At 28.8% G+C, this 72,089-nt stretch overlaps 3 protein-coding genes, 1 long non-coding RNA gene and 1 pseudogene across 5 annotated transcripts; 2 read left to right on the top strand and 3 right to left on the bottom strand.

The window, feature by feature from the left end:
* Nucleotides 1–22,549: 22,549 nt before the first annotated feature.
* LOC132946524 (uncharacterized) lies at nucleotides 22,550–25,946 on the bottom strand. The gene is made up of 5 exons (XM_061016559.1): nucleotides 25,270–25,946; nucleotides 24,184–24,292; nucleotides 23,310–23,414; nucleotides 22,739–22,897; nucleotides 22,550–22,627 (listed from the first exon to the last, which is right to left on the bottom strand). The coding sequence occupies exons 1-5, from the start codon at nucleotides 25,944–25,946 to the stop codon at nucleotides 22,550–22,552; spliced, it is 1,128 nt and encodes a 375-aa protein (XP_060872542.1).
* Nucleotides 25,947–37,349: 11,403 nt separating this feature from the next.
* Nucleotides 37,350–45,853, top strand: LOC132946522 (kelch-like protein 2; annotated as a pseudogene).
* LOC132946526 (uncharacterized) lies at nucleotides 43,632–44,930 on the bottom strand. Its single transcript, XM_061016560.1, has 2 exons — nucleotides 44,859–44,930; nucleotides 43,632–44,777 (listed from the first exon to the last, which is right to left on the bottom strand). The coding sequence occupies exon 2, from the start codon at nucleotides 44,335–44,337 to the stop codon at nucleotides 43,729–43,731; it is 609 nt and encodes a 202-aa protein (XP_060872543.1). The 5' UTR covers nucleotides 44,338–44,777; nucleotides 44,859–44,930; the 3' UTR covers nucleotides 43,632–43,728.
* Nucleotides 45,854–50,731: 4,878 nt separating the features above from the next.
* Nucleotides 50,732–51,913, top strand: LOC132947418 (uncharacterized). The gene is made up of 3 exons (XR_009664918.1): nucleotides 50,732–51,481; nucleotides 51,547–51,614; nucleotides 51,747–51,913. It is a non-coding gene; the product is annotated as an uncharacterized LOC132947418 (long non-coding RNA).
* Nucleotides 51,914–60,107: 8,194 nt separating this feature from the next.
* Nucleotides 60,108–61,756, bottom strand: LOC132947013 (52 kDa repressor of the inhibitor of the protein kinase-like). 2 transcript variants are annotated; one of them, XM_061017188.1, is made up of 5 exons: nucleotides 61,303–61,756; nucleotides 61,076–61,234; nucleotides 60,784–60,976; nucleotides 60,297–60,625; nucleotides 60,108–60,221 (listed from the first exon to the last, which is right to left on the bottom strand). In XM_061017188.1, exons 1-5 carry the CDS (start codon nucleotides 61,357–61,359, stop codon nucleotides 60,108–60,110), a joined length of 852 nt encoding a protein of 283 aa, XP_060873171.1. In that variant the 5' UTR covers nucleotides 61,360–61,756. The 2 variants fall into 2 exon arrangements, with proteins under 2 accessions (XP_060873171.1, XP_060873172.1); XM_061017189.1 differs by having other exon boundaries at nucleotides 61,148–61,234.
* Nucleotides 61,757–72,089: the final 10,333 nt, after the last annotated feature.

Below are 72,089 nucleotides of genomic sequence, written 5' to 3'. Positions count from 1 at the left end.
TTAAATCATAAAAAAAAAATTGAAGGAGGGTGTTGGCGCCCGCAGGCAAATGCATTTTAGGAAACCAAAAAAAAATTTTGAATAAATTTAACTGTATGAGTACACATTACTAAGTACAAACTAAAATGCCCAGACTATTAAACAGAAAACACTATTTAATATATTTAGTTCATTAAAAAATGATTATTCACAGGGCACCAAGTTATCAATTTTCAAGTCAATACAAAATATTCAACTAGAGTTACAATACTACAAAGAAAAAATTGAAGGAGGGTGTTGGTGCCCGCAGGCAAATGCATTTTAGAAAACCAAAAAAAAATTTTGAAAAAATTTAACTGTATGATTAAACATTACAAAGTACAAACTGAAATACTCAGATTCTTAAACAAAAAAAACTATTTAAAATATTAAGACCATTAAAGATAAGGATTATTCAAGGGTACCCGATTGTCAATGTTTAAAAAATTTGGCTAGAGTTAAAATCATAAAAAAAAAATTGAAGGAGGGTGTTGGCGCCCGCAGGCAAATGCATTTTAGGAAACCAAAAAAAAAATTTTGAAAAAGTTAACTGTAGGAATACACATAACTAAGTACAAACTAAAATGCCCAGACTATTAAACAGAAAAAACTATTTAAAATATTTATTTCTTTAAACAAGGATTATTCAAGAGCTACCAGATTGTCAACGTTTAAAAACTTTGGCTGGAGGTTAAATCATAAAAAAAAAATTGAAGGAGGGTATTGGCGCCCACAGGCAAATGCATTTTAGAAAACAAAAAAAAATTTAAAAAAAATTTAACTGTATGATTACACATGACAAAGTACAAACTCAAATACGAGATTCTTAAACAAAAAAAACTATTTAAAATATTTATTTCATTAAACAAGGATTATTCAAGAGCTACCAGATTGAAACGTTTAAAAAATTTGGCTAGACGGTTAAATCATGAAAAAAAAAATTGAAGGAGGGTGTTGGCACCCGCAGGCAAATGCATTTTAGGAAACCAATAAAAAATTTTGAATAAATTTAACTGTATGATTAATTATTAAAAAGTACAAACTGAAATACTCAGATTCTTAAACAAAAAAAACTATTTAAAATATTAAGACCATTAAAGATAAGGATTATTCAAGGGTACCCGATTGTCAATTTTTCAAAAATTTGGCTAGAGTTAAAATCATAAAAAAAAAATTGAAGGAGGGTGTTGGTGCCCGCAGGCAAATGCATTTTAGAAAACCAAAAAAAATTTTGAAAAAATTTAACTGTAGGAATATAAATTACAAAGTACTAACTAAAATACCCAGAATCTTAAACAGAAGAAAGTATTCAAAATATTTAGTTCATTAAAGAGTGATTATTCGTAGGACACCAATTTATCAATTTTCCAAACAATACTGAATATTCAACTAGTTACATTACTAAAAAAAAAAAATTGAAGGAGGTTATTGGCGCCCGCAGGCAAATGCATTTTAGGAAACCAAAAAAAAAATTTGAAAAAGTTAACTGTAGGAATACACATAACTAAGTACAAACTAAAATGCCAGACTATTAAACAGAAAAAACTATTTAAAATATTTATTTCATTAAACAAGGATTATTCAAGAGCTACCAGATTGAAATGTTTAAAAAATTTGGCTAGACGGTTAAATCATAAAAAAAAAATTGAAGGAGGGTGTTGGCGCCCGCAGGCAAATGCATTTTAGGAAACCAAAAAAAAATTTTGAATAAATTTAACTGTATGAGTACACATTACTAAGTACAAACTAAAATGCCCAGACTATTAAACAGAAAACACTATTTAATATATTTAGTTCATTAAAAAATGATTATTCACAGGGCACCAAGTTATCAATTTTCAAGTCAATACAAAATATTCAACTAGAGTTACAATACTACAAAGAAAAAATTGAAGGAGGGTGTTGGTGCCCGCAGGCAAATGAATTTTAGAAAACCAAAAAAAAATTTTGAAAAAATTTAACTGTATGATTAAACATTACAAAGTACAAACTGAAATACTCAGATTCTTAAACAAAAAAAACTATTTAAAATATTAAGACCATTAAAGATAAGGATTATTCAAGGGTACCCGATTGTCAATGTTTAAAAAATTTGGCTAGAGTTAAAATCATAAAAAAAAAATTGAAGGAGGGTGTTGGCGCCCGCAGGCAAATGCATTTTAGGAAACCAAAAAAAAAATTTTGAAAAAATTTAACTGTATGATTAAACATTACAAAGTACAAACTGAAATACTCAGATTCTTAAACAAAAAAAACTATTTAAAATATTAAGACCATTAAAGATAAGGATTATTCAAGGGTACCCGATTGTCAATGTTTAAAAAATGTGGCTAGAGTTAAAATCATAAAAAAAAAATTGAAGGAGGGTGTTGGCGCCCGCAGGCAAATGCATTTTAGGAAACCAAAAAAAAAATTTTGAAAAAGTTAACTGTAGGAATACACATAACTAAGTACAAACTAAAATGCCCAGACTATTAAACAGAAAAAACTATTTAAAATATTTATTTCTTTAAACAAGGATTATTCAAGAGCTACCAGATTGTCAACGTTTAAAAACTTTGGCTGGAGGTTAAATCATAAAAAAAAAATTGAAGGAGGGTATTGGCGCCCACAGGCAAATGCATTTTAGAAAACAAAAAAAAATTTAAAAAAAATTTAACTGTATGATTACACATGACAAAGTACAAACTCAAATACGAGATTCTTAAACAAAAAAAACTATTTAAAATATTTATTTCATTAAACAAGGATTATTCAAGAGCTACCAGATTGAAACGTTTAAAAAATTTGGCTAGACGGTTAAATCATAAAAAAAAAATTGAAGGAGGGTGTTGGCACCCGCAGGCAAATGCATTTTAGGAAACCAATAAAAAATTTTGAATAAATTTAACTGTATGATTAATTATTAAAAAGTACAAACTGAAATACTCAGATTCTTAAACAAAAAAAACTATTTAAAATATTAAGACCATTAAAGATAAGGATTATTCAAGGGTACCCGATTGTCAATTTTTCAAAAATTTGGCTAGAGTTAAAATCATAAAAAAAAAATTGAAGGAGGGTGTTGGTGCCCGCAGGCAAATGCATTTTAGAAAACCAAAAAAAATTTTGAAAAAATTTAACTGTAGGAATATAAATTACAAAGTACTAACTAAAATACCCAGAATCTTAAACAGAAGAAAGTATTCAAAATATTTAGTTCATTAAAGAGTGATTATTCGTAGGACACCAATTTATCAATTTTCCAAACAATACTGAATATTCAACTAGTTACATTACTAAAAAAAAAAATTGAAGGAGGTTATTGGCGCCCGCAGGCAAATGCATTTTAGGAAACCAAAAAAAAAATTTGAAAAAGTTAACTGTAGGAATACACATAACTAAGTACAAACTAAAATGCCAGACTATTAAACAGAAAAAACTATTTAAAATATTTATTTCATTAAACAAGGATTATTCAAGAGCTACCAGATTGAAATGTTTAAAAAATTTGGCTAGACGGTTAAATCATAAAAAAAAAATTGAAGGAGGGTGTTGGCGCCCGCAGGCAAATGCATTTTAGGAAACCAAAAAAAAATTTTGAATAAATTTAACTGTATGAGTACACATTACTAAGTACAAACTAAAATGCCCAGACTATTAAACAGAAAACACTATTTAATATATTTAGTTCATTAAAAAATGATTATTCACAGGGCACCAAGTTATCAATTTTCAAGTCAATACAAAATATTCAACTAGAGTTACAATACTACAAAGAAAAAATTGAAGGAGGGTGTTGGTGCCCGCAGGCAAATGAATTTTAGAAAACCAAAAAAAAATTTTGAAAAAATTTAACTGTATGATTAAACATTACAAAGTACAAACTGAAATACTCAGATTCTTAAACAAAAAAAACTATTTAAAATATTAAGACCATTAAAGATAAGGATTATTCAAGGGTACCCGATTGTCAATGTTTAAAAAATTTGGCTAGAGTTAAAATCATAAAAAAAAAATTGAAGGAGGGTGTTGGCGCCCGCAGGCAAATGCATTTTAGGAAACCAAAAAAAAAATTTTGAAAAAGTTAACTGTAGGAATACACATAACTAAGTACAAACTAAAATGCCCAGACTATTAAACAGAAAAAACTATTTAAAATATTTATTTCATTAAACAAGGATTATTCAAGAGCTACCAGATTGTCAACGTTTAAAAAATTTGGCTGGAGGTTAAATCATAAAAAAAAAATTGAAGGAGGGTATTGGCGCCCACAGGCAAATGCATTTTAGAAAACAAAAAAAATTTTCAAAAAAATTTAACTGTATGATTACACATGACAAAGTACAAACTCAAAAACGAGATTCTTAAACAAAAAAAACTATTTAAAATATTTATTTCATTAAACAAGGATTATTCAAGAGCTACCAGATTGAAACGTTTAAAAAATTTGGCTAGACGGTTAAATCATAAAAAAAAAATTGAAGGAGGGTGTTGGCACCCGCAGGCAAATGCATTTTAGGAAACCAATAAAAAATTTTGAATAAATTTAACTGTATGATTAAACATTAAAAAGTACAAACTGAAATACTCAGATTCTTAAACAAAAAAAACTATTTAAAATATTAAGACCATTAAAGATAAGGATTATTCAAGGGTACCCGATTGTCAATTTTTCAAAAATTTGGCTAGAGTTAAAATCATAAAAAAAAAATTGAAGGAGGGTGTTGGTGCCCGCAGGCAAATGCATTTTAGAAAACCAAAAAAAATTTTGAAAAAATTTAACTGTAGGAATATAAATTACAAAGTACTAACTAAAATACCCAGAATCTTAAACAGAAGAAAGTATTCAAAATATTTAGTTCATTAAAGAGTGATTATTCGTAGGACACCAATTTATCAATTTTCCAAACAATACCGAATATTCAACTAGTTACATTACTAAAAAAAAAAATTGAAGGAGGTTGTTGGCGCCCGCAGGCAAATGCATTTTAGGAAACCAAAAAAAAAATTTGAAAAAGTTAACTGTAGGAATACACATAACTAAGTACAAACTAAAATGCCAGACTATTAAACAGAAAAAACTATTTAAAATATTTATTTCATTAAACAAGGATTATTCAAGAGCTACCAGATTGAAATGTTTAAAAAATTTGGCTAGACGGTTAAATCATAAAAAAAAAATTGAAGGAGGGTGTTGGCGCCCGCAGGCAAATGCATTTTAGGAAACCAAAAAAAAATTTTGAATAAATTTAACTGTATGAGTACACATTACTAAGTACAAACTAAAATGCCCAGACTATTAAACAGAAAACACTATTTAATATATTTAGTTCATTAAAAAATGATTATTCACAGGGCACCAAGTTATCAATTTTCAAGTCAATACAAAATATTCAACTAGAGTTACAATACTACAAAGAAAAAATTGAAGGAGGGTGTTGGTGCCCGCAGGCAAATGAATTTTAGAAAACCAAAAAAAAATTTTTGAAAAAATTTAACTGTATGATTAAACATTACAAAGTACAAACTGAAATACTCAGATTCTTAAACAAAAAAAACTATTTAAAATATTAAGACCATTAAAGATAAGGATTATTCAAGGGTACCCGATTGTCAATGTTTAAAAAATTTGGCTAGAGTTAAAATCATAAAAAAAAATTGAAGGAGGGTGTTGGCGCCCGCAGGCAAATGCATTTTAGGAAACCAAAAAAAAATTTTGAATAAATTTAACTGTACTTTATGTGTGATCATTACAAAGTACAAACTAAAATGCCCAGCTTCTTAAACAAAAAAAACTATTTACAATATTTAGTTCATTCAAGAATGATCATTCACAGGGCACCTAGTTCTCAATTTTCAAGTCAATACAAAATATTCAACTAGAGTTGCATTACTAAAAAAAAAATTGAAGGAAGGTGTTGGCGCCCGCAGGCAAATGCATTTTAGGAAACCAAAAAAAAATTTTGAAGAAATTTAACTATGTGATTCCACATTATAAAGTACAAACTAAAATGCCCAGCTTCTCAAACAGAAAAAACTATTTAAATTATTTATTTCATTATACAAGGATTATTCAAATGGTACCAGATTGTCAATGTTTAAAAAATTTGGCTAGAGGTTTAATCATAAAACAAGTTAGTGTTTTAAAAAAAGATATATATAAAAGAATCAAAAAAAGTTAAATATATAAAAAAAGAAATTGAATGGGGAACGTGAGAGAACCTAGCCAGTCTCTTTTCAAATTATATATTATGTACACAGGTACTCAGCGTACTCCCAGGTATAGCCGGTTAATCTTGAAAAATATTTATACAAAAAAATCTACTAGAGTTCAATGAAGTGAAAAAAAAATTGTTTGAGAAATCTGGGTGAAATAACACTAAACAAAAGAATACGCTGGAAGCTAAATACTGCAATACACATTAACTACAATCCAAAAACTAGGTGTTCTTTACATTATAATAATGCGAACAGTTATTATGATCAGAGGTGTATCACGGTAATATATGTATTAGAAAATGTATAAAAATGAATGTAAATTATAAGGGATGCAAAGAAATTAAATGAGAAAAGGTCCTGCACGGACTCTACTTTGTGATTGTAATTTATGAAGGACATAAAATGTTTAATTTAAAATAATATTGTGTTTGGTGGGTCTACAGTCAATATTGAATTACAAACTATAAAGTCTTAATGCAAATAAAAACATAGTCAGATATCTATTTTAGTATTTGTAAATATGTGCGGAAAAAAATTAGATTTAGTACAATGTAAAAAAATGTGGAAAGGAAACCCTGAGAATTCTTTGACAATAGAATATTAAAACACAAAACCATATATTAAATTAAAACTATTGATTTTATACATTTTCTATTTACAAAAACTCATAAGTATTGAAAACCTTATAAAACCCTAATTAAATAATATTTTGTCATATTTTAAAATACATTTTATAATTTGTTGTGGTAAAAATATCATTATTTAATGTTGGCTGTATTTAAGTTTTTAATATCTATACTGGTACAACTCTTGCTGGCAGTCTTTAAGACCGTGTTAAAAACTATGATAATTTGTTAACATCTAATTTCCTGCCCTATCCTAACCTAACCTAACCTAACCAAATTAATAATATTTAAATATTTTCTATCATTGTTATGTATACAATATCGAATACCTTGATTAGTTAGTAGGAAAAGATCATCGCAAAGCTCACGACCGGTGATGGTAGTCGTCTATCATCACCATAGCTTCAACTAACCGTAGATTTACCTAACTAACCTTCTTATGACTCATTATGACACTTTGAATAAAAAGATCCTGAGTTACAGGTTGCCGAACTCAAGTGTTTGATTATCAAGTTGATCCTTTGATTGTTGACACCTTAATCCATGCTATGGATGAAGCCTCAATTGTTCCCCTCGAAGGTCAGACTGCTGATAAGACTATTATGTCCTATCCATTAAGTTATATCTTTATTATCTATGATGGAGCCATACCCAGCTCACTCGTGTAAACAATTTGAAGCACATAAAAGCGATCAACGAATCTCTATTATTATTTAAATATTTCAATTCATAATATGAATTCCCAGCCCTGTCCCCCATACTCGGATATTAAAAGCCCAGCCCACCTTCATATTATTCTCTATGCAAAAAGTAATTTAAGACAAATTTGTAAATCAATGCACAGTCTCTCTATTGTACTAATGTTTGTGATTTCATTAATTTTCAGTATTTTGTATAATTAGATTAGGAAAACATAAAACAATATAATTCACCCAAGCTGTGGCTAACACAATCATACTTTTAGGAAATCAATTAAATCCTCACACATAACTCTTAATTCAAGAGTTTGTAACTAATACAATCATAATATAATATGAGTATAGTACATTTCGTAATATTTTTTTATAATATTTACTGTTAGTGAAATATTAAGTTTGTATTTCTAATATAATATATGTTATGATATTTATGGACGACACTTGCACCATGGTCCCTCGATATAGTAATGTGGCGACCCGGCACATCTCTTTTAGATAAATGAATTAATACTTAATCAAGTCTTCCAATTTACTAAACATTTATATTTTGTAGATAATTTGAAGAAAAATTTAAAATTGAAGAGAGACTGTGTGAATTAACAAAATTTTTGGTATGAAATGTTTATTTGAACACCTGTTATAATGTATTATATTGAACTTAAGTTAATTTTTTATAATGTACTATAGTAAACATTTGAACATTTATTACAATATACGTATATTATACATAGATTGCAAGTATGATTTTTTTTAGTTTTTTTTTGAAAGTTACCCACCTACTACAATACAAGACACTTTATTTTTATATTCTGAAGCAATATATGTTTTGGATTATTTACATCTATATAAACTAAATTTCAGACCCATAGTTTAGTATTTAAAGTTTGTATGATCAAAGTCGTGGAACCAAATTTTATCAGACTCTACTAGAATGTTGTAGTTAAATTAAACTATAATAAATATGTGGAATAACAGTACCTAAACTTCTATGATAATTTGTTATGAATATAATATTTTAAGTAATAGCTCAAATTTAGCACTTTTACGGTACTTAATACATTTTCCTAATATTTTAACAGGAATTATGGAGCTAAAAATATAGAAATACCTATATTATGTCACGGTCCATAATTCATAGTTTTGTTTCAATTATAATAATAAAGCTTTTTAATATACTTTTTCATAAATTAATATTTATTACAGTTGGCTTTTATGATTTGTTTGAATTATTAGTACGTATTTTTTTTTGGGAGATCCCTATTATTACAACACTGTTACCAATACGGGTGTTTTTTGGGTTAGTTAATATAATTGCATGTTTTCATGATTTCTTCGTATTTATGCTTATTTTCTTAAAATGTTTTTATATTTTGGTTCATCCCTTACCTACCTACATACCTACCTACCAAGTGTGTAAATAAAGAATTTTTTTTGTAAAAATATTTGCCTAACTTGATAACACTAAGGGGATGTCAGATTTTTAGCGCACCATTTATTTCTCTCTCTGACCCAATCATTTTAGTGTTTTCTTAATCGTTTATTTGGTACGCTACGCGTGGGTCAAAGATGAAAAACAAATAGTGCGCTGACATCCCAACCGACAACAAGTTTACACGAGTGAGCTGGGTATAGCTCCATCATAGATAATAAAGATATAGATAGGACATAATGGTCTTATCAGCGGTCTTCGAGGGGAACAATAAATTGAGACCAAATAAAGTATACTTTTATCGAGTATCGACTATCGACTATCAATATAACGGAGCCTCAATTGCCTTCCCTTCCGGGAACGCCGCCTCAAATGTATTTAACCTAGGCGTGGACTATCCATATCTTTATTATCAATGGGTTTCATCCATAGCATGGATTAAGGTGTCAACAATCAAAGAATCAACTTGATAATCAAACACTTAAGTTCGGCAACCTGCAACTCAGGATCTTTTTATTCGAAGTGTCCTAATGAGTCATACGAAGGTTAGTTAGGTAAACCTATGGTTAGTTGAAGCCGAAGAGTCAATAGGGCATTTGCAATTCAAGATCTTTTCCTACGTATTCAGCATTGTTAACATAACTATTCTACCTTTACACTTTTTCTTGCCCCGTCTCTCACAGCTATATACAGGTTCAGCCACTCTCATTCCACACCTTCATATGATCGGTATTCTGTCTATCCATCTCTTCTTCAGTCTTCTCGTCCGTCATTTCTCCCCTAAATTAACTTCTATAGCCACTCTCACTATCTCTTATCATACAGTGACCGAACCTCCTAAACCTATTCTCTCTTGTTTTCACTACAATAAGGTACACTACCCTACACTACCCTTAATTATTTAATTTCTTATTCTATCCTCTTTTGTACCTTAACACCTTACTTATTATTCTCATATCTGCTACTCTCACTCCACTTACCTACCCTAACCTTACATTTCTTTTTCGTCTTTCCCTTTCAAACACCAAACATTCTGAAATCTTGTTGACCCATTTCCTTATCTTCGCCATATCACACACTTCCTAATTCCTATTCACTCAGTCTCTAGTTACCTACAAATCATCGTACTTGATTATCGGTGAAAATATTTAAATATCATTGAGCGAATTCCCTACTCGAAAGAATTGCTTAAAAAAATATCATACCTCACCAATTTTCTAATTTTGAACACGACTTTATTGATAGCCCGAATAGTGTTATACCAGTATAGTTACAATACAAATATTGAAAATTTTCGGGCAATACATCCCCTGATCAATTAACTATAATAAAAAAAAACCTACTGAGAAATAAGAAAATACATACCCCATGACGAAATCAAAATCTGCTACGAAACTTAAAAAATTGATTAACACAACAATCGCTTAAAAATTAATTTAATTCAAATAATGAGATGAACCTTATTAGATCATTTAAATTTTACAGAACAAGCCCCCAGTTGTTGGTCGTATGCCAATTTAACCATATACTAGACCACAAGTTTATAGACATTCTATAATGCATTCTGCTGCCGGTGGCCCTAGACACTGTTGTGGAAATTATATTTCTTTAGTAATTAAATTACGATACGAATTATAAGTTACGTAGGTACTTGTCCAATACTCGACTACCAGAATTTAAATTAAAGAATGTGATATACCTAGGTAACCTATCGATCGATTCTAAAACAGAAACTTAACCAAGGTACAAATAATATCACAATATCAAACAGTGAAACGTGAAAATTTGAAGAAAATGTCCTATAGGTATATCCCGTAAAACCCCCAAAATAAAACGTACGTTTGAGGTGTTCTCTTAAAACCCAAATGTTTAATGCCCGTATCCCGTAAGCATAGAAAATGTATGTTTCACATTTAACGAAAATTAAAACTATCGTGACGGAACGGAATTACGAAGAACGTATAAAACAAAAATAATCGTCACCAAGTGATAGGTATAATCTGCTATGTATTTACAAATCATATTAAATAACATTAATAATTATGTATTTTCTTATTTTGTTAGGTAGGTAAAAAAACCTACCTTCCTACTTATAAAAGCATTACCTAATCATTGGTTTCAAATTTTAAAAATTATTCTACTATAACAATAAATTAACAGCTGTAGGCAAAGTATTATAATTTAAGGTATTTTTCATAATATCCTAATTTTTGTACACCTATAACAACTGGATTTTAAAAAACTACTCTACGTCTAGCGTGTATATAAGTTTGTCTGACAATAAATATTTACATTAGGTCTACCGCGTCAACAGAGTAGTAGGACAAAACTTACGTAATTATTTATTCTTCCGGCGAAACGCGTTCCCTTTGAGTGTATAATATTGTCTAGTGTCAGAGCTGTGCGTCTCCGCCAAGCAAAATGCAGCGCGCGTCTTCATATCTCCGATCCAAAAGTTCAGTCTGGAAGTATTGAGATTAATGACATTTATAAAAATAGGCTCCTAGCTTAATAGCCAGAATGGAACGAAATATGTGAGTACGTAGAAACTAGTAGAAACTAATCTAGCTGTAGATGAGCAAATGGTCAAATTTAAAGGTAAATTAGGTGTCAAACAATATATGAAAGGCAAACCCTGGGGTATTAAAAATTTTTACTCTGCTCTGCTAATGGTATGGTTTACAATATGATTTTATACCAGGGCAGTTTAACTGAAATAAATCATGAAATACAAAAAAAATATGGACTTGGGGGTTCCATAGTTTTACAATTAGTTGAACACATAGATAAAAACGAACATTACTTATATTTTGATAATTTTTTTAGTTCTTACAATCTATTTACATCACTTGATTGTTTGGGAATTAAAGCAGCTGTGACAATTAGACTTAATCGTTTTGCTAATCCTCCAGTTGTGAGCGGTAAAGAGCTAAATACATTAGGAAGAGGAGCCTCATATGAAGTTACCTCAACGGATGGAAAAGTTGGTCTGATTAAATGGTTGGATAACAAATCTGTTACTCTCGCTTCTAACTTTGTGACTTCAAGCAGCCCACATATTATTAAACGATATGATAAAAAAAATAAATCTTATGTTGAAGTATGTCGCCCAGAAATTGTAAAATTGTATAATGATTCGATGGGTGGGGTGGATTTGCATGACCAACTCATTAGCTACTACAGAGTATTTATAAAATCTAGAAAATGGACTTTGCGCATGCTCTTTCATTCCTTTGATATGGCCACTTGTAATTCATGGTTAGAATATAGAAATGATGCTGAAGCAATAAATTTACCAAAAAAAAAAAGTAATGGACTTATTAGGCTTTAAGCAAAATTTAGCTTCAACATTAATTTCTATAGGGAGTTCTGTAGTAACACCTTCCAGAAAACGAGGGCGCCCGTCGTCATCTAACAAAATTATAGTTCAACCTAAACCTCGCACAAAAAATCGTTTAATTGATAGATACCCTACTGATGTGATAAGAAAAGATAACATTGGCCATTATGTATACATAGATAACTTGAGAGATGCCACATTCTGTAAATTAGAGGGGTGTAAAAAAAGAACCCATATGGCATGCAAAAAATTCAATGTCCATTTATGTATTACTAAGACAAGGAATTGTTTTTTTGATTATCATAACTAAATATTTAAATCTTATTATAATTATGTACCTAATTTAATTGTTATTTATATTTTGTTTTTACGAATAAAGATTATTCATATGATGTAGTGTGTTATACGTTAAAGCACAATTGCCATTAAAATGGTAACGTAAGTAATTATATTTAATGCCCAAATGCTATTATAATGACAAGTCACCAAAACTGAAGTTTGGGTAGTCAAAAACTTTCAAAATTCGAAATTTCTCTTAATTTAAGTATGATTTATGTAAAGAACACATGAATTATTTTTTTTTATCATCAGATCATAATTCGGGCCTGAAATGGTTAAAATATAGATAACGGTTTTTTTACTTGGTAACCATTTATTTATTAACTTGGTTTATAAACAAATTCTAATTGATATAAAATAGTAATTATATAAAAATAGTTTTATTGATCCCAATATTTAAAAATAATGTTTCAAATATAATAATAAAAAAAATTTAAGAAATACCTATTAATTAATATGTATTACCTAAATAACAAAATAACTAAATAAATTCGTGTTTTTTTTTAAACATTTTTACGCCCCCCCCCCCCCCCTTATGAAATTGTGTCACTCCTCCATAGAGTGGTGCGCCCCTTAGGTTAAGAGCCCTTGAAATAGTGCATGTTAAAAAATCAGCCATATCCTCCCCCCCACCACCTCTTGACAAAATCATTTGACTCATTTAGCTACTTTATGAATTAAGAACGATACATTGAACGTACAAAACTGTACTTACCTACATAACAGTTATCAACCTATTAACACATCAATAATATTATATTTTTTTTGTGTACACTAATCGATTGGTATATACAAAATAACGTTAAGTTATAAATAGGACGTGGATTAAAAATGCAATAAAAATGAGGAAAATACCTTAAAAATACGATTTAATGCACTTACATTACAAAGCTTAATAAAATGGCCAGAAAAATTAAAAGTCCAATTTAAACAAATATAAAATAGAATTTAGATAAGTGTATAGGTAGTGTATTCGTTATATTTTGAGTTGCATTATAGCACATCAGTCAATCATATGCTATTCAATATTTAAAAATAAAAAAATTCGACAGTAATTCCATATTGGCAAATGTTGTTTTCTATAACTGAAGACTGTAGTTATAGTATCGACCATAATGGGTACGTAAAAAAATAGAAATATAAGAAAAAAAATTACCTTTATTTAATTGTATTTAATTTTTTTCTAATAAGTTTTTATAAAATTGACTTTATCCCATATAATTAATGTTCTAATTTAATTTTTCAATTCGTTGATAATATATGAAACGAATTCTTTGCTTGGAAAGCAATGTTTTAGAAAATTCAGAAAATGCAGTTTTTATAAATAATAATTTCTGATGCATTGGTGCTGAAGAGTGAAGGGGTGAACAATCAGCCGAACCGAAATATAACATCTTAAACACTTAATATAAACAATTTTTCACAAACGCGTCATGGTATGAAAATAAAAATATATTTATAATTCATATTTATACCGATTTTCTACCGAAAAAATAAATTACTTTGATCTCAATATTATTTATTAGTTAACGATATCTTTACTCAGAATCGTTTTTCGTTTGTTCGTTTTGTATTTTAATAATTTATACGTGGATATATTATTATTACTAATAATTAAAGTAGTTGTGTTTGTTTTATTTCATTAATTTTTTTAGTACTATACCAATAAATTATATATTAATTAATAATTTTTAAAACATTGTGTTCAAAAAAATAAAAAAATAAATGTGATTTTAATTAGTCTTGTAATGTACCTACCTATATTTAAAAAATAAATAAATATAATAATAACTGTTGAGCTTTTAGGGACATAATAGGTAACACATTCGTGTATGTAGTATTACACTTTTTATATAGGTATATTTATATACCTATACGAGTATATGAGTAGGTATATTATTCATAAGTGCGCACCCGTCAGGATAGGCAGTTCACCATTCCGTGAATATTAGTTTATGTGTACATGGTTATACATCCTTAATCCCTATGATATAGAATAAAGATATTAGGTGAACAATAGAAGTTAAGTATGTGACACTAAATTAATAGTTACCTATAACTTATAACGTTGTATTTGGAAAAAAAATTACCAGTTATTAATTAAAATTGTATCTTATGACTATTATCAGTTATAAGTCATAACATATATTTCTATAAATTAAACCAAAATATTTATAGATTTATATTAAGTACCCTGTATAGGTATGCACCTATTAATTATAATTATTCTACAAACAGGGACTGGAAAAACGACGACGACGTTTATATCTCGCGTATTTTATACATTTCTAGTCCGGAACTAAAATATGTGCCTACAACACTTGGATAGCACATTTTTCGTGACATTAAATATTTGTTTTAAGTCTTAAAAGTAAATTTAAGCCCCAAAAGAATATAAAAACAAACTTACTTTAATTATCGACTCCTTCGGCGGAATCCGTGACGTGTGTAAACTGCGACGCCCATGAGGAAACGCTCCAGAATACAGCCAGAACTTAGAATATTGTGATTTATGAAAAATAAAATTATACGAAACGCAGTAAGTTTTTTGCTCATATCTTCTTTGCTTATTGACATTTTAGAATTATTAATCGACTGTGTCTTCTGCAACGACTTTAAGATTTGCCATAGATTAAACAAATAAATGATAGATATTATACTAGGCACGTCAATATGATGAATCCACGGATATAATATAATGCAACTTTTTATATCAAAGAGTTCTGTGTTAAGGAACAATTTGTTCATTGAAATTTGATATGACAATAAACCAAAATAGTTTATAATTTTGAATTTGAGTTATATTAATACGATATAGGTATTATTTAAATTATTATTTTCGTTTATCAATTTAATTATTGATTAAGGTGGTGAATAGATATCAGAAGCACAAGAATATTTTTATAAGAGCGTATTGTATTTTATGAATTATTAAATAAAAATGTGATTACTGGATTTTAGAGTTAACATAAAACCATAAACGTATACAGTAAATTCATCAAATACTATAATACCAACTATATTTTTACAATGATTTTTTTTTTTTTTTATTATTTTTAGTTTTTTTTTCTTGTGGTCTGTGTAAACGATAAGTATTCGTAATAAAGATTCAATTTTCATATATAATATTATATTATAGGCACTCGGTATGTAATCATATGTTTATTTTTAGTTTAATTTAATTGTAGGTATTTAGTATAAATTTTGTAAATGATGTACAAATGTATTTTTGGTGTTTTAAGGCTGCTGTAAGATCAATTTATGAGAATCCTTGCATTAAATTGTTAGGATTATTTGATATGAATAATTATTTTATTACATATAGGTAGGTTTATTACATATAGGTAAGTCGATCAGAAATTATATTTACACTGAATGTTAACAGTAAAAAGCTATTAAAATATCTATTATTTGTATTTATTTGTTAATAATAATTAAGATTTAAATATTAGCAGTAATCTTGTTCTTTTCACAAAATGTTTTTTAATTTAATTTACATTTATCCCAAAGTGATCTCTGAATAATCATTCAATGATGAATTTAAAAGTTACATTCTCGGTTAGGTACATTAATTGGATTATAAATTAAAATAAACTACAGTTTCCAGCTTCTACTACAACTATATTTTATATTTTATTTTATGTTTTTAATTTTTTAAACGCAGTCTGCACCTTGTGTTGGTGATTTTACACGTAATAAAATTGATACTAGTGATGAGTAGGTAAGTACCTGATTGTTTAATCAAATTATTTACACGATTATTAACTAAAAAAATATCTATGAAGTATAAACATCCGCATTTCCATTAACTATAAATCCATAGTTGTATGAGCTATACATGTTACATATATTTTTCGAAAAAACTATTTAACTAATTTTTTTTAAGCATAATTCGTTTTGAAAACGTCCAGAAAAGAGTTTGTTTTAAGACTGTCTGTCTTGATAACAACTAATTTAATTTAAAGTGTATTGTTATATTATATTAAAATGAAATTAATAATTATAGTAAAATATATAATTGTAAGACATTTAATACCTATATCTATAGCCATCTAGGGTATAAACTACACTAAAAAAGGTGTAAGTATACTAATAAAATATATGAGGTGTATAATGTATTTATGTATGTAAAAATATAAAATATAAAGATTAATAATATAATATTGTTTTAAATACTTCGCGCAAACCTAAGGTGATACCCGGCGTATAGTATAACATGCAAAAAGGTGCGTATTAAACTTGGCGTGGTGAAACGAAGACGGTCTCGCGTATTTTATACATTGCGCTATTGGGATTAAACTTATAAACGCTGCTACGTCACCTAGTTAACAGATTGTCCGTGGCAAAAAATATTTAATTTAAGTCTAAAAAGTAAATGTAAAATAGTAGGTAATAATATGAAAACAAACTTACTCGTAAACATCTACTCTTCCGGTGAAACGTAGCTAGAGTGCCGCTATCGCCGAAGAAACAGCTATCTTCATCCATCTTCATCTAATCATCTCACTCCGATGAGCTGAAACTTGAAAGTATCGAAATATTTTAGGAAAATAACCTGATCAAACGAAATTTGCGAGTTTGTGCTACAACTTATCCGGTTTAACGAACTGTCCGTTTATATTTGTGGCCTATTATTTTTTTGTTCATCAAATGTTGAAATCAAAATATACAATATATTATATTTATAATACAATAGTATTTCTGAAACTATTAGAATTGTTAACCGTCGCCGACGAATTTCGACAATTGACGATTGCCATAGATATTATAAAATATATTATATAATATATTATAAAATATATTATTTACTATGATAAATCCAAAGAACTTTTTATATAAGTACTCAGTATACCTATACGGTATATTTATAAATCGTATGTTCTTTTACAGAAATCTTTGTGATCTGCAATGCACCTATTCTGGTTTTCTATTTCAATTATAGTTCGCATGCCAAATTTAACTATACAAACTGGTCCGCAAGTTTATAGACATTCTAATACATTCTCCCGCCAGTGCCAATAGACACAGTGTTTGAGAAGTTATATTTTTTTGGTACCTAATTAATTTACAATATGAATTATTATAAGTTACCTATGTAGGTAGGTACTTGTCCAAAACTCGACTACCTGCAAATCATTGGTTTTTATGGTATAGCCTTACCGGTGTTGGTGAGTTGCGGCCCGATCCCTAAATAACGTACGAATTGCGGCCCGTGTTTATGAAACAGACGTGCGAGTTGCGGCCCGTGTTTATAAAACAGACGTATGAGTTGCGGCCACATTTTACATTTTATTTAAATTTGTTTTTTTTTGTAAAAATGGCAAAAATGGCAAAATGTATGGTAATTTATGGTAAAATTAATTTTAATATTTATGTAAAATATGTAAAAATGTAAAAAATATTTATTGGTTGGGCAAAAACTTAAAACTTAATGATTTGACGAAATCAAACTGCTCTATTTCTTTTTGTGCTAGCTTTGTCATCTGTTGTCTTATAAATGCTTCTTTTTCACATATTTTCTTCGTTTTTATTCCATTGCTTCTACATTTGATATACGTTTCTGATTGAATTTCTACTAACACATCAATAAAATTATAGATGTTAGGATGACTAGAGTAGAACGATGAATTTAGGTGTGAATGAAAACTTTCACAGCCGTTAGTGGTACGGTTACAGCTAGCAGAGAACTGTGCCCAAATATTTGGGGGAAACATAGCATCCGGGGATATATAGTTTTCGAAAACATAGTCGGTAAATTGTACAACCCGATCATCTTTAGCGGGCAGTATTGCTAAAAAGTCATCCGTGAAACAATCAATGACGTTGTCAGAGTCCAAAAATGGCAAACCAAAAAAAAATTTTAAAAAATAACTTTCATCTGTATTTGTGTTATACATTTTCGTGTGTCCTAAACTTTGAATTTTCCTCCACCAACTTGGGTGGACTTGAGGACTTCCCATGTTCAGCGACCGGCGTCGACCCGTTTTGTGGCGCAGCGGAAACTTCGTACAGCTGACTGTTCGACAAAGACACTGTAATATTATTTGAAAAATATTATTTCTACTTAATCGTAATAACTGGGTATAATGAGTTTAATATTATATTATATTACAATAAATATTAAGTACCTATATTATTAGCTTCTAATAATTGGGACGTCATTTTTGTAGATATTGATCCGGACAAAATGATGCTCGCCCAGCGCTATGCCACGGTTTATGGCGTACCTATCTGATGAAATTGTTGGAGACTCTTTCAAACTGGGCAATCTGATAAACGGTGACGTGATCGTTACTTCGCGGCCATCATAGGGTAGACCAGAATACACAAAAATGTAGGTCATCGGGCTGTCGGCTGTATGTATGATAAAGTCCTGGAAGTGGGAAATACAATAGCCCCTAAAATGCTGTTACACCTCAACCTTAATAAAAACAAAGAATGATTAAAAAATGGCAACGGAATTGGCCTACAAATCTGAAAATAAGTTTATGAACAGATAACTTCTCAACGTAATATTATGAATAGAAATATTAGAACTTACTTGAAACACTTTATTCGTTTAAAACAATCTAATCCAAATAATAATATTATTATATGATAACTAGGTATGCCTCAATAAGAATATTAAAACAAATTAATAAGTTATAAACTATTGAATATTTTCAAATATTATGCACTGAATATGAGGTGAAACAAATGTTGCCCCAACTTTTAATCCCTTTTACGAAGTAACAATAGACAATTTATTAAATGCAGATCCTAAAAATATTGATGCATTATAAGTTTTAAGTATAGTGATCATAAATCATAAGTATACGTTATAAATTAATACTTTTATAATACAATATCCCCACACTAAAATAATATAATATACAAAGGTTTTAAATGTGCAATATACGGAAAACATCGTTAAACATCCTGTATAGTGTATATTAAACACCGCCTCCGCAGTATAATGATATATTATTACACTTGGGAAGATGGGGAAAGGATAAAAAATAACATTAATAAAAATCGTGCACATTTAGGTATAGGTATAGTTAATTATAATATAAACGGTTTCATCGGAAGTTTTGAAAACTCAAGTGGACGATATTGATATAATAAGCTAGAGATGGCATCGGTATAAGGAATGATACATGTATTCATGAAGGGCTGTATAACACAGGAAAATAATGCATCGGAATATAATTTTCAGGAATAATAAATGCAGAAAAGATATTTTAAAGGTAAAAAATATGTATTCCTGATTTTTATTTTCCCGATTTTCACGTTCCTATGCTATATTTTCCTGTGTTTTATGCGCACCCGGCGTATTCATTATAGCGATTTGATATTATTATTCGGTATAATAAAATATCACAATATTATTCTAAATAGTATATACATATTTTACAAATGGCGTGACATTTTTCAATTTTTTCTATCATTTGTTTGATGTTCCTAATTTGTTGGTTATTACTAAGGAACGAATTTGAATGCAAATTGCATTTTTTTCTGAATGTTTTATTGTTTTATTGTGACAAACATTGTGAAGAAGGATTTTATTTCGCATTCGTTCTGGATTCAGTTTGGGCAGGTAGCCAGGTGGGTAGGTTAATTGGATACTATAAACGTAAGTGTACTTATATTATAATATATACCTGGGGTGCCCAGCGAAAAGAGACTCGCAAGCCATCAAATATATTAATAAATATGGAAGAGCCAAAATGTAAAAAAAAAGATCATAATATTATTTAATAAACATCGATCAGCATTAACGAAGTTATTAAGGACTGCGTTAACAACATAAAGTTCTGATTTTAAAAAACTTACAAGCAAAATAAACATCACGCAACAAATAAGAAAATAGTCAATAAAGATATTTTTTGACATAAAAACGAATTAGACTGAAATAAGGAAATATTATAAAATTAAAAACAAAATAAATTAACTTAACTTACTTCTTGAAATGAAAAATTAACTCGTTAATTTCACGTTAATAAAGAGAGACATTTAGTAAGTTAACAGTTAAGTTAATGAAAAGCCAAAAGTAACAAGTTAAGTTAAAAAGTTAAAATAAAATTAACTTTTTAACTTAACTCGTTAGTGCCCAGCCTTGGTTTAGATTCACAAATCAGCCCGGCAGATGGGAAAGTTCTATTAGAGGAAAATTACGTGGTGGTAATGAATAAACTTAATAATAATAATATTTTTTTGTAACCAATGGCAATGTGAATAACGAACACATAATTCGACAAACAACACTGGGTAATATAAACTTTTTTTAATCACCGTGGAGACGGAATACGTGTTTAATCTTATCTTTTATATATTATATAGATAATAATAATTATAATATTTTTTTGTAATCAATAAAAAACAAAATAAAATAAATGTATTATAATTACACAATCACGCATTTTCTACGTACTTTATTTTATTCACATTAACAATAGATAACATGCCACGACCAAGACGATCAAATACTTCACGCCAAAGCCGTAATGTAACTATGATTCGAAACATTGCGAATGAAAGGACTGATATATATATAAATGAATGTTCGTGTGTAGATTAGACATCTGGGAAGAAAATAGGCTAATTTAAAAAGGGTTAAATTTGGTTTTTTTTATTCATCGGATTTTAGTAAGGCAAGGTTAGGTTAGGATTTTGTATAAATTGATTATATTAATCTACCGTAGGTGGAATTAAGTAAAAACGACAAACTTGGTATAACTTGGTACTTTAGAGTTAAATCATACACTTACGTATAAACAGCACGGGGTCCGCGCGATCTACCGCAGGTAGATTGCCCACCTGATAATATACTAATCAGAATTTATAAATCTAGAACATCATACACCGAATATAAAATAACACATTGAACAAAGTTTGAGTCGTATACAGTTTGTAAATTTAACGGGTAACGAAGTGCACGGGATCAGCTAGTATTCATATATTTATTAATTATTATTTTAGAAATAAAATTTATAATTCAATTTCAACAGTGAAAGTGCGTGTGCTACATGCTACGACCACATATTTTTTTCAACAATTCTACAACAAATGTTCGTAATTTGGCACTTTCATTTTTGACTTTCGGCATTTTTAATATAAAAATCACAATCATTTTACTAAATCACACAGAAAAACAGTCTAATAAATGGTAATGCACGGACATCTGGACGGTTTGTACGACGTAGAAAATATTAGGATTGCGTGTAATATACCCAACAAATAATATCTTATCATGGATTTTATATTGATACCTATACATATTTTTATGAACTGTGTTTAATCGTTAATCTTTCTCCGTCAAATTATTCATACTCTATTATGGCATATTGTACCATAGGATTTTATCTATTAAAATAAAATTTATGTTTGACAAAAAAACCAAGTTATATACTTTGATCAGTTTAATTATTTCAATACAATTAATAAAATCATTTAAATACAATGAATACGATCGTACTAAATAATATGCATTAATCTAAATGTATTCAAAATACATGAAAAATAGTACCATTCTAATAATATAAATCATGGAAATCACTCACTATAACTCCACTTGGACGTAGGAAAAAAAACATGCTGTTGCATACAAACCCTAGCCCAGGTGTTCACATTTAAAATTTGCCATGGTGTAAAAAAGGTCAATATTATTGCATTTGCATGATGAGTGGTGAAATATTATTGAAAGACGATGGCAGTACGGTGTAAACACAGCATATGTGAGACATTTTAAGATCTGTCATAAACAAAATTATCAATAACTTTTTTTTTATATAACATACGAATACAATTTGATTTAAAAACAAACTTTTAAAATATTTAAAAGAATCAAAAATAATAAACTATTTATCATACTTAATAGGTATTCACAAATCATGATTAATAAAGATATAATTTGCTTTCATATTGCAGTTTCTTTAAATTTGAGATTGATTGTAGTTAATAAAACATTCAGCACCGTATATGTAAGTCTTAAGATCTGATATAAATACAAATGTATGCCAATTATAATTAGTAAAATAAAAGTAATCCAAATAAATTTTGGAGCCACATAAATTATTTATAATAGATAAACAATAACACTGCTTACTCTGACAAGTAGATTCAAGTTTACGATGAAAAGTGAATAAACATTAAATTCGAATGGTATTGTTGCTCTTGTCATCATTATTAAAATAATACTTTTAAATGATTTGTTTCGAGAATAATATGATCGGTGTTCAAAAAGTGAGTTCAATATACCATTTTGCTGTTAAAATATATTAGGTATAAATATACATAGGTACACAGCAAAGTGCAAACAGCCATTATATTAACAAGTATTGACGTATAATGTTTAGGTACTAAACATTAACTAACGTTCATAGAATTATTTTTTTTTTTTAATAATACAATTTGAAGTTATATTCTATTGTTGTATGTCAATAAAAAATGATAACGATGCAATATTGTCTAAAAACATTATATATTTTTCAAAATGTATTTTGTATGGGTCATGACTTAGATTTTCAAAACAAAAATATTTCCAAAAACATTAAAAGTTTTTGAGAAAATTTGTGTTTGACGTGTGCATTACCATGCTGTAAATAATACAATTATAAATATAACCACATTATATGCATTAAGTGTATAACACATATTAATATATGATAAATACTTACTAAATCATACATATTGCTTGCACACATGCAATAAATTAAAATTACCATGAAACCCGCCACACAACTAGCTATACATAATCCCAATATTATTTGATCAACAAAACCCTAAAAATAATACAAGTATAGTTAATAACTTAAAATCCATATTATAATTAATTGCTGTTATATGGTCGTGCATTAAAAAGCAGGTAAGTTGATGTCTCTCTGCTGTACAGTAGGTTACAAGTAGGTCAGTGTATAATGGATTGTATTAAACTTGAATTCAATGATATAATATCGTTGTATAAGAAAAACGATTCCGATTTTTTTATATTGTTATTATTAATTTTTATAGCGTGTTAGTTGAATTAATGTTATAATATTATTATTATTTTTTATTAGTTGCTCTGGCGATAAACAAAGTGTTAGAAATTAAAATCCCATTTTTAGCGGTTTTCCTAATTTGTCGGTAGTTTTTCCGGTGGCATTAAATAACTATTGAGAAAATCGAAAGTAGCATCTTGATCCAATTTGCTAAACGATAAGATACTATATGTTGAAATCGAAGCACTCATTCTGGTAGAAATTGTGTATACAGGATAAAAAAAAATTAAAAATAAACACCATTGTAAAACCACTAGCTTCCTCGCTCCGCTCAGAATCTAAAATAATATAGTATATTATATTCTTTTAAAACTAAAATATTAATTTTTGGTTTATTTTTTTGATGTGGAACAATACGTCAATATTAAAATTCTACATAATACTTTTTACAAAATTCTAAAAAATATTAAATGGTTGAAATTGTTTAATTGTTACAACCACGTAATTAAAAATATTTTTTAACTAATAATACAATTAATCAAATATATAATATATTATTACTACAACACACCTGTATGACTTGAATTATTACACAACAACATAAGCCAATATATAATGCAAAACCTTCTATTGTTAATAATAATGGTTTTTCATAAACTGTCTTCATATCTTTAAAAAACCTAAAAAATACAGTAAGTAGCTTTATAGTATTAATATTGGAAGTAATAATCAATTTTCTTGATTTTGTCTCTTACTAATTTATGCTTCAGTGTATGTGGTCTATGTTATTTAAATGATATCTATGCATTTTGGTTATAGTATTATTATAGATTAATTCATTACAGTGGCGTAATATATTACTAATTAGGAATTGGTTCTAAGGTAGGGTTTAGGCCTGGCTCAAGGGGTATGTGACATAGGTCCACGTCTAGGGCGGCACCTAAGCAGCACTTTAGTAAAAGGGCTGCATTTTCAAAATACTGATAATATTAAATTATTAGGGGCGGAAAAATTTGATTTTGCCAAGTTCACTATTTTCACTTGAGCCGGCCCTGTTTTTGTAGTTTTTGTAATGGTAATATTCAAAAAACATATATTACTAGGCATAGTATTTAATTACATTGGAAAGAAATTAGTCATCATAAAATAATTATGTAATTATCTTAAATTTTTACTGAAATGCTAAAATGTGGGCATGTGGAACGCTACCTATAGGCTATCAACATAGAATATTAAACTACCCTTGGACTTACGTTAATACTAATTATATGGTGTTCGTGTTGAATCCTATACATTCCCATCCTTTTCCCTAAGGTTAACCTAACCTATGCCTTCACATCCTCTTTGTTCGTTAAATTTCATAAATCATGATATTATATTAATTTATTATCATAAATTAATGAGGTCAATGGTTTAATAAAGGTGTTCAATGATAATAAAGTAAACAATTAATTAAATTAATATAAAGTACGTCCGAAAATGTCTAGTATGTCTTTGGGAATCAATTTAGTTCAAGATTAGATATTAAGTGGCCAAACAGGAAACCTTATTTCATATTTTAAATATTTTTTTCGTTAAAATTTTTAAATTTAATGTCGCACCAAGAGTAAACTATAGGTACAGACGTAGGTACAGTGCATTGAACGCAACTACTCACTTCAACACCTGTTGATGGTGAATGATCGCGATCTTTAATTTCTGTTCGTCCTCGGTTACCATCGCTTCTTCGACCTGTTCGTCGAGTATCTGAAAATGTCTCTTCACGACGCCCGTGGAATACATGAACGTCACATTCAGGAAACACAATTCCAAGTGTGCAAAGTACAGGGGAAAAGTGTATACGATATATTTGCACACGTAGACAGTGACGTTTGTCGTTTTTATCGGCAACACGTCCATGAAGGGGAACGTGAACGGGTCGCCCATCCGCAACCCATCCGACGAAATCGTGCACAACATGGGAATTGCCAAGACCACGTTCGACATGACGAGGTGGTATTTGATCACCATCGCGATTTTCCGTCTATATTTTTTCGGAATTCCCACTTTCCGTGAACGCTGGTACATATCGCGATGATCGGACTGATGGTAAACCCTGACGGCTGTATAAGCAAAAATGTAGATTTCGATGACAAAGCACAAGAGGCCGTACATGCGAATGGACAGCTGATGATCTCCCGTCGAGTAGACTAACGACAGGTACGTCAAAACGGCGAAGAAAAGTGTTACGGCTAACTCGCAGTACGTAAAAAATACAGCACGCCTCGTTCCATGACCATCGCCGTCGTCACTGCACCCCAACCTTTGTAAAAACATCTCAACTATGTCCGCCATGTCGTGTAGTCATTGGCATACTGAGTGTGATTGTTTTTTACTTTCTTGTTTATTAAACGCTGGTGCGGTGTTTATAAACTAAATGTCGATATGCAAAAAACATAAAAGTACGATATTTAATGTTATGTAATTATAGGCTTGTCCTATATTATAGGTTCACCTCTTATTAATAATGTAAAACTGACTTACTATATACTATACCTATGAATTAATTATATTAGTAGGTACTAACAACCTATATATTTTTTTAACTTGGTCATGTGGAACGGTAGGTAAAATCTTTAATATTTTATTAAGGGGTATGAATAGTATTAAAAAATTCTATGAACATTTATTTTTGTATATTTTCCAATAATATAATGGTTTATTGAGCGGTTTGACAGTAAATACACCCATTATCAATATTGTAGAAGAAAAGTTAATCTATGTCTGTATGCAAATCAATTTTCGATATTTTAATTACTAAACTCAACAGTTCAAATTGAAAAAATAAAATATCACATGTTTTAGAGTTAAATATTGGACATTGAATATAAAATATTGAAAATCGACTCCAATACAAACCTAGATAAACTTCTTCTCTTCAATTTGTATAATAGGTGTTCATACTGTAATGTCACTCAGTAAGCTATATTATTGGAAAATATATACGAAACTAAGTTTCAGTATTTCACTAAAATGCGCATATTTTGTAATAAATTAGTGTGTACAATGCTGTCATGTGCGTTTACGTGCGGGTGCGCTCCACTATTTATTTTATACACAGTCACTCACACTTACTAAGCTCACATTTGCATACAAATAGAAAATTGCCTATATTGAACTCCTTAGAAACTGTTGGTATTGCCCCTTGAGCTACCTGTAGAGTGTAGACCTATAATTCAAATGCTGACCTCTAGTTAATAATGCAACTAACCAACTACCTACTACGTATGTGATGCATTAATTAGATGGGTACTAACACGCACTAACCCTGCATATTGAATTACGTGCAGTGACAATTATTTATAATATTATCGATTATCAATAACAATACATAGAACCCTCGTAGACCGTCGCGGTATACTCGCCACTTATATGCGTGATCAGTATGCACACGCTAACCATCCGCACGTGATTCCACCGCGTATTTTATTTATTATTAATACTTATAAGTATTTGTCGGGTTGTAAAAACACGAATGAACTTTATAAAATTGTTGGCCTTGTGTTTTTTTTTCCCGTGAAGAAAATGTTTGGACGAAATGTTTGGATAATATAATTATTGAATTTACCATACTACTATGACCCGGGTCACTTATCAAATAATTATATATTTGTTCAACATTTTATGCAACAGTGGATACTTTATGGAACCGAATGGGAAAAACCCGAAATTTCAGTCATATATAATTTACCATAATAAAAAAATAGTTGAAATCCAATTAGCCTTGTTTTTTTATAATATAACTGGTATAATTTTTATTTAGGTTTATGTTTATAATTTTTTTGTTGTTAGACATTATAATGGATTTTAGAATACTTTTATGATTGCGTTCAAATGCCACAAATCATATAATACCCATCTTGTATCTTACTATATCGTCCAAAACAAAAAAAATAATTGACTTAACTTTTTTTCTGATTTAATTATTAGGTTTTTAGCTACAGGAAATTCATACAAAACAATTGGCCATAGTTTTCGAATGGGTTTTTCAACTGTTAGTAATATTATTAGGGAAGTATGTGAAGCTATATATCGAAAAATGATAAACATATATTTGCCTGAACCAACACAATCAACGTGGTATTATTTTGCAATATCATAATTCATAATCCAAATACAATTTTATGATTTTTTATAATACCTATGTCTAAGATTCCCATTCAAAATACAAATGTCAATTGTCTCACTATTGTTATCATCATGTGGAACAACGACAATAATTGGCTCATTTTGTTCACTTTGTTCTTCAAAGGATTTGTTCAAAATTGTAAAATCATTTAGATTTGAGTTGACTAATAAAAATTAATTTCGCTGAATTTCATGTATGCACTTGCCCATATCGACATAATCATCAGACATTTCTATGTCAGTATCAATGTCCGAAGGAAAATCTTCAAGCAACCACTGTTCCAATTCGTGGGTATTATGATTATTCATTTTGATATATTGTAAAATCTTATATTATATTATAGCAAATATAAGTATAGGTAAGTATAAAATATTAATCTCGACACTGCAGGAAGACGCGAAAACGGATTAACAAATATCAATATTTTGGCGATGGTGTACATACTACATAATCGACAACGACTAACGTGACATATTGTGAAATAGCTAATGGCCCGACGGTACTTTTGAGTCCATAGTCCATTGCATATAATCAGATTTTTTCCCCTCTTTTAATATATCGATATTAATACGATAACAATATTTATAAACTAAACACAATAATTGCAAACAATTCTAGCGGATAAAAATGCTAAAAATAGCTTTTGTACGAGTTTAAAACCCAGCCTGATGTGGGCATGTTTGGTTCTAAGAATTTTCGTGTACATTGTTTACTTTGACATCTAATTACACAGTTATATTTCTAAATTTGGACCATAGTTTTATTTTTTTCTTGTAACTAAAGAGGTACTCGTGCGTACCGACGGGTCACAAATAAGATAAATGCATCGTATATTATTTAATATACATTTATTTGTAATGTGGAACTCAAAAGTACCGTCGGTCGACGAAGGGTTAACGGCGGTGAAATCCATCGTTCACTGTTGATACGTACGTTTCTTCAGCCCCCCACATATCAATTTACGTGATTGACTTTCTGCTGGAATTTTGGAGTTCTCACGTGGGCGTCCAGTTCAGTCATATAATAATATACGAATAATGAACTTACTGTTTTATTTACTTCAATTATTGCATATCGATGTGAGCGCACGTCATAATGATGTTGTTTCTTTATTGAACAAAATAATAAGCCCATCGGGGAAGTAAGATAAAGTTCGTTAACTATCTGGGCCCTGTTAATTTTAAATCTTTGCTTATAGATGTGAAAAGAAATATTTTTATTGATAATACCAACATCAAGAAATGTTTTATTTAGTGAAATAAGTCAGTGATTATGTTTATGATTCGGTATTACAAAATCTAGTATAAGAAACATTTGTATATTTTTTCTTTTGTTCTTATTATTCGTATTATCATTTATTTAATTGTGTAGTTTAATTCAATCACGTGACTCGCTTCATCCACCACAAGCTTAGCTCAAAGGTGTAGGTAATTTTTATTATTTCCCTTAATACTTTGTATCATTTTTTGTTAATAAAATAATATAATAAAAATCTTCTTTAATAAAAAAAAAAAAACAAATCAATAAAAAGTCAATGCCAGTACTTATACCGTGGTATAATAATATGATGTACCCGCTAGGGCGCTAGTTACACAAAACGAAATACAAAACTTTGTGCGTATTACCATAAACAAATAAACAATAATAAATTCATGGCTAAATATATATTTACAACAGTTTCATACAATGATACATAATTTTTAGACAACAGTCTCATTTAATAATACATAATGTGTAGAATAATAATGCGCAGTCTCATATAATACATGGTTTTTAGACAGCAGTCTCATAATATAACAATACATAATTTTTAGACAACAGTCTCATTTAATAATACATAATGTGTAGAATCATAATGCGCAGTCTCATATAATACATGGTTTTTAGACAGCAGTCTCATATAACAATACATAATTTTTAGACAACAGTCTCATATAACAATACATAATTTTTAGACAACAGTCTCATTTAATAATACATAATGTGTAGAATCATAATGCGCAGTCTCATATAATACATGGTTTTTAGACAGCAGTCTCATATAGCAATACATAATTTTTAGACAGCAGTCCCATATAACAATACACAATAAAACATAATTTCCCATGGACCGTGATATTAATATATAAAGCTAGGGCTCGTCGTCCAGAATAAACATGAATAATTGATCGACTTACACGACAGTCTAATAAATAAACAGTCTAAATCTTATACAAAATAAGACAAGTTGACCCTGCATACGGGCGAATGTGTATTCAAAATTGTTAATGAAGATTCCACTCATAAATCATAAGACTGATTGCAGCCGGGACAGGAACACTGTCTCCAAAGTACATTAAAACAAGTTGATTCACAAAAAAATATCGCCGGTTAATTTGACCGCCATATTAACTGGAGAAAAGAAAAATTTAATGAGGGCAAACTATAATGCAATATTGCAATGAACGATAATTACTAAACGATATTCACTAAATCACATAGGTACAACTTGGTTTGAGAGTGCTGCAACAGGAACATAAAGACGCTGACTCAGCTGCAAGAAAAAACGAAGCGAAAAGGAGCCGAAAGCTTTAAAAAACTAACATATAAAAAAAATCAGGCACCGAGAAGTAATACAATTTAATATTTATTCGAAGAACTGACGGAGCCCGACAAACTAAACACGCGGCGGAGAACGGCAGAGTACAATGTAATACAAAGTACGTATGCGAAAAACAGCGTGCACGAACGGACCTAAAAGCGGGGGCGAAAAACGTCGGATGGACTGGCGAACGCGCACAATAATAAATTACTAGTTTTAACGGTGTCGGACGAATTGTCCGGCGGAAACAACAAGTGGTGCGTTTTGACCGGCCTGGCACCATCATGTGGTACGCCAAAAACTGCAGGTTGACGGGCGGCTGACGGCGGAAACTGCTGCAGGTACCACTGTGGCGTACAACGGTGATGGTAGGGGAAAACTTGGCGAACATTATTCAATGTCCACGAAGGTTTGACAAAAGCAAACCCTGCGTGCCACGTTCACCAAGGATTTCCAAACGAATTTTTTCGTTCTCTTCCAGGCAGACTTCCGCCGACCAACAGACCGCGCTGCAGGGTTTTCCGGGAATTCCGCGGGTACCGGCGGGTCAGACTTCACGCCACCGTACACGGGTGACTGGATTTGCAGCTCAGAAGACGACCGGAAATGTTCGCGCCGCCGTATCGGTAGCTGCAGGACAGGCGTGGGAGTGATCCTACGATCGACGGCCAGGTCCAGCGCGTCAATCAATGAGATTTCCCCGGGTGCGTCCGTCTTTGATGTCACACAAAAAGTTGCAGCAGGCTCCGATGATGGTGCAATTATAACTACGTCCTGCTGGTATACGGGTGACTTTATTATTCTCAATTCCGGTGACGACCGCGTTCTCTTCTCTGCGACGTGTCCGCTGTGCAGTAACGATGTCTCGACCGCAGCTGTGTTCTTGAGGTCAACTGCCAAATCCAGAACATCTACTATGGATCGACCCTCGTTATTGGCATACGACTGATGGCATACGACAGTTCTCGATGTGGCGTCCATCTCTGTATCGTCCTGCTGGTATACGGGTGAGTTAATTATTCTTAATTCCGGTGACGACCGCGTTCTCTTCTCTGCGGCGTGTCCGCTGTGCAGTAACGATGTCTCGACCGCTGCTGTCTTCTTGAGGTCAACTGCCAAATCCAGAACATCTACTATGGATCGACCCTCGTTATTGGCATACCACTGTTGGCATACGACAGTTCTCGATGTGGCGTCCATCTCTGTATATATATGACGTGTAAACGGACGGGCGAAAAGGATGAGAGCCAAACACTTAATGACGGTTTTCAAAAAACTATTTGTTACCGAAAAAAATAAACTATAGTAGTAGACAGTAGTATTATATTGTGGCCAATATAGTTTGCTTGTGGCCAGCTAGTAAGTAGCAAATAGTTACAATTAAATCATGTACTCAAACAATATAGTTTTATCAAGTAAAACCTACGAATGTTTTAAAAATGCTACCGGTTTCGGCGTAATCGGAATCGTATTACATTTTTACATGTACCTATAATACGGCTATGCATGATTTAGATTAATGAAGTCTAGATTAAATATCTACAAACTTTTTTTAAACAATTATATTTATTATTTGTAGATATTTTAGAAGCATAATATATACGAGATATTTTAATACAATTGTATGTACGCTGTACGCGCCTATCAAATAATGTTGACGTGGAATGGTAATTTCTTCTCAGTAATAATACAAATATGTTGATACTTCAAAAGTATGTATCATGATACTGACCAACTCTGAAAATTAGTAGGTAATTACTAATCGTGAGTACGCGACAAGCAGAAAATTAATTAATATCTAGTCGAATCTATATTATACATATATGTTTACCTAATATTATATACCTATTACCTAGGTAAAATTAATGAACTCTATATACTACTCTATGTACTATATACATTGTCAACTAAATAATGTGCAGTTCATTTTTTAAACATTTGACAATTTTGCAATACATTTTGATAGATTTGCCAAAACTCAAAAGTCAAAAGTTATGAAATCTAAATCAATTGTTTTTATATTATTTCTAGCTTACCTATAATTATTTAATTTGTGTGTTATCAAGTATGTGATTAAACTACGCATAGACGTAGAACCAAAATTTAATTTTAATAAAATATCTTAAGATTGTAATTCCATCAAGAATGTAGCAATTCAGTTAGCTAAGTAAAATTGTATTAAATTATATAAAATAAATATAATTTATTTTATACATTGTGTACACTGTACGTATAGGCAAAAGTTTATTTAAACGTTGAAATTTCAATTGTATGAAAAAAAAGTAAATACGTGTGTTCTAATTATATGTTAACAGAAAATATATTAATACCAATATTATGATAGTGGTTTAGGTAGGTTCATTGACTAGTATTTTTGTTGGTTGCAATGAATTAATACATTTATACATATAATATAAGTAATGTTATCTGAATTAGATTTCTACTAAGATTTGCACGTTTATCGGTTAATTGTTTTTATCTTATATACTTAGTATGTACCTACACTATTTACGTTTAATGTTTTATTTCAAGTCATATTAAATATTTTGACATTCGTCCATATTCCACTGAACAAGTGTTTCATTCAAGAATCAAGATACTTCGATTCATAATTAATTTTTGTATTTCTTAATTCTTTGCGTTCTGTACAAATAAGGTTAGTACATAAACTGGTATATATATATTTTTAATAATTTTCGTATAGAATTAATTTGTTTTTAGTTTTGTAATAAAGAATTTAAAAAAAAATGTTAAATTAATATTATCTTAATCATTTTTTAAATTATCAATCTTAAACGTTAAAATATATTCTATGTTTTTATTAAACTATTGTCTATTAATGGACAATAAAAATAAAATTTCATATTAAAATATTCCGACCGGGGCATGGCAGAAACCTACGGGTGCCCCATTAGAAATTCTGCCAAACACAACACACACGTGTAAAAACCCTATTGTTACAAACCCTACTTGTTACAACCTACAATCATAAAAATCCCACAATCAGCTAATGGCCATAGTCGCCGGGCTTAAAGATAAAAAAAAAAAAAAACCACTGAAAATAAAATCCAACAAAGTCTAGGAGTCTTAGGATCAAACAATGTCCAATAAGTTGTCAACAAATTTGTTGGATATATCCCATAAGAGTCTGTTATGGTTATGCAGCTAACTTTAAGTGGGTGAGAACTTTGAGGATGTGTTTTTTAAACAGAAAATGGTGTGAAGTTGGTACTAATTTAGTACCAAATTTATGATTTTTTATTATACCTATGTCTAAGATTCCCATTCAAAATAATTGATTTTCCTTTGATACCTATTGATTTTATGTTCAACATTATGAAACTGTTTTATTAATTTAGTTAATACTTTTAATCACCGCGAAGATTAGTGACTAACCAAAAATCTGAAAAGACAAAGTATAACCTACCAACGAATTCTATTTTAAATTTTTATCTGTTCTTATTTTCAATATTATGATATACCTATACTGTAATTTTAATACTTAATTTAAATGTTAATAATGTAAGGTAGTACGTATAACATATTATAGCACTTAATGCCATAATGGTAATATGGTTGTACAGCTAAACAGCTAAACACCTTCATTATATTATGTATGTCATAATTACAAAATAGATAAACATTATTATATAATATTATATTAACCATTAACTTAACTGAGTTGAAAAAAAAAGGACTTAACTTAACTCAATTAAAAAATCTTATCATTAACTTGCACAGGCTTACAGTACGATCATCGCTTCTCGCGTACGAATCACTTATGGACAACGGGCCTGAGGTTAATGCGATACTAAAATGCCATATATTATTGTAGCCTCAGCGATCTTGCTTCTCTGGCCTAACCTATATTAATAAGAAATTAAACATCTTAAGATATAACCTGCCTTATAATTTTATATTGATGACATTCTACAACATACCATTTTTTTCTACGTAACGATAATTCGTTCAAATTAGTCAAATGTGTATTGTACGTAAAATGCACGTAATATCTTAATACAATTATACGAATATTACTATTTCATAGCAGTTTACAACATAAAAAAACATACATAACCAGCGTTTGTGACTCGTAAAGATTTAGCTCTATGATTACGTATGCTTCCACATTTACCTTTAATTTATTTTGCAACTAACTTAGTTACTTTTGTTCCATCAATTTTTAATCATAATGTCATAAAATAATATAAGTAGGTACCAGTGGCGTAACTAGTACTTCTTTTGCCAGTGGCAAAATAATCCTGCAGCGGGCCATTAGTTTTACGAATGTATGGGGACATCCCCTGCAGAGTTATAATAACCATAGATTTTTTATTTGCTTGTTTCGATTAAAATCATGATCTTGGATTGTTCATGGTATCCAAGTTCTGGATTAGAATTTGAATATTTTTGTTTTTCTTATTAAATAATTGGAAGTTGACAATAATTGATATCAAATGTAAATTAGATTTCATAATTATATTATCCTGGGCCAATATTTCATAATCACTACAGATAATAGTAGTAGGTACCTCTATGGAATATATTAAAATAGATTGGCAACTCATATTAATAGTTGAAGTCAAAATCCATCATTTCGTGATAATTACATGTTTTGTCTTTTGTCATACAAAATTCTGACCTCAGAATACTATATTATCTATAATATTATACTATATTAATATATTATCAAAAATAAAAAATATGTTTACTAATTAGATTAAAATTATTTGTCAATTATTATAAAATGTATGATCATATTTTTTTATGTTTTCATACTGTCATAGGTAATATGTTTAATGAGATGAATTCTCAATACAAGTTTTTAAAATGTAAATATCTAAAACCGAAAATTAGTTCTTGCGTGTTAATTTAATTTTTAAATTTTGATTCGTATTTTATATTGTGAGACGAACTATTTATATTTAGAGTTATTGGGGAGTTACATTCTGTAATGTTAAATAAGTGCTTACCTATAGCTATATTTATATATTCAAATTAAATCGTCTTAATGATTAAGAAAAAAAAACTATTCAATACCTATTTTGTTGTGAACGGATTACTTACTGATTTATAGACGTTATTATTTCGATGCCACATTATAGTTTCTATAAAATTGTTGATTTTCTTTTTTATCATTCTCTGTATGATATTATAATACGTACGCATAATATTGGTAACTGCACATTATATTTATTAGTTTTTACATCATATTATAACTAAACAACTTGCACAATTCGACCAACGATTGTGTATCACGTCTAATAGGATACAGATAAAAAAAATTAGTCATTTCTCGTAAGCTACATACAAAGTTATTTGTTCGTAGAAAGTGTACAATAAGTTTTAGGTCATAATAAATCTGCAATAAAAATGTATGGTAATACAGTTGAGCAAGTAGGTACTTACAAAATGACTATACCTACTGAAACTGAATAACATTTTTATTTAGTTCATAATCACTTAATTTATATCTGTTTAACTATTTTTTTTTTTTTTATATATATTTTGATTTAATTGGTTAGTTGAAGATTCTTAGAAAATGAGGGATTGAATAATATGTAGCTAAGTACCTGTGTGTTATAATAATAACCAGAACGTGAAAATGTAAAATACTCTTGGAAACATCGAGAAATATTGTATGTATGGACCTTCTATATAATATAAAGGAGAAGAAGAATAAGAAGTAATTGCTTGTATAGAACGGAAATTCACTGGATGTTTATATTTGCATTTTCTATACACCATACAATTTTCAAAATATTTTAATTTTGTTTTGAACTGTTTAGTAACATTTTCGTTTCCAATTTTATTAGTCTTTTTTTCAATGAACGTCAATAAAACTTTATTTGTTGGCTAAAAAGTTTGAAAATTTAATACAAGTCTCCTAATATATTGTTTCAAAGACAGACAAACAATATTAATCCATAGTCACATATTTTTTTTTATAAGCATTGAAGTTAAAATATAATAATAATAAAATATATTGACTTTTTTGATCTGCAGTTTACGCCTTACGGACATAGTCATTTTTCTTTTTTTTTAGTTTGTTTTTCTATAATAATTGTCAATAAAATTTATTTGTTGGATTAAAATGCGTGAAAATGTAATACAAGGCTCCTGAATCCTGATATATCATTACAATAGCAGTTGAAAAATATTAAAAATACATATAGGCACGAATTTTGACAAAAATTTAATAATTATTTTGTAGTTAAACATTTTTAAGATGTTCAACTTTTTTATCCACGGATTGACAATTCAAAACAAGGTTATATATTATAAATTACATTATTCAAATCAGTATCATCAAATATATCTACTTAGTAATATCACAGGCTGACTGACCGTCTTCGCCAAGAATCGTGTTTCTTATGCAATGATATTATATCATTGACTTCAAATTTAACGCCATCCATTACAGTGACTTACAAGTAACCTACTGTACAGCAAAGCAACACCCACTTGCCCAACTTTTTTTTATGATTATTTCATATTTTTTTTTTATGTGAAAACATCTTGTACGGCGTCAGATGTTTCCGCTTTTGCGGTGAAAATTTTCGAGCATTATCGTTTTCACGATTTCTGTGTCCGAAGTTCTACTGGTTTTTAAATTTTTCAAAAAAACACCGAAAATTCTTTTGCCACTAACTGTCTGATTCGGGCGTCAGGCTTGGCGTCAACCTTGGAGGTAGGTCGAGATCGGAATTCATGCAGAATGAATTTTCTATGGAGGTAATATTTAATTTTTGAGTTCAATTAGTTTGTCACTTTTATAATAATTATACTATATGTGTAAATAAATTCTAATATATTCTATTCTATTAAAAGCTTTCTCTGTGTTCTGAAAAATAAAACTTCAACGAAATATATTATAATTGATAAGAAAAATAAATGATAACCGAACGATAGGGCTACACCATAGATACAATTGTTGTACGTATATCTATGGCTACACTTCACTTATTCACACAAGTGATAAGAAATTTGTTCTTTCTTCGACGTCTTGGCGTCCAGCCATTTAATATAATATTTTCTGTGATGCTGAATTGCTGATCATTCGTGCCGTCTCTGTATCAACATCATAAACTAAGAAGTATAACTAACTTCAAGAATCTTTAATCCGTAATCGTGCTCTGGTCCTCTGGATTCTATATTTCTGTGGACCGCGGAATATAGTATACCACGGCCAAAGATACGTAAGTATAATACCTCGAATAATACTAACTGAAGTTAACTACAAAACAAATATGTAAGTACCTACTTACATAATAATGTATGTATTACGTTTAATTAAATATTTTATCATATTTTAAAGCACTCTTGTATAGTATACTACCATCCGTAAAACTGTACGCATTTATCTTTCATAAAGTGTACTCTGGCTACTAATTAATTACAGTTAAACTGTAATATATCTACTCTATTGCAGATTATCATCATTTTAAGTAATTTAAACATGCAAGTATAACATATTGTTATATCTATAACCCATATTGTTTTTACGTCATCCCAGAAAAAATAATTTTCGTTGATATTTACCAGTTATCAAATAACTATTATACTAAAAATATTTTGTAACGACTCAAGTCGCAGGTACTCTCCTATACTAATAAAATATAATAAAAATATAACATTTAAAACAATATGTCACATTTTTTGGTCGTTAACAATTATACTATATACAGTATTAAACCAACAAAGTGGCGGTAGATAACATACTTCACAAGCACTTTTATAAATAATATTCATAATATACTTAATAGTTAATACTATCTCTAAACAATATTGTGATTGTATTGTTATTATGTTAAGATACAAATAGATTTTGATCAATTTCACAAAGTTATACCTCATTATATTAATTATTTATATTTAATCATTACTAAATATGAATGTATTATACTATTTCTAGACATTGGCCAATGATAAATTAACTTTAAAACAGTTTTAAATGTTTTAAAATATATTATAATATGTAATAACTACAAAGTACGTTATTTACAGTTATAATAGTAATTACAAATTATCTTACTTTATAGTAAAAGAGATGGATTCTGTAAAACGTGTTTTACCATGGACAAGTGGCCAAAAGCAAGTTCTGAAAACCAACGGATGTAAATCTCAATTATACATAAACAGCCATCACATTCACAGATTATTTGAAGTCCTACAAAGTTTACGCAGGTACCTATGACGTTTTAGTCATTTTAACTGCTATCAAAATAAATAATAATAACGAGTTTTATGTTTTTAGAGAAGAAGTGTTATGTGATATTAACTTAGAAACAGATGACGGTGTAATAGTGTGTGCACATAAAGTTGTTTTAATATCAGCTAGTCTATATTTCCGTGCGATGTTCACCAGTTTTGCTGAAGGGGATAAAAATGTTGTAAATTTAAGAGAGTTAGACTCTAACATCTTACAACGCTTGGTCGATTATATTTATACTGGTGAAATCATGGTCACCGAACAAAACGTCATGGTAGGAATATAATACAATTATTTAGTTTTTGATATCCATAAGCTATGTGTCTAATATTTGCATGTGGTGATGAATCTGCAACATAGTATGGATTTTTATGTGGTGTTTTCAGTATACCTGAAGGTAATACAAATTAAAAAAATAAAAAGGTGGGCAAGAGGGCACTGTTCTGCTTTATGCATTAGGAGTCTAGTAGGTCACTGTAATGGATTGTGTTTAATTTGAATTTAATGATATAAGTAATATTGAAGATAGTATATTGTTATACTATTCTTAAGTTTAATTTATATTATATTATTTACTCAAATAGTTATTTTAGATTGGTGTTTTTTCCAAAATAAATAAATTTATTTATGTATATTCATTGTATATGAAAAACGATTCTGAGTGATGATTTGTCAGCTTATATAATTATAATTATATTTTGAAATTATAACAAATAATTAAAATCGTTATTCTCTGTTTAAAATATATCCAATTTAATTTAAATTTGAGCTTAAAATATGTATTTTTTAAATTTTTGTTTACTCGATAAAATAGGTATTTCTAAGAAATCCTTTTTTAAATATTCATTTCTTAAACTATGCTTTTATAATACTTATGAAGCAAAATTGTGACTGTTATTTTTATAAGAAATCATTCATTTACAAATTGAATAAAAATTTTAATTAATTTTCAACAAAACTGTTATTTTCTTATCCTAATCAAAATTATTTTAATTCATTATTATTGTTTATTTGTTTAGGTTTTTTTACCAGCTGCTAATCTCTTTCAGTTGGATTCTGTTAAAGGCGCATGTGTTGACTTTTTACATAAACAACTGAATCCTTCAAATTGCCTTGGTATTAAAAAATTTGCTGACTTTTATAACTGCACGGAATTGTCTTCAAGTTCTGAAGAATACATAAAAAACAAATTTTTTGTAAGATTTATTAAATAACTATCAGTGAATTTTATTAATATTGTGGTGATAATTTTCAGAAAAGTTGTTGAAACTGACGAGTTCCTATCTTTGTCTTCTGAAGAAGTGATCAATCTAATCTCCCATGGTCACATTAACGTTCCATTTGAAGAAAAAGTATGCATACTAAAATTAAAAAGTGATATACCTAAATAATTATGTAAATGTTTGTACTATTTAAAAGTTTAGTGTTGTTAATTTACTTAATTATTTAATTTTACGCTCAGTAGATCATGATTAGCTCCACTAGTTCAAAATAGAGTGAATTTACCTCTTATAAAATGTAAAAGTAATCATCATAGGCTTTTTGTAATATTTTAATTTTAAAGGGAGTTATGAGTATTATATTAAGATGTACAAACAATTTACAATTCTAAAATACTCAACTTGCTTTACAATTAAAATATAATAAAACGCCATGAGATGCACTAGATAATAATCACACCTTTAAATTGTATAAAAGGTTAGGTATTTTATAATTTTTAAACAAACAGAGTTAAACGTGATTTTCTGATCATATTATTTAGTATATTCCATTTTTTAAGGTGTATCCAAAATATATCTGTGTAGAGTCCACTTAAAATAAATTTACCAAATATTAATTTTTTTATACCAAATAGAAATTTAAGTCCGTATAATATTATGCTTTTCTAATTATATCTAAAATACTGTTGTACAAAATTATTTTATCAAGAAAATTAACAGAAATATTGGTATTATTATAGTATTGGAATATTTGTATTTGTATTTTAATATTAATACACCTGTTTATGTATAGACAGAAAAAAGTTTGCTGATGTAATTTGTTTCAGTTATTTTTTAATTTAATCATATTTATTTTTTGTAGATATTTGAATGCGTTATTAATTGGACAAAACACAAATTACATTGTAGACATGACAGTTTGCCTAAATTAATGGAATATGTTCGTTTGTCATTAGCACCCGAAATGTATATATCAAAAAATGTAGTGGATGAACCTCTTATTATAAATAATCCTAAATGTATATTTTTTTGATCATTATATTTTTACTGTAAATGTACAATCTTATATAATAATTATAATATTTTAAGGTGAAGACTATGTCAACGAAGCTTTAAATTTCCATTTTATCATAAAGAAATATTGACACATTCCTATGCCACAAGCAATTCGTAATTCACCTAGACAGACTGGACTTAAAGTATTATTGAACTCATATTTCAAATTATCTTTTCAACATCATTCTATTTACTTATTTTTTTGCAGTTTCTTCTTGCCATGCGTGATACATCAGTAATCCCCCCCCCCCTCAGGTTTTATACAAGCTGGTATGATTCATCAACCAAACTATTGTATAAAGAAATGGAAACGGGTGAGAGGTTTGGAGGAGGATGTTGTCTAGCCTTAATAAAAGAACATTTAGTTTTTGCCCTTGGCAATAAATATTATAATCCAAGATCAATTGAAATGCTTGATTTATCTTCACAATCACTCCAATATGGAAATCAACAGTTGACATGTTAGTCCATCGAAGTTTTTACGGAGTTGGCGTCTTAGATGATCGTATTTATGTTGTAAGTATACCAATAGGTTATCTAACCTATAACTAATTTTGTGTTATATTTATATTATATATATAATAATATTAAATGATAGATTGGCGGAACACTTGGTTTTCTTAATTCAAAAAGTGCAGAGGTTTTTGACGTGAGTGTTCAAGAATGGCGAATGATACCTAATAATATGTGAAAGAAACTGAAAGAGTGGATCCCGGTGTTGGAGTACTCAATAATCTTTTATATGCGGTAACATTTTTAATGTTTTTAACGTTTTTAATACTTCAATTCATTTAATTAATTCTGTAGGTAGGAGGTTACAACAATGGATTTGCTTTGAAATCTGTTGAATGTTATGATCCCAGCCTTGACATATAGACATCAGTTTCACACAAATGTCTACAAATCGCCGAAGCCCTGGTATGGAGTCTTAGACGGTGTAATGTATGCTATCGGTGGTGGCTGTCAGGAACATGTTAGTTCAGTGACTCTTAAAAGTGTTGAGGCCTATACACCAATTGACAATGTTTGGTATCATATCGCAGATATGCATTTGTGCCGATACAATCCAAGTAACTATAAAATTTACTTTTTTAAAAAAATCTTTCTAATGAACTTATTGAATTTAAAGTACATTTTCAATATAGGTGTTCTCGCATTTAATGGTTTGTTGTATGTTGTTGGCGGACTCGATGGATCTACTCATTTGGACTCCATTGAAATATATGACCCCAAAACCAACACGTGGACTATGGAACCATTGCCAATAAGTGTAGAAGTAATTATTGGTGCTGTAGTCTTTGATATGCCATCACATTTGAGAACTTATTACAGCTGTACAACTCCAAAACACAGTATCTGTATTTTTCATAATTTGATAATATGAAAATGATTTTTGTAAAGTACGTCAGGCCGCCAACTTAACTTCATCCTTATGACTTGAAACTTCATATCGTTATCAAGGAAATACATAGAATTCAATTTAAATCGACAAAATGGTATTTTTAGCAGTTTCATTAGCTGTAATTGTAGATACTGTGTTTTGAAATTTATAGAAAAATTTGAAAATCCTATCACATTTAATTGAAAACACAGTATGTGTAAATTATATTTTTAAAAAAAAATCTAAGGCCATTTAGGGGGGTATTTAAGAGGGGTGATGGGTCAACCGTCTCCTAGATCTATATTTTGTATTCAATATTTTGAAAAATCATAAATCCTATTTATCAATCGGCAAGAAGACGTGGCATAGTGAAAAATCGAGTCACCCTATTCCTCCTAGAATGAAGTCTAAGTACTCCCCTAACTCCAATGAACTAACAAATATTTAAATTGTTTTATAAGTGGAGTATTTTCACAAACTTGTATGAAAGTTAACAAAAACCAATAAACAGTTTTATATAATAATAACAACAAAATAATATAAACAAAATAAATAATAGTAAAACATAATAAAATAATTGTAATACAATTAAAAAATTAAAACAAATATGTGTCACTTTCTTTATTACATAAAAGATATAATTTGAAAATACCTAGTCTTCAGGTAGAACAATTTTTACAGTTTTATATAATAATAACAACAAATATAAATAAAATAAATAATAGTAAAACATAATAAAATAATCACAAAGTACTTATTCAGTCTTTATTAAGTCTTATTCATAATCAGTTATGAAAGCATTACCAAGGTCCATCTCATCAACCAAATCTTCTGAAGTGGCAGACACTGGAAGATTTATCCAAAAATGTTTCCTGTTTTCTGGCATTACTGGAACAAGTTTGTCAATGATTCCTTTTTTTTTACTGAGGTTAATTCCTCTATGTTGATAAATTTTTTTAGGAGCATATGTTTTAATGCCTTTCAAAAATTTTTTTTGTATGAAGTCTAAAGTCTTTGGCTCTCCATTAAAATCTGTCCAGTATTCCATAGAAGTCGATCCTCTTGTAAATTTGGCCATAACAACACTGTTAATTTTAAATCCATACAATGTATCTGTTTTTACATTGGTAGTCCTTTTTTTGTTTTGCCACTCATAAAAATCTTTCAATTCTAAAATATTTAAATTTTGTCGGCTTTGGGAAATACAATTCTTAAGGTCTTCAAAGTCATATATATGCCTTATTTGTTTAAATTTTTTTCAATGTTTCCATGCACCCCATCAGCAGTCATATGGGTATGACCCTTAGTTAGGTATTTCATTGTTACTGATTTTGTATTTTGAAATAATGAATTTGTTGAATTTAAGTTACATACCAATGCAGTGTATAAGGTCCAATTTTTGTTCTGGCCAGTGCAATTATCAGCCCAGAAAATAAAATCTTGTACATCTCTTTGGTTACTAATTAAAGCCAATATTGAGTCAGTTAAATTTTCAGCTTTACGCCCAGCAATGCCAAAGTACACAGTGGCTTAAGGCATTTGGTTTTAATTGAGCAAATGTTTCATTAAATACCACTAGTCTACTGGTGAAAAAAGAAGATTTAGTATCTGGCATATAAGGAATTAATATAACTTTTTGTAAGTCCATTGAGTAGATACAAGTTGACTCGATACTCAGTTTAGAATCTTCCTTATATTTCGAAGTTGCTGCAAAAGCCTTGGCTTTATGGTTTTCCAAAAGTGTAGTATTATCTCTAATTTCATTCTCATCAGTAGAATTTTCAATTATATTTTGATAGGTAGAGCAATCTTCACATTTATCAATTGTGGGATTTCTTAAAGATATATTTAAATCCTTTATGACTTGTCTATAAAGCTCTTGAGAGCAATAGTTTTTATGTTGGGAGCAAAAATCATCATACATGGCTTTTACTGATAGTCCAAAAGGCAAGTACATTATATTTGGTGCATTAAGTCGCCTATAATGACTTACACATGGTTTGTACAGCCGTATATGATCAGCTACAATATCTTTGGGTATACAATTTTTAATATTTTGCTGTCCTCTATTTTCAGTAACAGATGTCATACAAAAATTACTGTTCATATTTTTTACTAGTTCTGTTAAAACAGAATCATTTGTATAGCCAAGAACATTTAGAAGAGTGGTCTTACATACCTGTACTTCATTTTTATTGGAGTCTGGAAGCTTATAAACCCTGGATTGTGACTTTTTAAAGCTATCAACAGAACCCTCAACTGTTGTTCGATGTTTTACATCTGTAATTGTTACACATTTTGCTAAAAATGTTCTCCTCTGGGTATATGTTGTTAGAGACCAATAAGTTTTCCATAAAAACTTTTGATGACCAGTGGATAGATTGTCTCTACACTTATTTTTACACTCTACAGGGCATGTAAGTGAACGGTTTGGATCTTTTGTCTTGGCATTGACATTCTTTAATTCCCTTTTTTCTGCTTATACTGCTTTCTTATCTGTCGGACTAAACTTCTTCTTTTTCCTTGCAGCTTCAATAAGTTCATTATCTGCAATATGTTAAATATTTATATACATGTAAATATGATGTAGTAACAACTGCATTGTTGTATATATAAATTATTTATTACTTTGATGTGCAGTAATTGTGGTTAAATCAGGATCAAAGTTACTGTCATCCAAATCCTCTTCAACTTCTTCAACTAAAAAATATAAATACTAGTATACAATTTGATGTGACATTTAAATATGATGTATTAACAAATGCATTGTTGTGTATATAAATTATTTAGTACCATATAAATGTTCAGTAATTGGGATATAATCAGGATCTATATCACTGTCATCCAAATTAATATCCTCTTCAACTTCTTCAACTCAAAAATAAAAATATTAATATACAATATGATGTGATATGTAAATATGTTATATTAATAAATTAATTTATTGTGTATATAAATTATTCAGTACCTTGATCTTCAGTAATTGGAACAAAATCGCTGTCATCAAAAACATTTACAACTTCTTCAACTAAAAATTACCTACATGTTAATGTAAATACATAATATAATAATAAGTAATTACTAAAGAGAACTTACGCATGCGTCTTGGTAATGCATAATTGTGATCACAGTCCATTTTAATATAAAAATGTAAAAATTAAAAAAAAATTGTTGGTATATAGTAGTTACTGTGTTTCGAGTTTGAATTTTCACTATGCTTGAAATATATTTTCGGCAGATTACAGTCGTAACAAATTCAAAACACAGTATCTACACTTCTTTTAGATACTGGGTTTTGTTATTGTTTTTTTATTTATCAGAATAAAATGCTGTAGTTACTGTGTGGTAACTCCTGATATAATTGTCTGTTTCCAAAGAGGATATTAAATAAAAATTCAGCATGAATTTGCGACAAAGAATATATAAAAAAGTACATTTTGATAAGAATGTTGGTTACTGTGTTTTGGAGTTGTACAGCTGATTAGCTTATACATGGTCTCATTGTTGGTTTTTGTATATAATGTATTCATATTAATTTATAATTATTCATGAATACTTGTTAATTATTTTATACATTTTTGATTTTGTGAATGTTTGAATTAAATGGTTTTAAATAATTTTAATTTTATATTAATATATTGTCTTGAGGTAAACTACTTAAATGATCTACATATTTTCTTTAAATATTCTAGTGAAAATAAGGTTTATTTATTTGCAGAGTATGTAATATGTAATACTATATAATTGACAGCAGTATTTTTGCCTTAATTAATTTACAGTAAAAGAGGGAAAATTCTCATTTGAAAAACAGATATTTGTATCGACACAATAGACTCCATAAGTTGTACAAAAAAATTCATGAATTTGAAATAAATTAAACCAATTACTAAACCAGCCCAGTAGATGCCATAGTATATATAAATTACCATAATGTATCGAGAGTAATAATCAATTTTATTGTTGTGTCTGCATATTTGCAAGCCCCAAATTACGTTAATGTGTACTATGTTGTTTTATGTTATATTATATAAACTTGTACGTAACAGTAATTTGTGTTGTTTTATAATATTATGGTAAAAAATATTATTTTTCAAACATTTCTTCATGATTACCCATTTCTACCTGTGTATTGATAAAACGTTCATATTAGTAAAATGTATTGTGTATTGTATGTAAAATGACGAATTGTATACAGGAAGACCTAACAAATGGAATAACTTAAGTTCTAATTAATATTTAATAACTTATTTTTTATTATATCTTTCATATGATAATTCAATACTAATTAGTAATAACTATACTTCATAGCAGTATAAAACATAAAATAAGATACATTAACAGTATTGGTGATTCGCAAATTGATGGCCCTATAATTACGTATGCCTACACGTTTTTGTATTTTTTAACATAAATACAGTGTAAACATTAAAATAATACAACGTTTTTGAGTTGTCGTGGTTACTTAATAATAGAACAGTGAAGTTTTGCATCAACTCACTAAATTGATTGCATTGTTGCATTAAAATATATTAATATTGCTCTTATAAATTTAAAAATTGCATCAAAAAAATTTAATTATAATCATTTAAATCAAACATATTAATAAATAATAATAATAATAATTAAATATGAATATTGCTTACATTATTGCATCACACAACAAATTATTTTTTTAAGTTTTCTTAGCGACCTTAATGCGATAATCGCTTTATAGAAATATTAATAAAATAATAAGTATTACAACAAATAAAGAAATTTGTTCACTGCTACCTTTACTTGCTTTTATTTTATATATTAAGTTATTTAATCTTAAATGTAAACAAAAATTATGAAAAATAGTTAAAATTGTAGTTAAAAAAAAAAGTTGCCAAAATTGCATTTATTGCAATATAATTTTTTTTTGTTTAAATTAAGAGTATAACGAAACATATTTTAATCTCACTCAACAATAAATATAAGCACTTACAAAAAACATGCAAATACAACAACTTCACTGCCCTACTTATTAACAATAATACATTTATGATTCATAGATTATATTATAGGAAAAATATTGAGTTATTCTAGGTATAAGTTGCACGCGGTATAATATTATGGTGTAATGGTAATTCTTTCAAATTAGTAAAATGTATTGTGTATTGTATGTAAAATTACGTATTTTGTACAGGAAGACCTAACAAATGGAATAACTGTTATTCTAATCAATATTTAATAGTTTATTTTTCATTATATCTTAACATATATTAAAAGTCTTTGTAACTCGATAATAATTATGAATGTCTTTACGTTTTTATATTTTTTAACATGAATTAAGTGTAAACATTAAAAAATTAAAATGTTTTAATTGTAAATAATATCATACCTAAATAATAACATTTTACATACTAATATACTATAGTATTATAAACGAACTAACTTTGAAACAAAGAAATAAATGGATAATCATGAAAAAATGTTCTTCAAAACAAACTTCTTGTAGCAAAATATTTTAAAACAATACTCATTACTATTACTTAGAAGTATATAAAATAAAATAATATACATTAACAGCATTTGAACGACAAATAGATAACTCGATAATGAAGTATGTCTGCATGTTTTTATATTGAAAAAGAAAGTATACAATATTAAAATAATTAAATATTTAAATATTTTTATTTTTTTGGTTGAATACAAGATTTTTGTTTTTTTTTTGGTTGGTTTTGAATAAGTCTTTCGTTGTCATGGTTACTTATTAACAAAAACAAATATTATACGATATATTATTATTTCCTTCTAGAAGAAAAATACCGAGTTATCCTAGGTAACTTGCCGGCGATAAGCATTCTACACACAAATGCCCCTAAATTGCCTATCCCGTGCGCCGGCCAGATTTTGTACGAAAAGGTTGATAACATACAACAAACTTTCTTTCGACAAACGATTGAAATATAATAATATAAGGTGTATAATGTATCTCAGATTTTTAATCATTGACTATATATGTTTTATGAAAATACACAAAATATTTTTTAACAAGACACAATTATTATTTACTTACCAAATATTGTACACTCCTATATTTATGATAACTGATTATTTTTGCATATTTTTCTGCATATTTTTTATACTGACTTAAATCTTGCGGTACAACCTACTGCACGCCGTATGTTCGTACTCTCTAAGATAATGACTCTCCAGCGCTAATCAGTTTAAATAAACATCATTGGCTATAATCAATGCTATAATATAGGTACGTATATTTTCCAGCACTGTTCCCGTTCGAAAAGTACGAACGCAGCAGAAGACTTGAAATAATCTTCAAACTCGGGTTTAAAGATCCGAAACGCTTCTATTCTGTTGCAAAACAAATATATAAAAATTACTAAAACAAAACACAGAACTACTACGCGAACGTCGCTTTTCGCGTACAATAGTCGTACCCATGGTTGAAATATACAGGTTATTGCATACCAAGGGGTATATACAAGTATATGCAATAACCTTGTAAATTTCAACCATGGTCGTACCTATACGTTTCCACCTAATCACTCAACGACAACTGACCGTGGCTGCGCGTACTGCGATGTTACGAAGCGAAATATATTATTGCCGCCTCAGCACATCTTGCTTAAAAATAATATGTTGTGAATTTTCTTGAATTTGATACGAATCATTGAGTGGTGACTGGTGATCAAACGTTATGTGTTGGGTTTAGAAATTTTGGAAAACATTTTTAATATAAAAAAAGCTTGGCAAGTGGGTGTCGCTCTGCTGTACAGTAGGTTACAAGTTAGTCACTGTAATGGATAACGTTAAATTTGAATTTAATGATATGTATAATATCATTGTATCAGTGCCGCAACTTGGTACATATTGGTGGGTGTGCGACCAAATATATAGGGCCCATGTATAGAGGCAAAACTACAGGGGAGGGGAGAGGGGGGCTATAGCCCCCACCCCCCAACTACGATTCAGACCCCTCCAAAAAATATTCCTTATTTATTTAGATATAAGGCGTTTATAGGTTATTTTAAATTAATAGTTTTGTTAGGTGTGCTGTAGCCCCCCAGAATTTTTAAGACGAACGTCTCTCCAGCACCACCCATTCAAAAAATTTACAATTTTTTTTTACAGGAAATTAGCATGTAATTAGCATGAATTTGCATGACTATTGCCAAAATTTGCATGACAAAGTATACAACTCTATGACAAAAAATGATGTGCGGTGCTGGAGAGACGTCTCACCAGCACCACCCAACGTGAAAAATTAAAAATAATAACAAACTCGATATACCAAAATGTAGCACGTGATTAGCACGAATTTGCACGATATACCCAGAAATTCGCACGTGTCTGGTTCGCGAACAAACCACGTTCGACTATTTCGCGCGTTTTTTTTATAAGCATTTAAAGTTCAAAAATCACGAAAGTTAGCAAATTATTTTGAGTTGAGAATTCGTAAAAATTTTTCTTTTTAAATCTAAGATTTTAATTTTGGTAATAATACAAAACTGTGTACAAAGTTAAATTCGAGTTGCACCAAGTTTATATTTTTAAATTAAAGGTTTTCGAAACGTAATTTCTGGTTAAGAAAATTTTGAAATAAAGTTCCCCATTTGATATTTTAATTAATTTAACTTTAGTTTTACTCAGACGCATCCACGTTGAATCAAAATCAACATATAATTTTGCTTTATTATCCCAATTTAATCAGTTTTCGGCCTCTTCTCAGGCAGCTGAAGCTGGTTGAATCATAAAATACCTCCTACCTCCATTGGTATAGGCACCTATTGTATAAGTACAGGTATGAAGTATTTTATTCCCCACTCATTACACTTCTGCAGTATTATATTTAAGTATTTATTAGAACTTTACACAGAGTTTTTCAAACATTTAATAGAAATTTCGTAAACAATCTTATTAAATTTTATTTTTTAAAATTGGTTACACTTGGAGGTTGGAATTTTTTTAAATAGATAACAATTTATTGTCAAGTTATTTTAATGTAGTACCTATACAATTTGAATTCAGTTAATCAAAATGTTTTATTTGTACATTTTATGGTATACAAATGCTTTGATAATTTATTTTATTATACTGTATAAATCAGAAGCTCACACAATACAACTGTATTTTGATTGACTGCTTTTGACTTTTTGATAGTGTCATCAAATAATTCCCAATTGTTAGGCCCTCTTTTACAGTACGCTACATAGTGACCAACATATGTGCGCAATCTACTTAGCCCTTTAGGATTATGTTATTTAGGATTATATTAATACCTACGTTTCTACTCATAAATTATACTATGTATAATTTATTATTTTACTTATTTTATTTAAAATAGTATAATGGCTTTTGGGTTTACTACAGCGCCAACACCTCTCTTCAATTTTTTTTTTTAGTACTGTAACTCTAGTTGAATAATTTGTATTGACTTGAAAATTGATAATTTGGTGCCCCATGAATAATCATTCTTTTTGTTTTTTCTGTTTAAGTTTCGGGGCATTTTAGTTTGAACTTCGTAATGTGTGTTTCTACTGTCAAATTTTTTCCAAACTTTTATTTTTGTTTTCTAAAATCAATTTGCCTGCGGGCGCCAACACCTCCCTTCAATTTTTTTTTTATGATTTTAACTCTAGCCAAATTTTTTAAACATTAACAATCTGGTACCCTTTGAATAATTCTTTAATGAACTAAATATTTTGAATAGTTTTTTCTGTTTAAGATTTTGGAGATTTTAGTTTGATGTTTGTAATGTGTAATCCAACAATATAATTTATATACATTTTTTTTTGTATTCTAAAATGCATTTGCCGGCGGGCGCCAACACCTTCCTTCAATTTTTTTTTATAATTTTAACTCTAGCCGAATTTTTTAAACATTTTTAGTACTGTAACTTTAGTTGAATATTTTGTATTGACTTGAAAATTGATAATTTGGTGCCCCATGAATAATCATTCTTTAATGAACTAAATATTTTGAATAGTTTTTTCTGTTTAAGTTTCGGGACATTTTAGTTTGAACTTCGTAATAATTTTCAAATTTTATAGAATTGAGGAAAATTTGAAAAACCGGTACTGGTTCCGTTAAGGTATAATTAAATTAATCCAACTGTGATATTTAAATTAATGTTAAAGATATATTTAAGGTATTAGTGTTTTAAAACAGTCAGTACTCATCACTTTAGTCACAATGTGGTAAATCCTAGTTTTTGCACTTTTCGGAACGTTATTGACTTAGTGACAAAATAGTGATAAAAGTTGAAAGTAAGCAGTACTAAGCAGTTTTAATAAGCAAAGTTAATAACTTGAATCATAATATGATGTTGCAGATCAAAATTATATTTTAATACTACATTAAAAACCGAACAGGAATTTAACAAGTAATAACTAATAACGAGTAAGTATATATAATCATTTTTGTTTTTGTATTTTCACAATTCCATATTTATTTGTTCTTATACAGTGTTAGAAATTTTTTCAGAAATTATTTTTTTAATATTTTGGGAATTTTTTTCTGATTGCCTGGTAGATATCTTTAATGTTCTATTGTCAATCAAGGATGAAAAAAATATATATAAATTTCATTAGGTAGAAAATGAGTATGGAAGTTTTTATGCCTTCGATTCTGGGTATAAATTATGGATACGTGATTTATTTAGGAGTTATATAGAAAATAAGGCTGCGCTTTTTACAATTGATGGATGTGGTCAGTCATACTTTGACTGTGGCGTTATTCCAGAAGTATACGCAACTGTAGATCTTGGAATTTCATCAAACGGTTAGTATTACAAAAAATAAAAGAAATCTTTGTGATCTGCAACGTATGAATAGATACGGTTAAGTTGAATTATTATTATTTGTTTATTGTCATATTTGTATATAATAATATATTTTAGTCGTTTCAATTACCCACGAATAATATTTTTAAAATAGGTATAGCACGAACTACAACCGTTCTTCTTTGTTTAAATATCTGATTTCGTCCAATTTGATTATAAAAATATAAAATAACTAGGTATAAGAAAAACTGTGTTTTTTCTAAAAAAATTTTTTAGATTTTTTGGTTACAGAATAATCTATTTACGTGGAACTTTGTTTTCAAATTTCAAACCTTAGCTACAAAAGTTGAAATATCATTTTTCAATTTTAAAGTTCATAAATTGTGCCTATTTATTTTAAAAAATTTCACCTGTTATTGTAACAATATATCAGGAGCCTTTTATTAAATGTTCATGCTTTTTGACCCCACTACTAAAACTTTATTGACATTTATAGAAAATAAAACTAAAAAAAATGGAAACTGAAAATGCCCGCAAACAGCCAAAACAAGTCAAAATATTTTGGTGGTGTATAGAAAATGCTATTATAAACAATCAGGGGAAATTGCATGTACCTTAGCTATCTACGATCATTTGACTTAAAGTTACACCAAAAACTAAAATTGATTTTGTTAAAACGTGATATTATTGGTATAAGTTAAATTTCTATTTTATAATAGATCAATAGCCAATAGATTACCTATAAATCACATTTTTTTAATTTAAATCCCGGTAGTCATTTGGCATGCAAACTATAACTGAAATAGATAACCAGAATAGGTACATTGCTGATCACAAAGTACTTTCTGTAAAAGTACATTCGATTTAATATTTATCAATAGACTGTATAGATACTTAGTATAATATAAAGTTCTATGGATTTATCATAGTAAATAATATATTTTATAATACCTATCTATGGCAATCGTCAATTGTCGACATTCGTCGGCGACGATAAACAATTTTAATAATTTCAGTGAACAAATAAGTAATAAGCCATCGATATAGACCGACAGTTATGAGCCGTATACATTATAATGTAAGTTCTAACACAAACTCACACATTTCGTTATGATCAGGTATTCAGGTTATTTTCATAAAATATTTTGATACTTTCAAGTTTCAGTTCAGAGCGAGATGAAGATGGATAAAGATAGTTTCTTCGGTGACGGCGGCACTCTAGCCAGGTTTCACCGGAATAGTCGATGCTTACGCGTAAGTTTGTTTTCATATTATTACTATTTTACATTTACTTTTTAGGCTTAAATTAAATATTTATTGCCACGGACAATCTGTTAACTGGGTTACGTAGAAGCATTTATAAGTTTAATCCCAAAAGCGCAATGTATAAAATACGCGAGACCGTCTTCGTTATAGGTTAGTTAAGTTTAATACGCAACTTTTTGCATGTTATACTATACGCCGGGTATCACTTTAGGTTTGCGCGATATATTAAAAACAATATAATATTATTAATCTTTATATTTTATATTTTTATATACATAAATACATTATACACCACATATATTTTATTAGCATACTTACAGCTTTTTTAGTGTAGTTTATACCCTATAGATGGCTATAGATATAGGTATTAAATGTCTTGCAATTATATATTTTACTATAATTATTAATTTCATTATAATATAATATAACAATACACAAATAATTTTTTCGAAAAATATATGTAACATGTATAGTTCATACAATTATGAATTTATAGTTAATAGAAATGCGGATGTTTTACTTCATAGATATTTTTTTATTGAAATCGTGTAAATAATTTGATTAAACAATCAGGTTGGTAACCTAACCTACTCATCACTAGTATACATTTTTTATATTACGTGTAAAATCACCAACACAAGGTGCAGACTGCATTTAAAAAAATAATAACATAAAATAAAATATAAAATAATGTTGTAGTAGAAGCTGGAAACTTTAGTTTATTCTAATTTATAATCCAATTAATGTAACCGAGAATGTAACTATTAAATTCATAATTGAATTAAGAGATCACTTTGTGATAAATGCCAAACGTATAAATGTAAATTAAATTAAAAATAATTAAAAAACATTTTGTGAAAGGAACAAGATTACTGCTAATATTTAAGTTTTAATTATTATTAACAAATAAATACAAATAATTAAAAAAATTTTAAAAAATTAAGAACACATCATTATAAAATTAATACAGTCATCGATCCGCTCAGAATCTAAAATTATATACTTAGAATTTCAGAAATCTAGTTGGTATTATGGTATTTGATGAATTTACTGTATACTCTACGTTTGGCTTTATGTTAACTCTAAAATCCAGTAATCACATTTTTATTTAATAATTCATAAAATACAATATACTCTTATAAAAAAATTATTGTGCTTCTGATATCTATTCACCACCTTAATCAATAATTAAATTGATAAACTAAAATAATAATTTAAATAATACCTATATCATATTATTATAATTCAAATTCAAAATTATAAACTATTTTGGTTTTATTGTCATATCAAATTTCAATAAACAAATTGGTCCTTAACACGGAACTCTTTGATATAAAAAGTTGCATTATATTATATCCGTGGATTCATCATATTGACGTACCTAGTATAATATCTATATCATTTATTTATTTATCTATGGCAAATCTCCAAGTCGTTGCAGAAGACACAGTCGATTAAAAATTCTAAAATTTCAATAAGCAACGAAAATTTGAGCAAAAAACTTACTGCGTTTCGTATAATTTTATTTTTCATAAATTACAATATTCTAAGTTCCGTAATCTGGAGCGTTTCCTCATAGGTGTCACAGTTCACACACGTCACGGATTCCGCCGAAAGAGTCGATAATTAAAGTAAGTTTGTTTTTATATTCTTTTGGGGCTTAAATTTACTTTTAAGACTTAAAATAAATATTTAATGTCACGAAAAATGTGCTATCCAAGTGTTGTATGCGCATATTTTAGTTAGAAATGTATAAAATACGCGAGATATAAACGTCGTCGTCGTTTTTCCAGTCCCTGTTCGTAGAATAATTATAATTAATAGGAGCTTACCTATATAAGGTACTTAATATATATATGTTTTGGTTTAATTTATAGAAATATATGTTATAGCTTATAACTGATAATAGTCATAAGATACAATTTTAATTAATAACTGATAATTTTTTTTCCAAATACAACGTTATAAGTTATAGGTAACTATTAATTTAGTGTCACATACTTAACTTCTATTGTTCACCTAATATCTATATTCTATATCATAGGGATTAGGGACGTATACATTTATTGGTATAGTATTAAATAAATTAATGAAATAGAACAAACACACCTACTATAATTATTAGTAATAATAATATATCCATGGATAAATTATTAAAATACAAAACGAACAAACGAAAAATGATTCTGAGCAAAGACATTGTTAACTAATAAATAATATTGAGATTAAAGTAATTTATTTTATTATTAGGCATTAGTACATACAATTTAGTAGGATAAAGTCATTTTTGCCTAAAAAATTACATTTGAAAGTGTCATCGTGTATATATATTATAATAATATACTCTAAAAGTTTCATAAATCCGCGAATACCTACTATTTTTAAATTACAACAAAATAACTAAAATCGTTATTCTTGGTTTTAATATGTAATTTCGTCCAAATTTTAACTTATAATATCTGTAAAAAGTAACTGTGTTTATAATAGATTATTTGGTTACAATATGAACCAGGGGTGGACTGAGCCGGCGGGATACTGGGAACTTTCCGGTGGGCCGCTATTCAAAAATGATTTGTTATTGCTATATATTTATAATTATTATTAATATAGAAGATCGGCATAAATCGGTAGAAAATCGGTATAAATATGAATTATAAATATTTTTTATTTTCATACCATGACGCGTGTGTGAAAAATTGTTTATATTAAGTGTTTAAGATGTTCGATTTCGGTACGACTGATTGTCCACCCCCTTAATCTTCAGCATCAATGCATCAGAAATTATTATTTATAATTAGGCCACGGATTTAAATATAAACTGCATTTTCTGAATTTTCTATGACATTGCTTTCCAAGCAAAAAATTCGTTTCATATATTATCAACGAATTGAAAAATAAAATTAGAACATTTATATGGGTTGAAGTCAATTTTATAAAAACTTATTAAAAAAAAATTAAATACAATTAAATAAAGGTAATTTATTTTACTTATATTTCTATTTTTTACGTACCCATTATGTTCGATACTATAACTATTCAGTTTTCAGCTATAGAAAACAACACTTGCCAATATGGAATTACTGTCGAAGTTTTTTATTTTAAAATATTTCTTAAATTCTTTTTATTATTTTATTTGAAACATTATTTTTAAGTATTGGGATCAATAAAACTATTTTTATTTAATTATTATTTTATATCAATTAGAATTTGTTAATAAACCAAGTAAAAAAAACCGTTATCTATATTGTAAATTTGAATTCAATTTACCGCATAGAAACAAATAAATGTTTTTTTGAAGATAATGTAAAAATATCCATCATCCATCGGTTAGGACCATATATATATTTGCTATGATTAGGACGGTGAGGTTATAATTATAAATAATCTATGGCAAATGACAATCGTCTGAGACGAACAGCGATTCCAATACGTACTCACATATTTCGTTCCATTCTGGTTATTAAGCTAGGTGCCTATTTTTATAAATGTCATTAATCTCAATACATCCAGACTGAACTTTTGGATCGGAGATATGCATTTTCCTTGGCGGAGATGCACAGCTCTGACACTAGACAATATTATACACTCGAAGGGAACGCGTTTCGCCGGAATAATAAATAATTACGTAAGTTTTGTTCTTCTACTCTGTTGACGTGGTAGACTTAATGTAAATATTTATTGTCAGACAAACTTATATACTCGCTAGGCGTAGAGTAGTTTTTAAAATCCAGTTGTTATAGGTGTACAAAAATTAAGATATTATGAAAAATACCTTAAATTATAATACTTTGCCTACAACTGTTAATTTATTGTTATAGTAGAATAATTTTTAAAATTTGAAATCAATGATTAGGCAATGGTTTTATAAGTAGGAAGGTAGGTTTTTATACCTATACCTAATAAAATAAGAAAATACATAATGATTAATGTTATTTAATATGATTTGTAAGTACATAGCAGATTATACCTACCACTTGGTGACGATTATTTTTGTCTTATACGTTCTTCGTAATTCCGTTCCGTCACGATAGTTTTAGTTTTCGTTAAATGTGAAACATACATTTTCGACGCATACGGATACGGGTATAAACATTTGGGTTTTAAGAGAACACCTCAAACGTACGTTTTATTTTGGGGGTTTTACGGGATATACCTATAGGAAATTTTCTTCAAATTTTCACATTTCACTATTTGATATTATGATATTATTTGTACCTAGTTTAAGTTTCTGTTTTAGAATCGATCGATAGGTTACCTAGGTATATCACATTCTTTAATTTAAATTCTGGTAGTCGAGTATTGGACAAGTACCTACGTAACTTATAATTCGTATCGTAATTTAATTACTAAAGAAATATTATTTCCCCAACAGTGTCTAGGGCCACCGGCAGGATAATGCATTATAGAATGTCTATAAACGTATGGTCTAGTTATGGTTAAAATTGGCATGCGACCAACTGGGGGCTTGTTCTGGAAAATTTAAATGGTCTAATAAGGTTCATCTCATTATTTGAATTAAATTAATTTTCAAGCGATTGTTGTGTTAGTTTATTTTCATATTATTTTGGGGCTTACATTTACTTACTTTTTAGACTTGAATTAAATTTTTATTGTCACGGAAAATCTGTTAACTCAGTAACGTAGAAGCATATACGTTTACTACCTACCAAAGGCGCAATGTATAATAATAATAAATTATTCGCCAGTCCGAACAATCCAAACGCTGTCTTACTCGTAGTCGAGTTCTAGTTGATAACTGACTTGTGAATAAATGTAATTTTTGTTAGGTATAAAAATAAAAATTATAAATCCTTGAATACAACATTTAAAAATACAAACTCTGTGTAATAAAAATTAATATTAGGTATTTATTGGTAGGTTTATATAATATCTGTAGACTGTAACGCATAGGTCATTAGAATATTGTAGAACATTTTACTGCATAAGATGCGTGTTATTTCAGAAATGGTATTCGTCAGTGAACATTTTCAAACTGGGAATAATATATCATAAGCAGATTGAAATGTGTGAACGTTTCAGTGTTTCGAAGACTAAGTTTCGTAGCAGATTTTGATTCCGTCACGGGGTATGTATTTTCTTATTTCTCAGTAGGTTTTTTTTTATTATAGTTAATTGATCAGGGGATGTATTGCCCGAAAATTTTCAATATTTGTATTGTAACTATACTGGTATAACACTATTCGGGCTATCAATAAAGTCGTGTTCAAAATTAGAAAATTGGTGAGGTATGATATTTTTTTAAGCAATTCTTTCGAGTAGGGAATTCGCTCAATGATATTTAAATATTTTCACCGATAATCAAGTACGATGACTTGTAGGTAACTAGAGACTGAGTGAATAGGAATTAGGAAGTGTGTGATATGGCGAAGATAAGGAAATGGGTCAACAGGATTTCAGAATGTTTGGTGTATGGAAGGGAAAGATGAAAAAGAAATGTAAGGTTAGGGTAGGTAAGTGGAGTGAGAGTAGCAGATATGAGAATAATAAGTAAGGTGTTAAGGTACAAAAGAGGATAGAATAAGAAATTAATTAATTAAGGGTAGTGTACATATTGCAGTGAAAACAAGAGAGAATAGGTTTAGGTGGTTCGGTCACTGTATGATAAGAGATAGTGAGAGTGGCTATAGAAGTTAATTTAGGGGAGAAATGATGGACGAGAAGACTGAAGAAGAGATGGATAGACAGAATACCGATCATATGGAGGTATGGAATGAGAGTGGCTGAACCTGTATATAGCTGTGAGAGACGGGGGAAGAAAAAGTGTAAAGGTAGAATAGTTATGTTAACAATACGTAGGTAATACGTAACGTAATCAGTTGATAAATATTTTCTTTCATTGTTATGTTTACAATATCGAATACCTTGATAGTTAGTAGGAAAAGATCATCACAAAGCTCACGACCAGTGATGGTAGTCGTCTATCATCACCATAGCTTCAACTAACCATAGGTTTATTTAACTAACCTTCTTATGACTCATTAGGACACTTTGAATAAAAAGATCCTGAGTTGCAGGTTGCCAAACTTAATTGTTTGATTATCAAGTTGATCCTTTGATTGTTGACACCATGGATAGTCCACGCCTATGTTAAATACATTTCAGGCCGCGTTCCCGGAGGGGAAGGCAATTGAGGCTCCTTTATATTGATAGTCGATACTCGATATAGGTATACTTTATTTGGCCTCAATTGTTCCCCTCGAAGACCGATGATAAGACCATTATGTCCTATCCATATCTTTATTATCTATGATGGAGCCATACCCAGCTCACTCGTGTAAGCTTGTTGCTGGTTGGGATGTCAGCGCACTATTTGTTTTCCATCTTTGACCCACGCGTAGCATACCAAATGTACGATTAAGAAAACACTAAAATGATTGTGCGTGGGTCAGAGAGAGAAATAAATGGTGCGCTAAAAATCTGACATCCTCTTCAGTGGCGTATTTAGGATTTTCTTGAGGGGGGGGGGGGGATATAGAAATTAGAAATACATTTTCAAAGAAACCAGTCATGCAAGACTTTTTTTTTTTTGCTAATCCCTAATTTTTAATCACTAATCAAGTATAGGTATTTTAAAAGACAATATTAATCAATGAATAGCATTTTAAGTTTAACATAATAATCTAATGAATAAAAAATATATTAATAGCTTAATATAGATTTATAATAATCAACACAATGAAATAAATTTATAAAATATTTAGCTAATTAATAATTTGTTCTGTAAAAATGTAAAATATCATATAATTATATTGATAATTGATATCTATTATCTACATAGGTATATATAACACATAGGCACATATAGCCATTTATTTGCAGTGATTTTACAAAACAAACTCCAGTCTTCTATTTTTTAGCGACAATTCATCAATGACTTCATCTGGTGTAATCTTTGTTTCTGTATGGCATGCTAATAGAGCCAATCCATTCAGTCTAGTCTATAATAACAATGAAATACACAATTTTATAAATACTTTCAATTATATATCATAATTTAAAATCTGCAAATTTACTTCATTCATACTATTCCTGAGATAAGTTTTAATTCTTTTTAAATTAGAGAATGATCGTTCAGGAGTTGTTGTTGACACTGGAAGCGTACAAAATATTTTTATCAACATGTAAATGTTGGGATAAAATTCTTTATCACAAATTTCTAATGCCTGTAATCCTGAACTAAGAATGATATTATCTGTAAATAGTTTTGTTTTCCACATATTGAATTCGGCTATGCTATTGAATTTATCTACAACGGGTGAATATATGTTCACAAGCTTATTAAATTGTTCTCGGTCATTTATCTCTAGTGGCAATGGCTGGGTTTTAAAAATGCAATCGAACCCTATAACAGTAAATATCAAATAATAAAATACTTTGGCAAATTAGTTATTTATATAGCTATTCAGTATTTGTACTTATATTATAATTTATAATAATATAATGTCAATAGAGATTTTTTTTTGAAAATATAATATAAAATATGTAATAACTAGTTTATACCTTCAAAAATACTTTTATGATTTATAAAACGCTCAGTAAGTTGTGATATAAAGTAATCAATATATGGTAAAAATACTGTTACACGATAGTATTGTTCGGTAGAATGATTTTGTAAATTTGGATTAGCTCTATGTGTTTGTTTAGAAGAAATTCTTTTCTCTAGCAATTCAATTCCAACATCATCTGCCATTTTCTGTAATATATTAATGAATATTTGGGGGTATATTTATGATGTAGGTACATCATAAATATTATTTTAAATATTAAACAGTATATTAAAGTAAAAGATTACTTTGACATTATTATAGATAATTTTGAATTCTATTTCATTATTTTCTCTGATACATTTTAAAGTAGCTATTACATTTTCTACTATGAGTATTGTCTTTTTCAAATCAATTTGAACTTTTTGCAATTGTTTACACAGCGGAAGTCCATAAGAAAATAATACCTAAAACAAAATTTAAAAATAACACAATATATGTACCTAAATGTATATAAAATAGATATTATCTGAACCTTTATAACAATCAAAGAAATCATAAACTCTGAATCTTTTAACGCTTTCTGAAGCATTTCAGCATCTGTTGATTCTTTCCAATCAGATATAATGTCTAACGCATTGAGAACAAATGAAAATAGTTCAGAAAAATCATTTACAGAATCATAACGTTGAATCCAACGAGTAGCACAAAGCCGTTTGAGTTGTTTTACTTGGGGTGCATTATTTGAATTCTCAATGGTATTTAAAAGAACAGAATTTCTTTTAGGGGTATTGAAAAAATTATAAACTTTTTCGATCACCCCCAAACAATTTCTGATAGGTTTTATGCCACTAGCTGTTGAAACAGCTAAATTCAGCGAATGTGCTGCACAATGTACATATTATATAGCGTTGGGGTATTTAGATTTCACAATAGTCTGTACTCCTTTAAATCGACCAGCCATATTACTAGCCCCATCATAGCCTTGGCCATATAAATAATTGCAATCAATTCCACATCTGTTTAAGCATACCAACAAAAAAATGTAATTAAATAATATAAATAAATAAAGTGAATAAATAAATAAATCATAAATGTGTTATTTACAATTACCATTTAATATTGAGTTAGCCAAGTCATAACCAGTCAAGCTATCAATTTCAAAAAATCGTAAAAAGTTCTCATGCAACTTATTGTTTTTATCAATATATCAAACACATATACTGAGTTGCTCTTTAGTCGATATGTCGGTTGTTTCATCAGCCAGAACAGAGAAACATTTAGATTTATTAATCACATTAACTAGCTTCCTTAGTAAAATTGTGTTACATGACTGAATTATTTCATTTTGTATAATTGGACTCGTATATTTATTACGTTTCCCTGAACCCTCAAGAACATTACGCAAAAATTCATCTCCTTTTGCTCTGTACTTGAGAATACCACGGAAATGGCCTTGCCTTGAATCATCTAAAAAATAAAAGTTAAAAGTTGCAAACAATAATAACATGTTTTTTATAATAATAATTGTAAATCCATAATTAGCATGACTGGAGCATTATTGTCCAATAGTTATATGACATTGATAATTCAGTTTAATTATACTTAAGTATTATTATTATTAAATGGTAAAAGTTTGTACAATTTAGTTTTTAGTTTCTATATTTATGCTTACCATCTACTAAGATATCACCAAAATCTCTATGTCCTCTCAAAGCCAACTCTTCTTTACCACATAGAATTATACACTCAATAATTGGTCCTATTTTCCTTCTATTTTCTTCAATTTGTACCATTCTAAACAAATTCACAGAATCAATGTACTTCAAAAATTTAAACTTTAAAGTAAGGGTTATCATATTATGCATTTAATATTACCTACCTATTATTATCTATGCGTTCTATTATAGACAGTTCCTTTTTTTCTATTATTTTAAAAAGTGTTCAGAGTCTAGAACAGACAATGTATGATATTTCAAACTTCCACGAGCCCGAAAAGTCTAAAAAAAAATGTATTAAATATTTTAGCAAATGTCTCTGGAATAAATCATTTAAATTATCAAACCTCTTTTGCCTTCTTCCAGTTGCTGAAAGCAACAGTAACAAGGCTACCCAAAGGCTGGCTTCCAACACCACCATTTTTTGCAAACAGTACACAGTATTTACAGAATGTCCCATTTTTGACATTTGAATACGCCAGCCAATTAAATTCTTTTAGCCATTTATGCTGAAATCTTAAGCCACGTTTTTCATTTTTTGCAAGGAATTTATATTCAACATCTGGTACCCATAGATTAGTTAGCACCTTGAATAAATATCATTTTAAATAACAAACTAATTAGTTTTAATAAATATTATAAAATTAAATTTAAAATATAGACATTAAATAAAAATAAATATGCATAGTTTAAAAAAAATACTAATTCAATAAATATTAATGTGTTAAGTATTGAAATAATTTATCAACTAGTATGTAACTTACAAGCTTTTTATCAGCATCTGTTAAAGATAAACATTCTACAAAATAACCTATGTCATTAGCATTGCCGAGCGTTTGATTATTTTCACAAATAAAATCATCCTTTAATAAATAATTGAAACATATTATTATATTAATGCCACAATAATAACTAGAATATATTAAACAATTTTTAAGCCAAATTATTAAATTGTATTTGTTTCCATATGTCAAGTAAAACATGCTATTTGAAGCTAATAAATATATAATAATATATAATATAAATAATATAATGCCTAAATAATTTAAGAGATCTATTTAAGTGAGTTATAAATTTATAAGCTGTGACCACTGATCATAAAAGCATATAAACCTATATAAGCATAACTAATTTAGTTTTTTTTTAAGAATAACAAAGTAAACAAATTTGAAATTTGAACAATTAACTTTTTATATATTCAATGAAATAATTAATTACTTGCTGTAATCGTGAATTCGATGCCTCACTAAAACTTTCTAAAGAATTTGTGGTACATGCAGACTTGTTTACTTCTGTAATTTTTCTTACTGGTGAGTTCACCTAAATATCACAAAAACTTGAATTTACATTTCAAATTTCACAAAAATTAGCACTTACTTCAGTCTCGTTATTTTCATTTTCTCTTCGAATTTTTTTATTGCTTGTGAAAAATGATAACAAGGTATTCTTTTTTGATGTCATTGAAAAAAGTAGGTAAATTATATTGAAAAATAAAATACCGTATATAAATAAAAGTAAATTTGACCATAAAATATCACTTTCAATCACGAATTAATATAATATTTCTTAAATAGTTGTTTTAATACTCAATTTATTATCATTTGAGCAATGAAGTATAAACAGAACACCGAATAGTATGCATAGATTAATGATTATCATAAACAATTACTGTGTAATAGAATATTACCTACTATATGTTAGGTATATTAGATCATATTATCAAAATATCGTACATTTGTTTATGATCTAATAATAGAATACATGACACTGTGGATACAAATCAGGGACAAACGTTATCATTTGTTCCACTGAGATAAGAGATTGTGTATAATTTTGCCTATATTCACTCCTCATTAATTATAATAATATCAGATTTCATACATCGTTAGTTGTGATTTGTGATTACTGATTACAGGTAATTACAGTTGCGGTTTGCATACTAGTAGGTATATTAAGGTTTATGGGAACAGACTAAAAAAAAAAAAGGCCAAGGGGGATCTATCCCCCATAAATCTATCCCCCCCCCGTAAATACGCCACTGATCCTCTTAAGTGTTATCAAGTTGAAGAAGCAGTTGACTGTTGACAATTTGACATTTAACATTAATTGTGGTAGGTATTATGATTGGACAAAAGTAATTAGCAGGGATGTGAATTTAATGCAATGAAAAAGTGTTAAATATTTGCCTGCATGTATGCACTAAAAACAGGCAAATATATGCACTGAAATATTCAAAAATATTCAAAAAAATACTGAATGAAAACGTTTTTATTTAAATTTTTTTAAATTAATAAATAATAATTCAAATTGGTTTACACAAAAAATTCTTTATTTACACACTTGGTAGGTAGGTATGTAGGTAGGTAACGGATGAACCGAAAATATAAAAACATTTTAAGAAAATAAGCATAAATACGAAGAAATCATGAAAACATGCAATTATATTAACTAACCAGAAAAAAACGCATATTGGTAACGGTGTTGTAATAATAGGGATCTCCCCAAAAAAATACGTACTAATAGTTCAAACAAATCATAAAAGCCAACTGTAATAAATATTAATTTATGAAAAAGTATATTAAAAAGCATTATTATTATAAATGAAACAAAACTATCAACTATGGACCGTGACATAATATAGGTATTTCTATATTTTTAGCTCCATAATTTCTGTTAAAATATTAGGAAAATGTATTAAGTACCGTAAAAGTGCTAAATTTGAGTTATTACTTAAAATATTATATTCATAACAAATTATAATAGAAGGTTAGGTACTGTTATTCCGCATACTTATTATAGTTTAATTTAACTACAACATTCTAGTAGAGTCTGATAAAATTTGGTTCCACGACTTTGATCATACAAACTTTAAATACTAAGCTATGGGTCTGAAATTTAGTTTATATAGATCTAAATAATCCAAAATATATATTGCTTCAAAATATAAAAATAAAGTGTCTTGTATTGTAGTAGGTAGGTAACTATCAAAAAAAAAAAGTATTTAATCATTTATCTAAAAGAGATGTGCCGGGTCGCCACATTAGTATATCGAGGGGCCATGGTGCAAGTGTCGTCCATAAATACCACAACATATATTATATTAGAAATACAAACTTAATATTTCACTAACAGTAAATATTATAAAAAAATATTACGAAATGTACTATACTCATATTATATTATGATTGTATTAGTTACAAACTCTTGAATTAAGAGTTACCTATGTTTGAAGATTTAATTAATTTCCTAAAAGGAAATGCCTCAAGATTGCCTCAGTAGGTTAGGTTTACTAATCATTACTAACTATACAAAATACTGAAAATTAATGAAATCACAAATATTAGTACAATAGAGAGACTGTGCATTGATTTACAAATTTGTCTTAAATTTACTTTTTGCATAGAGAATATGAAGGTTGAGATATGAGATTGTAATGAAAATTAAACGCAGGGTGTTTTTGGTTGAATTGTTGTTGCGTTTATTCTCAAAAACTTATTATTTTTCATACAGACACAATTTTAATAATTTGTTGTACAGTATTTATTTTGAATTAATTAATTATACTCTTACGAGTGTACAGATAAAATAGTTTAATAAAGGATCACATAAAACATGGGTGGGGGGGGGGGGGAAGGCGTGAACATAAAACTCACGGTTTTTGGTCGGGTGTTCATTATGACGGGATCAGTAGCACGGTAATATAATTATTACCGGCGTGAACAGCTGGGCGGCTTCAGCAGTGTGACTTGGCTCGGATGTCTGTATGCTGATAAAAAAAAAACGGCAAACGGTGTTGGACCTTTTACAATCTGTTCCGTTGGTGGTCGTACGTTGGTCGGATGGAACTGGCTGACTCGGCTCGGACGGCGGCGCTCAGTAACGGTGGACGCGTAACGACAATACCTCGCGACTCACTGCGGCGGTGGTGGAGGGTATATGCCGGGACAAACAGTAGAATGTCCGTTCGTGGCGGTATTAAAATACCGTCCGGCTCACTATTCGCTTTTTCTCAGCGGGGAGAATGATGATGATACGCTTTGCTTTGCTTTGAAGGTTATGCCGTTAACTATACCAGGGTTTTGCCTCTACTAGTAGGACGAAAGTTGGTGAGGGTGGTTATTTAAAATTGTTGGCCTACCCATGATAGTGGGTAGGGTTTGCAATGATGATACGGCGGTCGGCGGCCTGTATTTATGTAGTACAATGCTTGCCGGTCCCGATTGGAATATCGTGTGACACTTCTCTGTGTTTTGTGATGCAGCTACAGGTTTGAAGTGTTCGATAGTATCCATCTTATAGTTTGAAATGCACTGATTATGAATATGTACTTTTTGTCCTTGTAATTTGTTATTTTCATAAGGAAATCTCAGTTTTTCCCGCGGGTGGAGCGCGTTCGGATAGCGCCATCTGTAGTTACGGGCGGCGGTTGCGTTCCGTCGGGGAATCCGTATTTCTGGGCGGCGGTCGATGGATAGCTGGTAATGATGAAAACTAGAGTGCTCCACTTAAAATTGGGCACTCACAAGATGGATAGAGATTCGTTGATCGCTTTTATGTGCTTCAAATTGTTTACACGAGTGAGCTGGGTATGGCTCCATCATAGATAATAAAGATATAACATAATGGATAGGACATAATAGTCTTATCAGCGGTCTGATCTCCAAGGGGAACAATTGAGGCCAAGTCGAGTATCGACTATCAATATAAAGGAGCCTCAATTGCCTTCCCTCCGGGAACGCGGCCTGAAATGTATTTAAAATAGGCGTGGACTATCCATATCTATGGGCTTCATCCATAGCATGGATTAAGGTGTCAACAAACAAAGGATCAACTTGATAATCAAACACTTAAGTTCAGCAACCTGAAACTCAGGATCTTTTTATTCAAAGTGTCCTAATAAGTCATAAGAAGGTTAGTTAGGTAAACCTATGGTTAGTTGAAGCTATGGTGCGATGATAGACGACTACAATCACTGGTCATGAGCTTTGCGATGATCTTTTCCTACAAACTATAATGGTATTCGATATTATAAACATAACAATGAAAGAAAATATTTAAATATTATTAATTTGGTTATGTTAGGTTAGGTTAGGATAGGACAGTAAATTAGACGTTAACTAATTATCATAGTTTTTAACACGGTCTTAAAGACTGTCAGCTAGAGTTGTACCAGTATAGTTATTAAAAACTTAAATACAGCCAACATTAAATAATGATTTTTTTAACACAACAAATTATAAAAGTATTTTAAAATATAACAAAATGTAATTTTATTAGGATTTTATAAGGTTTTCAATGCTTACTTTACCTATTGTAAATAGAAAATGTATAAAATCAATAGTTTTAATTTAATATATAGTTTTGTGTTTTAATATCCTATTTTCAAAGAATTCTCAGGGTTTCCTTTCCACATTTTTTTACATTGACTAAATCTAATTTTTTTCTGCACATATTTACAAAGACTAAAACTATGTTTTTATTTGCATTTAGACTTTATAGTTTGTAATTTAATATTGACTGTAGACCCAGCCAAACACAATATTATTTTAAATTAAACATTATTTAATGTCCTTCATAAATTACAATCTAATAGTAGAGTCCGTGCAGGACCTTTTTCTCATTTAATTTTTTTGCATCCTTTATAAATTACATTCGTTTTTATACATTTTCTTATACATGTATTACGGTGATACACCTCTGATCATAAAAACTGTTCGTATTATTATAATGTAAACAATACTTAGTTTTTGGATTGTAGTTAATATGTATTGCAGTATTTAGCTTCCAGCGTATTCTTTTGTTAAGTGTTATTTCACACAGATTTCTCAAACAATTTTTTTTTCAATTCATTGAACTCTAGTAGATTTTTATCTATAAATATTTTTTAAGATTAACCGGCTATACCTGGGAGTACGCTGAGTACCCGTGTACTCCTAAAGCGTGTTCCTAAAGTAAAATTTTTTCCACATTTTTATTTTTTGTTTTCTAAAATTCATTTGCCTGCGGGCACCAACACCTCTCTTCAATTTTTTTTTATGATTTTCATTGTAGTCAAATTTTTTAAACATTTAAAATGTTTTTCAACAATTACTTCGGAATGTGTGTATCTAAAGTAAATTTTTTTCCAATTTTTTTTTTTGTTTTCTAAAATCTATTTGCCTGTGGGTGCCACACCTCCCTTCAATTTTTTTTTTATGATTATCACTCTACCCAAATTTTTAACATTGACAATCTGATACCCTTTGAATAATTCTTTAATGAACTAAATATTTTGAAAAGTTTTTTCTGTTTAAGTTTCGGGACATTTTAGTTTGAACTTCGTAATGTGTGTTTCTACTGTAAATTTTTTTCCAATTTTTTTTTATGTTTTCTAAAATCTATTTGCCTGCAGGCGCCAACGCCACCCTTCAATTTTTTTTTTTTAGTACTGTAACTCTAGTTTATATTGACTTGAAAATTGAAAACTTGGTGCCCCACGAATAATCCTTCTTTAATGAACTAAATATTTTGAATAGTTTTTTCTAAATTTTTTTCCAAATTTTTTTTTTGTTTTCTAAAATCTATTTGCCTGCGGGCGCCAACACCTCCCTTCAATTTTTTTTTATGATTTTAACTTAAGTCAAATTTTTTAAACATTGACAATCTGGTACCCTTTGAATAATTCTCTAATGAACTAAATATTTTAAATAGTTTTTTCGGTTTAAATTTCGGGACATTTTAGTTTGAACTTCGTAATGTGTGTTTCTACTGTAAATTTTTTTCCAATTTTTTTTTTGTTTTCTAAAATCTATTTGCCTGCGGGCGCCAACACCTCCCTTCAATTTTTTTTTATGATTTTAACTTAAGTCAAATTTTTTAAACATTGACAATCTGGTACCCTTTGAATAATTCTTTAATGAACTAAATATTTTGAAAAGTTTTTTCTGTTTAAGTTTCGGGACATTTTAGATTGAACTTCGTAATGTGTGTATCTACTGTAATTTTTTTTTTTTGATTTCTAAAATCTATTTGCCTGCGGGCGCCCACACCTCCCTTCAATTTTTTTTTTTTTAGTACTGTAACTCTAGTTTGTATTGACTTGAAAATTGATAACTTGGTGCCCCACGATTAATCCTTCTTTAATGAACTAAATATATTGAATAGTTTTTTCTAAATTTTTTTCCAATTTTTCCAATTTCTAAATTCTAAAATCTATTTGCCTGCGAGCGCCAATACCTCCCTTCAATTTTTTTTTTATGGTTTTAACTCAAGCCAAATATTTTAAACATTGACAATCTGGTACCCTTTGATTAATTCTTTAATGAACTAAATATTTTGAATAATTTTTCTGTTTAAGATTTTGGAGATTTTAGATTGATGTTTATAATGTGTGTTCCCACAATATAATTTATATAAATTTAGCCTTACCTGGTGCCATACGAATAATCCTTCTTTAATGAACTAAATATTTGAATAGTTTTTTTTTGTTTAAGATTCTAGGCATTTTAGTTTGTACTTTGTAATATGTATGCTTACAGTTAAATTTTTTCTAAAATTTTTTTGGTTTTCTAAAATTCATTTGCCTTCAGTTTCCAATTGCTTCTTTCAAATTTTGTTTTTTTAGTTTTATAACTCTAGTTGAATATTTTAATAATTTGTATTGACTTTAAAATTGATAACTTGGTGGTGCCCCACGAATAATCCTTCTTTAATGAACTAAATATTTTGAATAGTTTTTTCTAAATTTTTTTCCAAATTTTTTTTTTGTTTTCTAAAATCTATATGCCTGCGGGCGCCAACACCTCCTTTCAATTTTTTTTTTATGATTTTCACTCTACCCAAATTTTTAAACATTGACAATCTGGTACCCTTTGAATAATTCTTTAATGAACTAAATATTTTGAAAAGTTTTTTCGATTTGTGATTTTAACTCTAGCCAAATTTTTTTAAACATTGACTGTCTGATACCCTTTGAATATTTCTTTAATGAACTAAATATTTTGAATAGTTTTTTCTGTTTAAGTTTCGGGACATTTTAGTTTTAACTTCGATATGTGTGTTTCTACCGTAAAGATTTTTCCAATTTTTTTCCAATTTTTTTTTTTAGTACTGTAATGCTAGTTTGTATTGACTTGAAAATTCTTTAATGAACAAAATATTTTGAATAGTTTTTTCTAAATTTTTTTCCAAATTTTTTTTTTGTTTTCTAAAATCTATATGCCTGCGGGCGCCAACACCTCCTTTCAATTTTTTTTTTATGATTTTCACTCTACCCAAATTTTTAAACATTGACAATCTGGTACCCTTTGAATAATTCTTTAATGAACTAAATATTTTAAAAAGTTTTTTCTGTTTAAGTTTCGGGACATTTTAGTTTGAACTTCGTAATGTGTGTTTCTACTGTAAATTTGTTTCCAATTTTTTTTTGTTTTCTAAAATCTATTTGCCTGCGGGCGCCAACACCTCCCTTCAATTTTTTTTTTATGATTTTAACTTAAGTCAAATTTTTTAAACATTGACAATCTGGTACACTTTGAATAATTCTCTAATGAACTAAATATTTTGAATAGTTTTTTCTGTTTAAGTTTCGGGACATTTTAGTTTTAACTTCGTAATGTGTGTATCTACTGTAATTTTTTTTTTTTGATTTCTAAAATCTATTTGCCTGCGGGCGCCCACACCTCCCTTCAATTTTTTTTTTTTTAGTACTGTAACTCTAGTTTGTATTGACTTGAAAATTGATAACTTGGTGCCCCACGATTAATCCTTCTTTAATGAACTAAATATTTTGAATAGTTTTTTCTAAATTTTTTTCCAATTTTTCCAATTTCAAAAATCTATTTGCCTGCGGGTGCCAACACCTCACTTCAATTTTTTTTTTATGGTTTTAACTCAAGCCAAATTTTTTAAACATTGACAATCTGGTACCCTTTGAATAATTCTGTAATGAACTAAATATTTTGAATATTTTTTTCTAAATTTTTTTCCAATTTTTCCAATTTCTAAAATCTATTTGCCTGCGGGCACCCACACCTCCCTTCAATTTTTTTTATTAGTACTGTAACTCTAGTTTGTATGGACTTGAAAATTGTTTAATGAACAAAATATTTTGAATAGTTTTTTCTAAATTTTTTTCCAAATTTTTTTTTTGTTTTCTAAAATCTATATGCCTACAGGTTAGCCAATTTTTTTTTTATGATTTTCATTGTAGCCAAATTTGTTCAACATTTAAAAATTTAAAATTTAAATCATCATTTAAAATTTTTTTCAACATTTACCTCGTAATGTGTGTTTCTACTGTAAATTTTTTTCTAAATTTTTTTTTGATTTTCTAAATTGCATTTTCCTGCGGGCGCCATCACCTCCCTTCTATTTTTTTTTATGATTTTAACTCAAGCCAAATTTTTTAAACATTGACAATCTGGTAACCTTTGAATAATTCTTAAATGCATTTGCCTTCAGATTCCAACTGCTTCTTTAAATTTTTTTTTTTATTCATGTAACTCTAGTTGAATATTTTGTATTGACTTTAAAATTGATAACTTGGTGCCCCATGAATAATCATTCTTTAATGAACTAAATATTTTGAATAGTTTTTTCTGTTTAAGTTTCGGGACATTTTAGT

Source organism: Metopolophium dirhodum, chromosome 6 (genome assembly GCF_019925205.1).
Source record: "Metopolophium dirhodum isolate CAU chromosome 6, ASM1992520v1, whole genome shotgun sequence".
NCBI lineage: Eukaryota > Metazoa > Arthropoda > Insecta > Hemiptera > Aphididae > Metopolophium > Metopolophium dirhodum.
The sequence above is the reverse complement of the archived record's forward strand: the minus strand, read 5'-3'. Positions and strand labels throughout refer to the sequence as shown.

What these genes read in the sequence shown, in the direction of transcription:
- LOC132946524 (XM_061016559.1), bottom strand. Translation starts at nt 25,946, where the DNA reads ATGGCGGACATAGTTGAGATGTTTTTACAAAGGTTGGGGTGCAGTGAC. An exon ending in TAATAATTCAAGTCATACAG is followed by an intron (nt 23,415 to 24,183) that starts GTGTGTTGTAGT and finishes TATTATTTTTAG; the next exon opens with GGTTTTGTTGATCAAATAAT. An exon ending in ACTTGAATCTACTTGTCAGA is followed by an intron (nt 22,628 to 22,738) that starts GTAAGCAGTGTT and finishes TATTTATATCAG; the next exon opens with ATCTTAAGACTTACATATAC.
- LOC132946526 (XM_061016560.1), bottom strand. Translation starts at nt 44,337, where the DNA reads ATGAACAGTAATTTTTGTATGACATCTGTTACTGAAAATAGAGGACAG.
- LOC132947013 (XM_061017188.1), bottom strand. Translation starts at nt 61,359, where the DNA reads ATGCTTCAGAAAGCGTTAAAAGATTCAGAGTTTATGATTTCTTTGATT. An exon ending in TTATCTATAATAATGTCAAA is followed by an intron (nt 60,977 to 61,075) that starts GTAATCTTTTAC and finishes AATATATTACAG; the next exon opens with AAAATGGCAGATGATGTTGG. An exon ending in TCAGGAATAGTATGAATGAA is followed by an intron (nt 60,222 to 60,296) that starts GTAAATTTGCAG and finishes TTGTTATTATAG; the next exon opens with ACTAGACTGAATGGATTGGC.